The 64697-nt window shown below is 37.3% G+C and overlaps 1 protein-coding gene across 4 annotated transcripts; it reads left to right on the top strand.

Moving 5' to 3' along the window:
- Positions 1 to 6063: 6063 nt before the first annotated feature.
- Positions 6064 to 51327, top strand: Fhl5 (four and a half LIM domains 5). 4 transcript variants are annotated; one of them, XM_048353807.1, is made up of 7 exons: positions 6064 to 6111; positions 8584 to 8649; positions 31050 to 31217; positions 32473 to 32647; positions 33987 to 34156; positions 39396 to 39582; positions 51091 to 51327. In XM_048353807.1, exons 3-7 carry the CDS (start codon positions 31062 to 31064, stop codon positions 51252 to 51254), a joined length of 852 nt encoding a protein of 283 aa, XP_048209764.1. In that variant the 5' UTR covers positions 6064 to 6111; positions 8584 to 8649; positions 31050 to 31061; the 3' UTR covers positions 51255 to 51327. The 4 variants fall into 4 exon arrangements, with proteins under 4 accessions (XP_048209764.1, XP_048209763.1, XP_048209762.1 ...); XM_048353806.1 differs by lacking the exon at positions 6064 to 6111 and adding an exon at positions 6567 to 6699; XM_048353805.1 differs by lacking the exons at positions 6064 to 6111; positions 8584 to 8649 and adding an exon at positions 25022 to 25053.
- Positions 51328 to 64697: the final 13370 nt, after the last annotated feature.

Genomic DNA, 64697 nt, shown 5'->3' with positions numbered 1-64697 from the left:
CCTGTAATTGCTGACTAAATATTCTTATTATCGTTGGTAGAACTAGGTTAAAAATATTTTTTGAGTAGTTTTGTATATTTTCATATGAACAAAGGAAGAAAAATGGCAAGTACTTTGTGACTGAAGACTCTAATTTAGTCTTATTATTTCTCTTCCAAAATATTAAATACCCAGACTGCTTTTTATTCAGCTGTTAAGAATCATACCATTTCTGTTTCAGAAGATACCAAAGTAATCATGATTCTGTCAAACTAGATAATAAATAAATAGAAGGTATAGATTCTGATTTAATTTGTGAGTATAATATAGAAAACATTGAACAAATAAAAATATTCTGTCTAAATTTGTGTTAGCTAAAGTAGTTCTTTATTTCCCAAAGTAAATCGTTTTTATTTTTTTGTAAATATTATATGGTTGATTTTCTTTGTAAAGATCTGATTTCATTCATAGATTTAAAGTTGTTAAATGTTTATTGCAACCTTAATGTTCAGGTTAAGTATATTACTTAAAATTGCTTTTATTGTATGGCACTTTAAAGCATCTTATTAGTATCAAAACTAGTTAATGGATACCATCTGTATAACATATTTGAATTCTCATTCTGGATATTATTAAAGGATCTTATTTTATTTATCTTACAGATAATTCCATAGTTACCAATGTCTTTCATTACTTGAGAGTTTGCCTCTTATTAACCATTTTATCTTGGCCATTTCTCGATTAGCCATATATGAGTAAATTTGCAGCTATATCCTCACATCTGCTAATTCATATTATTGAATATATTAGAGTTGCTGTAAATTTTGCCTATCTTCTGACATCTTTCATCTACAGACTCATATTCATTTGGAGAGTTAAAGGAAGTTATCCCAGTTCTGACCATCTGAAAGATCCAGTGACTAGTAGAGTTTAAGTTGCTTGACCTAAATGTAGAGCCATCTTGAATGTATTAGAGAAGTGTTCTGCCCGTGCTAGAAAGCACCAGTGGATTCAACAGTGATGTGGAGATTGCTGCAGATTATACATTGAGAAGGAGCAATTGACTGTTTTCTGAGATGCCATTTAACCCCGACCCACATGGCATTTTCTCTCACAAAAACTAATTTGTAGCTGGCTGCATGTGGCTCATGCCTGTAATTCTGACTACTCAGGAAACAGATCTGAGGATCATGGTTTGAAGCCAGCCTGGGCAGGAAAGTTTGTGAGACTTCTATATCCAATTAATCACCAAAAGCTGGAAATGAAGCTGTGGTTCCAGTGATAGAGAGCTAGCCTTGAGGAAAAAAAAAAAAAACTCAGGGAGTCCAAGCCCTGAATTCAAAGCCCATTGCAAGCACAAACATAAATAAAACCTAATTTATGTGTTTGTGAATTGCTTGGAAGTAGAGGGTGGAAGATTTGCTTCATTTTACTAAAACCAGGAAATGTAGAAGGTGACTTCACATATTAGAGATGGGCACCAGTGTCTTATACTTGTGATCCTTGCTATTTCAGGAAACTAAGAATAGGAGAATTGCAGTTCAAGGCCAGCCTAGGTGAAATCTCATCTCAATAATGAGTTGACACAGAGGTGTTTGCCTGTTATCCCATCTACAAAGGGAAGCTGAAATAGAAAGTGAGATCCTATCTTGAAACTAACCAGCACAAAAAAAGGATGAAGTCATGTTTCACATAGTAAGAATGCCTTCTTTGCAAGCACAAGAGCCTGATTTCAAACCCCAGTACTACCAATAAGTAAATTAAGACCAAATGTGTGTATAATTCCTCTGAGATGTACATTTTTATATGAATGTGCTGCCACTGGGGCTTGAACTCAGGCCTCATGCTCTTGCTTGACATTTTTATTCAAGGCTGGTGCTCTATGACTTGAGTTATACCTGCATGTCTAGCTTTTTGCTGTTGATTGGAAATAGGAGTATCAGGGATTTTTTTCCCCCTCGGGCTGGCTTCAAACCACTATCCTCAGATCTCATCCTCATGAATGGCTAGAATTACATGTGGGAGACACTGGTATGTGGCAATGATGTACATTTTTCATACAAATCTGGAAACATCGTTAAAGTGGCTGTTAAAATCATTAAAGCAAATTAAAGAATAAATAATAGCGAGGCTCCAAACCCTTAATAGAAACTCTGATATCCAAGCATTCAGAAAACAAGTTTATTGCATGTACATCACAAAGAGAAAATAACGCACCAAATACAACATAGTTGGGGGAGGTTGTTTATTGTTTTTGCTAGTCCTGGAGCTTGAACTCAGGGCCTGAGCACTGTACCTGAGCTTCTTTTACTCAAGGCTAGCACTCTACCACTTGAGCCACAGAGCAACTTCTGGCTTTCTCTGTTCATGTGGTACTGAGGAATTGAACCCAGGGCCTCATGCATGCTAGACAAGCGTCTACCACTAAGCCACATTCCCAGCCAACATAGTTAACATTCTTAGTGTTAGTTTACTTGTTTTACCACACTTGTTTTTAATTGCATCTATTAAATTTAGTAAGATAAGTCTGGTGTTTGTTGTGAGGAAAAGGTATAAAATAGGTAGGAATAGGCATGGTAAAATTTTAGTAGATTGGAAGGAAAACTTTTTAATAACTTCCTGGACCTTTTGTGACAGTTATACTAAATACTAATGCAAAATTTAAAAGAAAATGTGTTAGTTTTAAGCATGAAGGCAAAAATCAACATTCACAGTGTGTTGATAAAAGTAAGCAGAGGGTGCTGTAGGAGAAGAAATGATATTCAGTCATTCACAGCTAGGAGGCTTTGTATAACCCCAGAACTGAGTCCTAGAAGAAAAACTAGTATTGTCCTCAAAGCAATGGGAGAAGAGAAGGCATATTTCTCAATGCAATTAAGAGAGGTGCAGAATTATTGTGACATAGACTCACATGAATAATGAGACATTTGGGGAGCACTAAGAAATGAGAAACATGAGAAGTAGTCTGGGGAGGCATAGTGTAAAGTGGAAAGACCAGAGATTAAATCCATCATGGAAATAAGGTGATTGGGTTTGCTTTGTAGAAAGAGCATTGCTCTTATCTTTCCACTTGATAACTTATCAAAATCCACCAAGTTGGACATAGTACTTGTGCAATCAATATTATCTTTTCTGAGAAGTAAAACCAGACAAAAACTGCATATAAGCCTTTCCCCCCTTGTCCAGTAAAAGAGGAACAAAGAGAAGGCACTTGCACAGAAAGAAACCATCTTAACTGGAATATTTTTGACTAGTCAGAGAAAAAAGTCCATTATATGACTAGTCAAGATGAAACAAAAGTCATAAAGTTGGTTTTGTTGTTTTGTTTTTTGTTGTTTTTGGTTTCTTGCTGTTTACAATAGTAAAATCACATTGTCAAGTTGTTTGCGTGTAGAACCTGTAGCTCTTAACCTACGTCATAAACATGTAAGCTTGCAGGAGTGCTTGAAGGCGTAATAGTATAGAAAATAGAGTTGCTTAAATTGTATTTAGTATGTGCAAATGAATGTATAGTGAATGTGCTACATTTTTCTTCTCTTTTTCCTACCTAAATCTAAATCTTCATGATTCATGTTCTATAAATATTTTACATAACTTTTGGTTAAAAAAAAACAAAACACTTTATTACAGTATCTCCTTCTATTGAAATTATTTTTATCATTTGATTTATTATTTGATTTTAGATTAATATTACATTCCAAAAATCAGTCTTTTTAGTGAAAAATCAGAATTCAGAACAAACAATCCCAAAATATACCACCTTGGTATTGAAGAAAACTGAAGAAACACAGGGTCTCTCTGGCTTCTCTTAATTCTTCCTCTTTCCTTCAAGCAAGTTACAAGATCTTCACTCAAGGGATAACCTCTCTAAACCTGTGGAAAAGAAACATCTTAAATTTCTTCTAGCTTATTAAAATTGGATCATGCTGTACCACAAGCTGTCAATCATAATTCAAAACTGTCTACTTTTCGTGAAACCCAAGTACACAACAGACACACACATGGTTTCCTGCCTGAGTCTTCATTCGGACGGCTCCTATGCTATGTAAAAATTGTGTTAAATGAATTTATATGCCTCCCTCTTTTATAACTATGTTGTCTTTTATAACTATGCACAGCGATGTCTTGATTTCTCAATTATATTGTGTAACTGAAACCTACATACACATATGTAAACATTTACGCAAACACCTAAATATTTCCTTATGTAGCTAGTGTATGTGTGTATACATGAAATTCTAAAAACATATATGAAGTTTTGGGCTATGGCTATCCTTGCAAGTTATATTTCCTAATTTTTCTGCAATTAGCATTTTAATTCAACATGTGTATACAAATATACGTATATACAAATATAAACATACCATATGTCTATATGTGTATTGTGTGTGTATATATACACATATGTGTTGTGTGTATATAGGAATGTATGTGTGTGTGTGCTCATGCACATGTGTATATATTTCAGTCCTGGGGATTGAATTCAGGGTGTTGTCTCAGAACTTGTGTGCTCAAGGCTATTGCTCTACCACTTGAGCTACAGCTCCACTTCTAGCTTTTGGGTGCTTAATTAGAGATAAGAGTCTGAAGTTCCCACGCAGCTGGCTTCAAACCATGACCCACAGGTCTCAGCCTCCTGAGTAGCTAGGACCAAGTGTGAGACACCATCACCCAGCAACAAGTATATATTTTAAAATGAATATTTCTCTATGCAATGATGTAAAGAAAGGATAGAAAGGGACTAGACTGAGATACAAATTGTTTTATGAATGATAAATGTGAGGATCAGAATGGAGAGAAGCTGACAAATCTGAGAGGTGTCAATTCACAGAAAAGAACCAACAGAAGTTGGGCAAGGTTGAGGCTGATGGAGAACAAATAATGGAAGGAGCTTAAGATGTCATGTGAATGACTATGCCAAGCCCAGGAGAGAAAACAGCAAACTAAGGTGTGTGTGGCGGGGAGGCTTATTCGCCACTGACCTAAACAAAGATTCCAACAGATAATAGAGGATAGATGCCTAGAATCTTGGAGAATGATGTCAGCTGAGGCTATAGATTGGGAGTCTCATAACTGTAAAATGGTTTGATAGGAACAGAAGTGCTCTGAACAGAGGTGAAGATCTATGGAAGAGTAAGGAGAAAATACAAGGTGAGGAGTTGGAGAATGCTAACAGCAGGGATAGAAGAGTGTGACTTGCCCAAACAAAGGGGCAGATACTAGGTAAGATAGGGGTGTCTAGAGATGAGAAATTTCCTGTAAGACTGAAGACTGCACTCTTCATTTAAGAGCCATAATCTGAAGCGTTTTGTTTTTCTTCTTGGTGAGTGGTTCAAGTGGAAGATGAATTTGTACTAAACTGAGGAGGGCAGAGGAGTTTCAAAAGTTGAATCAGTGAGTGCCTTCTTAAAGGGCACACATAAACTAGGAGGCCAGTGACCCCCAAACATGATGGGGGTCCAAAACTCTTGTCGGCTTCCTTGCCTATAAGTGGAAGCACAGTGTCCCTGAAGCAGATGTTTAGTGAAGACTACATTCCAGTCCTATTACTGGATCAGAATGTGTTGTTGCCAATCACAATGTTATCATTTTAATATCTTACTCATCAGCAAGGTGTATAAAACATAGTTATAATTGGCTCCACATTTCCATATCTCAAGTCTTTGATTTCATGTAGCTAACAGAAAATATTAATATATACCTTTAACATTTAGAATACCAACAGTTCAAGTTTGGTCTGGTGATGAAGTCAAGGCAGAATAGATCTTCTCTCTAAAGAAATGACTTGAAATGGAGATTCTGGAGATTTTTTAATAAATCAGTGTGAACACTGAGAATTCCTGTTGTAGGTTAGTTCAGTGTCCAATCCTTTCTTCAATTCCAACTGTGATGTCGCTGGCCACTCTTCAGGTGGGTCTGAGCTTCAATGAGGTCATACAGCATGGACATGATGTAACAATGGCGGCCAGCTCACAGGGAAAGGGCAGAAGTTCAGACTGTAGGTGCAGAGCAGGCAACGATCCTGAGTTAATCTAGACACAACCGAGCCTCAAAGTTCCCAAATCTCCCAGGAAAGAAGTCACAGAGGCCACAAGCCAGAGTTCACCTCTCCAAATACCAAGAACTCCACAGGTAAGAACACAGTGACTCTTCTCTTCCACTCTAAATCCACAGAAGCCATCTGCAGTTCAGGCCATTTTAACCTAAAAGGAAGTTTCTGATCGCCACCAGAGAACAAAGCTAGGAGCAGACTAACCAAAGGAATTTGAAGCTACTGAATCATTTTAGAGAATCCCCTTAATTTAGTCTAATCAGTGGCAATTTCTCAGCTGTGTATGGGTATGTATAAATGTGCATTTAAAAAAGTTTGGAGCTTCTCCAGATGTTTCAAAGACACTGGCAGAATTTCCCTTTAAAGGACGTCCTGCAAAGATTCTGTTATTTGTAATTTTAAGTAGAAATTGACAAGGAGCATTTTTTCCTCAGCCTAGTGGGAATTAGTTATGTGCATACGTCACAGACTTGGAGGAAACAGAGATTCTATTTTTTTCTTTTCCTTCAGTGTTAAGAAGGCTGTGATTGGGAGGGGTCCTTGGATAGCACTTGCAGTGCCTCATTCTGCTCCTTTTGGAATTGGTATGCATATGTATTGGAGGAGAAACAGCGTATATTCTTCTTTCATGCTGTTTAAATTGCAGGAAGAAGCAGCTTTAAGACAAAGTGAGTTTTCTGTACATGTTTCTATTGTTTTGTTTCTGTGTATTTTAATTTCTGAAAAATTTTTAAGGATAAGAGATTCTTTGAAATAAATTTTCTAGTAACTGCCTAAAAGAAAACTTAAATGTTTTTCCAATTAAAGCAACTGAATTATTGAATTTTACTTATTGAGCTTTTCAGATTTCTACTTTGTATACCATGCGCATACACACAGTATTGTCCAGATGAGTCTAAATTGCCTTCTGAGTTTTTATAATGTGTTAATGTGGGGGTATCCCTGTTATAAGAAGGGATAGGGGAGATTCCAGGTTTCATTTGGTTTCAGTTATTTGACAACTTTATCACTTAGGATATTTTATAACTGAACTTATATTTCAGGAGCATACTTGAAAGTCAATTAGAAGTGTTTAAGTAAAAGGAAATAATAAAAGTCTTGCTATTTCCAAGGAAAATCTGCCTACACTCCAAAATAGGCATACATAGATGCACACAAAGATCGAGTTAAAGGTCTGTGCACAACCCACTCACAGATAGAATACATCACATCCATCGAAAGTGCTGCTTTTTGAAACTGTTATTTAAGCTAAAACGCTGCATCTTATGTGTCAATGTTTCACACCCTTTCAGTCATGCCCTCTTTGCCATCTGTCATTCATTGTTATTGTCATTTTGGATTTTAGAAAGGTAGAAATTAAAACATCATTAATGAAAATGTACAGTTCTTATGCATAAAATGTCAGAGTATTCTCAAATCATTTTGGCTCTCACTTCACATCTACAAGAACTGCTAGTAGCTTTATTAGCAAAACCTATGGATTAAAAATTAACAAGATCATTATCATCAGACTGGTATATTTATGTGTATATTACGATGTATGTCTAAAGCAGGTATCCTAAATGATTGGGTGGGAAAGTAAACTTTAATGTTTACTTTCTACACTTGTTCTTTAGTTCCTATATGGCTGTCAGCTGCCAATTCTGGAACTGTGCTACTAGATTGGCAGATTTATGTTTTAATGTGCTATCACCATCCTGACACCATCTTACATCTTATTTTTTATGCCTGCCAACAATATTTTTTATTGAAACTGGATTAATTTGGGTTTCCTAGCCTGCCCCAGAAATTTTTCTATTTATAATCTTGAAGACAAGTATTTATCTTCAACATTTTCGAGAAGCCTTGCTTTTATTCATGGGGAAAGCACAATCTTTTTTAAAAAATGAAATAGAGACAAAGGATAAAAGACAAACAAATGCAACAGCAATCCTTACAAAACTGTATGCTCTAAACCAACTATACAACTCATGGTGGGGAGGGAAGTGAGGAGTGGGGAGGTGGGGGAGGAGAGGGGGAATGAGGGAGGAGGTAACAAGTTGGATAAGAAATGTTCTCACTGCCTTACATATGAAACTGTAACCCCTCTGTACATCACTTTGACAATAAATAAATAAAAACAAAGTAAGCGAAATAGTTGAGCTTACAAAGGACACGATGAATCAGATGCCAACTAAACAAAGCATACATTTCCATGTTCTTGTAATTATTTTTTCCTTGGTCATCAGTTTTTTTGGTTACCACATAGTAACCTAGAAGAGCTGACACAAAGGACAGAGAGGAAGAAGAATGCTTCACCCAAACCTCAAATCCTCTTAAAATGATTGGTGTGGGTGTTTATCCACCTCTAAATCAAACTGTCTTAGGATCACAGATTCCCTGAAGAATCAGACAGAACTAATAAACTTTCTTCTCAGAAATCAAATAAACAGCAAACTCACTGTGGAGAAAGGACATCAAAGGCATGCCAGTCAAAAATTCTTATAAACTTCTTGGGGGACATCCTCCCACATACCCACATAGCTCATACCATTTTCCTCTTATCATTTCAGCCCTGGCTAAATAGTTCCACCTGGCTGTCCCACGGTACTCTCAACCCTCTTCATTGCAATCTAAAGGTACAGTGTTTTCTTTGTTTTTTCCACTGTATGTCCACAGGACCCCAGGAACCATCATATACAGTAAGTGACACCATGATCCCAGCCAGTGAGGCAATCTGGAAACTGAGGATGAACTTATACCTCTTCAGTTGACTTCTTCCTTCCTTCGCCACTGCCATCTTTGCAAGTGTCACAGTAGCCCCTTCACCAGCCTCTCTGACTCTAGAATTGTCCTCTCCCATTGGGCTCTCCACAGAATACATGAATGCCCAAATTCAGTTCAGGAAACTGATTCTCCAGGAAACAATGTACTCAATTCAAACACATCCTGTCAAGCTTTATGGTGCTCAGAATCATTTCTACATTTTGTTGAAAGGAAGGTTCTGGCTCTGCAAATGCCTATCTTTTTAGCATTTCTAACAAGTTCCAGGGTGATATTAATTCTATTGTCACTACGAAGTCGGCACCACTCTCCTCAGCCCTTTGTGTCCAAGCAGAGAAAAATTTAAGCAGGGTGGGAAACAGTGAAAGTGATAGAAATGGTTATTAGGAGAAAGATGTGGTGGACAGAAGGACATTATGGTGCGGCATTTCAGTTTATTTCAGCCATCCTTCAGAGTTCACGCAGGCGTGTTAGTGTTTGATATCTCTGGTTTCTCCAGCAAAAAATCCAGCAGGGCATGGAAGCCTAGGAAAGCTGAAGAATACCCATAGGACAAGGCACAAAGCGACTTGTGCCAAAGTGCCACAGCCCAGAGGGCAAGCTACTTCCTTCAGCCTTCATGAAGGGATCAAGAAGAGCAGATAGGTCATTGATTGGAGTTTGCATTGTGCTTGGTTTGGCTCAAACTCTGACAGACTGGTTGGTGGATAACATACTGTAAGTTTATGTAACAACTGAGTGTTAAGATTGCCTCGTCTTTGGGATGTGCTGATATGAATACTCACATGTTCCTCCTAGAGATTAAGTAATCCCAAACCTAGGTCCTGACCTTTGGGGAACCAAAAAGTAATTTGTCCACTACAGAGGCATGCCAGGTAAGGGCTCTGCTTTGCTGGACAACTACCTAGTCATTTGCATATGGCATCAGGTTAGCCCCAGGAGTGTGTGTGTGTGTTAGGACTAGAGCTTGAACTCAGGACCTAGGCATTGTCCAGTAGCATTTTGGAACAAGCTGGTGCTCTCTACTTGAGCCATAGCTCCACTTCTTGCTTTCTGGTGGTTGGAAGTAAGTGTCTCACAGACTTTCCTGCCCAGGCTGGCTTTGCACCAAAATCCTCAGCTCTCAGCTTCCTGAGTAGCTAGGATTACAGATGTGAGCCACCAGTGCCTGGCTGCTGCCACTTTTATGGTCATCAAAGGGAAACCCTTTGGAAGTGTTGGGAGCATCTTCTAAGGAAAGGAGGGCATATCTGTGGGTGAGTCCTTGATCGGATCTTCTGAGTGGCTCTGAAAACCATGGAGGATATGTTCTTGCCATAACCCTGCCAGCCAGGAAGCCCCTGCTACGTCATTATTAGTTCATTGGCCACACCGAGGAACATGGATTTTTATTCTACATCCTTCTTCTGGTGTATATGAGACAGGCTGGAATTCAGGTCACAGTATAACGTGACCCAACACTTTGGTAGAGAAGCACATAGCCTCTATGTGTCTGGTTTACGTTTTCCATAAAATAAATGTCATAAATGTTGTACCCTTAGGTTTGATATAAGGAATGAGTACATTTTTATATTAAGATTATGTGTCGCCCTACCTGACAAAAAGTATACTTTAATCCCTAATTACTATTATTACATGTCAGAACGCTGAATGATTTAGCCTCTATATTTTGTTCCAAATTGGATTTTACTACTCTACTCATACACACACACACACACACACACACACACACACACACACACACACACACCCCCCTACCTTTTGGACAATACTGAATGACCTTCAACAAATAGCTTTTTACTGCCAGCCTTCTCTAGATGCTTTCCTATAAAACAGTCTGCAGCCAGACATAATTTACCTCAACTACTGTCATCTCTTAGGTCTCAGCTGCTACATTCCCTAGATAATCCTGATCACCCACCTCCCACTCAGTTATGTATTTGGCTCTGCTTTTGTGCATTCTCATCAGATCAATGCAACCATTAGTGGGTTATATGGGCATAATTTGCACTTGAAAAAAAAACTTACAAGCAGCTGACACTAAGCTGTCACACTCTAAGGTTTATGTTTTTAAAAATGACTTACAAATGTGTAATTATATTAAAACTATTCATTTGTTCTCCAGAACATTTTTGTAATTATACTACCAGAAAACATTCTAACCCTTGACCAATAATTTTAAAATGTTGAACAACTGCACTCTAATTTTGTTCAATATTGTCCTTTTTATCAAAGTGATACTTTATAATGTTCAATTTGGCAAATACTAAAAAGTAAACCTTTTTAAAACTCCATATACTCAGTCCAGATGATTTACTTGCTTAATGTTTTCTTCAAAATTTGTTTCCTATTTCAAAAAATATACTTGTGTATTTGGTATGACTAACTTATTGTTAATAAAATGAATACCAGAAAGCTAGAATGTGTACTAGTGAGAGTTAGAGGGTGAGGACAGCAGAGGAGGAGACAGACAAATGGAGAGAGGAAGGGGAGGTAAATGCAGGCCTAATATTCAATGACTCTATGTGTATGTAGAACCAAGTAAACTGAGGAGATGGGTAAACCTGGGAGAGATGGAGGAGAATGATGAAAGGCGTACCATTGATCAAGATGCAATTTAGTCAAAAACTGACATGTTAGATTGAAAATCCTTTAAACAACTACTTAAAGATAATTAAAAAGGAAGAAAAGAAAGTATTTATGCATTTGAGCTCACACTGATTATCCTGCTTAACATTTTTACATTTAAAGTAATATTACCATACCATGCACACTATGCAAAATACTATTATAAGCACCATACAAGTGATTTCTAGAATTATTTTTAAAGTAATTTAGCAAATTACTCTATATTCTTCTAAGTAGTATATAGAATTAAATTTCAAACCCCAATTTAACTTAAACATACTTAGCAACCACTAAGCTAAGTACCATTTAAAGCACAAACTATACTTTGAAACTTTAGGTCAAGAACCAATAAATATTTTCTATAAAGAGCTAGGCAATAAATATGTTGGGCCTCAAATCTACTCATTGCTACCATTGTAGCTGCTAAATAAGCAGTGTGCTAGTGAATTATTGTCACTGAATTTGTATAAAACTTTATTTAGAAATATTGAAAGGCTCTATATATTCATGTGCCAAAGTTATTATTTTGTTGATGATAATGATTATTATTGTTGTTAGTTCAAAATATTAAAGCTTTACTGGATATGATAGCTCATGCTTGCTTTCTCAACTGCTTGGGAAGTAGAGATAGATAGGATCACAATTCAGGGTAGTCAATCAAAAAAGTTAGAAAGGCCTCATCTTAACTAACAAACTGGGTATAGTAGTTTATGTCTATGCCCTCAGCTCTTTTGGATGCCATAAGTAGCAGGATTTCCGTATGCAGCTAGCAGTAAGGAAAAATGTCAGACTCACATGAAAAAAATAACTAAAACAAGAAAGGGCTATTATGATGGCTCAGGTGAGGTGCCACCTTTCTACTAAGCACAAGGTCAGGAGATTGTTCAAAGTACTTATATAATTAATTAATTGTACAGATGTTGTGCTTCAGCCTCAGGTCAGTCATCCAAACACAGTTTGTGGCTACATGTGGCCCTAAAGCGACAGTTGCAGACCTCTATTCTAGACATGGTTCGAAGAACCCTACTTGCCAGAGTTTGAGAAACTTCTGTGAGCATATGCACATGTATAGTTTTCAAAGAATAGATGTGTGAATTTTATTATATGCTAAAGAATTTCTTAAACTACATTAAGTAGTATGAAGTTCTATTCTCGATAAACATCTTAAACTAAATTAAGTATTAAGAAGTTTTATTCTGGATAATATACAGAAAAGCTCTTTATAAACTATAAATACCTATTAAAATACAACTTAAGTATTTCATTGATGGTATTATTCACTTAGACACAAAAAAATTCAATGTTTGTTGAAAAAGGGTGCCAGGTGTGGTGGTATAAGTCTATAATCCCACCTAGGAAGCAGACAGGGAAGAAGGTCATACACCAAGGCCAACATCAGGCAAAAAGCATGAGACCCTATTGGGAAAAAATAAATGACAACAGGCTATGGCTCAATTACAGTCCCCCAAAGCAATAATGATACAATATACAGCACTATCATAATTCCATCTGGGAACCTGATACTCAAAATTCAAATAAACTCTAACAAAGAGAAAACTGATAACAAATTTGAATTCCATAAAGCACTGAAAATATAAATTGGCAGTTGTTCCAATTAAGGAATAGTATATATTACTTTGTTTGCTTTTGGTTTTTGATTGATTCAAGGAGCTTGCCAACAACGATATACATCATGTATTTGCTCTCCTTACTTTCAAACTTTAGTAACTAAAATAATAAAGAAATCCTGTGTGCTTCTTTATTTAACATCCTGATTAAAAACAACACAGGTATATGTAATTCTCTCTTCTTTCTTCCTCATGTCAGTAGCTGTACACATACAACACAACAAACAGCCTGTGGGTGTGTTCATAGACTGGGTAGCTGCCCTGAGAGAGTGCCAGCAGGGCTTCAAAGTGCCCCTTTGCCCTGTTATGTATCAGTGAAGTGACTGGAATGGAGTGAAATGAGTGGGCCCAGGGAGAGACTTTTCATCCTCAATTCAGTAAAGAAATATTCCTATAAAAGGCAAGCACAGAACCAAGGGGGAAACCAAGTTTCTCTCATATGATGTTTATTTCAAACAACAACAACAAAATTCTTGGTCTGTTTTAAGTTTAAGTCATCCATGAAAATTGTCAAAATGCCAAGCAAGAGAGATTTTTAGCTGCTGGAATGTGTCACAGATCTGCCTTCTCAGTGGTTGTCTTCAGTTGACCAAGAAGAAAAGAGTGGGCCCCAGAGAATTCACAGCAAGGTGTAGCCCTGACATGGAGCAATAGTTCTGAAAATGGCCCTCAGTGATTCAGGTGTGGACGAATGCTGTGGAGAGTGTGTTCCCTCAGCACCTGCTTTAGTACCCACTCAAGCTGAGTCCACTCTCCTTGTGTCTGTCCACTGCCTCCCCAACTTCAGCCTGCCTTCTGCTTGTGAAACTTCCCCACTTTTTCTTAGAGCCTCTCTTTTACTCTATATTCTGAGCATAGTTGTAAAAGAAGCTCTGCCTAAAGTTAGGAAACAATGATTTCGAAACTGCAGTGCACCTTGTGCCTACTCCACAGCCTTTCCACACCTTCCACCTGTTTTACTCCTGTCTGTCCATCAGTGGATGTCTATTTGCTCAGTAGATACTGGGAATACAACAGTCACCGGGAGGCTAGTTCCTACTTCCGGGCCTGCATTTTCTGATGTGCAGAAAAACCATTAGCAGAAATAATGTGAGTGGTAGAGAATGGGGAGCCACGAAAACACAAGCCAGAGTTTAATCCGGTAGAAAAGTTAGGGAGGAAATGATGCATGCGCCTGATCATCTCTCCCGCCGGATCATCTCTCCCGCCCACATGCTAACTTTTCACTGGCTGACTCCTAGTCTTACCTTCATTGCCAAACACGATTGCTGGCCCAACATTAATACTTGAGAGATTTAACAAAATCTACAGAACTAAAACACACATGTTCAGAAGGTTGCTTAAAAAAAATAAGACTCATTGACTGATGGGGGCCAGATTGAGTATGTCTTCCTTCAATGCTATGCAGAAGACTTGAATTAATACACCTCCAGTAATAGTGTGATTCAAAGCCAAGTATCTTGATTGGTTTCTTGATCTTGGATTGGTTTCTTTATAAATCAGAATATGAATGCTGATTTTGTTCTGAAGACTTGTCTGTAGTCAGACATCTGCACTCATTTGACACTTGTACGGGGCTCTGCTATAGGTGTAATGGACACAACACTGAGGTTTGCTTTGTATGACTCATTTGCACAGGAGAGATGTTTAAGATAAAAAGTAAAAGTAATGCTAAATACTAACCAATATTTGTCAACAAATTCTGTGAACATTCAGCTTCCAAAGGCGGGTAATAGATTGTCCCCACTTCTCTATATACAGAATTAGCATAAAAACCTGATACCAACAGCTTGTGTTTCTAAAGCTATAAACATACAACTGCTGAATGAAGGCTAGAGTCCCCTGGCTATAATATTCTTTCTTTGACAGGTGCTGTGAAACAAATATGCCTAAATCTTTTGAGACTGAGAACAGACAAAAATTAAATGGAATTTGGCCTTAAATATTGGATGATGCCCAACCATCATCATAACCAATAAATTTTGAACTGTTAAAGAATAATTTATAACTATTGATTAGTGATGACACAAAGCACCAAATATAGTTCTACTTTATGTGTATTAAAATCACATTCTAGTGTGAGGTACAGTGCTCTGTTTCAAAAATACTGAAAACAAACAAGCAGATAACATCAACCTCCACCCTCTCGTCCTAGCCTAGGCACTATCATACTGCACACATACCCACGTGTGCGTAGAGATGTGTGTATATATAAGTGTATATACATACATATGTAGTAATACATATATAAGTATATATGTACATATATATACCCATATATCTATGTATCATTACTTCATTTTTACTGATGATCCAAAAAATGAAGCCAAGTCTAGTTTGGAGCTTTTCTTTCCAGCCTCCGAAGCAACTGAATAATAATAATAAATAATTAAACCTGAATCATCTTCAAAGTTGTTGATCAATAAGAGGAGAAGAAAGAGAAAGGCAGGCAGATGGGACAAGCAGGTAGGGTTAGGCTGATGAGGATGAAGGATTAAATACTGTCAAATAGATTGTTTGCAGCTCTGAAAAATAAACAAAAAATGCTATTTTAGAGGTGATATTTTGGGGGTGAGAGAGGCAATGGAGCATGATACAAGCAATGAGATTGATTGGGATGTAGCAGAAATGTGTAGAGCTATAACAATGAACCTGTCCCCCATAGAACTTATCTAAGCTAACACAATTGAATTGCCTTGCTGGAAGGTTCTAGTACTTCCTCTGGAAGACCTTGTTTTCTTATAGAAAGTCAGCTGTACTCAGGTCTAAGATGAACCTCTCTGGCTGTGATCTGGTCAATAATTAAAACCTGGAATGACAGATACAAATAAGAAGAGAACTTTCATACTTTTCTCTTTCAAAAAAGTCAGAATAGTAACCAATGTTCTTTGCAAATAATCTTGTTATTGTATGTTTTTTTTTCTGTTGTTGTTGTTCTGGCAGATTTCTTTTTTTTTTTTTTCTTTTTGCCATTCCTGGGGCTTGGACTCACTCAGGGCCTGAGCACTGTCCTTGGCTTCTTTTTGCCCAAGGCTGGCACTCTGCCACTTGAGCCACAGCGCCACTCCTAGCCATTTTCTGTATATGTGGTGCTGGGGAATTGAACCCAGGGCTTCATGTATACAAGGCAAGCACTCTTGCCACTAGGCCATATCCCCAGCCCCTCTAGCAGAGGGGCTATATGTAAAAAACAAAGTGAAATAAATGGTTTCTGTTACATACATATTTGGAATCCTGAATTCTGGCTGAAGCATATTTGCTTGCTGTATTGTCAGATTTAAGAGAAAGAGAGGAAAGAGAGAGGTGAGAAAGTACCCCCAACGAACTCAGTTTTTCTCATTTGTTAGTGGAGAATTGCTAAGCAGAGAACAAAGTAGGCTTTTGAAAAATCCTCCCCAGTTCCTAGATTTAGTGCTCCTGCAAAACTGAGTTTGGATTAAATGCATTTTTAGAAGGAAGGAAACTTGCTGATATAATTTTGGGAAGGGAGAAAGGATTGAGGAAGAGTGGAGAGGATGAGATAATTATATACATTACAGACTTGTGAAGTAGAAATCCCCTAGTATAATTAATTGATGCTAATTAATATGTAAGAAAGGAAAATGACATGACTAAGAGCCTGTGTCTTTACCATCAATATAGAAGATTTTTCCCTGATTTTCTGTAACAATTCTCTCTTGGTCTCCCTTATCCTCTCTTTGTTCCTTTTTCCTCTATTTTCTCCTTCTCTTCTTCCTTGTTCAGTAATCATTTGCAGAAAATATTAGTTACACAACTAGTTTGTTTCAGTGTGAAAATTCTTTCTTCTTGAGAAAACAAGATCATTCCAAGCTAAGCTGAGTCATAAATTATACAAAATGACCAAAATAGTGCCAAATATAAGAATGTCTTTAAATGGGTCACTAAACTGGCATCTAATTTTAAAGGAAATCTATCTCTTTAACTTTTATTTAACTAAACTTGGTCTTAAGTAGGCTACTCATTGCTAATTTATGAGGTTTTTTTTTAAAGGAGATTGTTAAAAGTTCATTTGGATTAACTGAGGATTCTCTAATAAATATTTTCAAAATTATATTTAGAGTGACATATTCTGGTTGTTTTCAATTTTCTGGGGAAAAAAAAGACTAGAAATAGTCTTTTGAACTTAATTTTTTTGTTAGAATAACAACTTGAAAGTGAATTCTCTAGTTCTTGCCTTTCGTGAGCAAGGCAGGCAATTCGATGAGAACATAGATGTTTGAAGACTTAATTCAAGTTTTGAAATAAGCAACTTTCACACTCAATGCAAATGTCCGGAGGTACAAAAAAGGCTTTGCAGTAAAACCTAAATCTTACTGCCTTTCCTATCTATGTGGTTTCTTCAAGAGTGACTTTAGCAGGGACCTGGTGGCTCATTCCTTAATGCCAGCTACTGGGTAGGCTGAGACCTGAGAATTATGGCTCACGCTGTCTGGGCAGAAAAATATTTGAGACATTTAACTCTAATTAACCCCCAAATCCATAAGTTGAGTTGTGGCTGAAATGGTAGAGTGGTAGCTTGAATGGGAACCACCAAACACAAAAAAAGAATGACTCCAGATATTTTTAAATTAGTTGAGGGGAAACCACATTGTGTGTGTGTGTGTGTGTGTGTGTGTGTGTGTGTGTGTGTGTGTTTGTTGTTGTTGTTTAATATCCAGTCCTGGGGCTTGAACTCAAGGCCCGGGCACTATTCCTGAGTCCCTTTGTACTCAAAGCTAGTGCTCTACCCCTTGAGCCACAGAGCCACTTCCTGATTTTTCTGAATAGTTTATTGGAGATGAGTGTCATGGACTTTCCTGCCCAGGCTGGCTTCAAACCGTGATCTTCATATCTCAGCCTCCTTAAGCAGCTAGGGTTACAGGTGTGAGCCACCAGTGCCTGAGGTTTTGATAAATACTAATGTTACAGAACTATCAGAATAATAAATTATATGTAAATAAATATTCTTAGATTATTTGTCATTTCCCAACTGTGCTTGCTTTATATTCTATATACTTCTTGATAATGTTCATATTTGTATGAATTCTACTAATTTTATGGTACCTTGATATGCATTAGCTTATTTGCTATAAAACATTGTCTATAAATACACTTTCTAAACATATGCATATATATATTTGTCAAAATGCCTCTTAAGTTACTAGTATAAAGTTACTATGACCTACGCCCCCCCCAAGTCTTGGAAATTGTCAATGGAAGTTTAGGATTTGGAAGTGGATTTGAAATTTAATGCATATGTCAAAAAGTGCATATACCTTCCCATGAGCCCTTCTGATAGAGGGATAATGGACTCAGGGTGTCTGGAGTTGAATACCCTCCCAGGTCTGTGAAAGGCTGGAGAGAGCTCTGGTTATTGAAATCTACTTCCATTCTCTTTAATTCTCCGCTGACTAAGTGAGAGTCTGATGATGCTTTTGAGACCACAGTGAAAAGATGTAACATGAAAGTGAATCCTATCCCTGTCTACACCCTTCAGCAACACTGCTGGTAGACTTGCAAAGAGATAGGATGTTTACATCCTTTCACTTGGCCAATGTGTCTAGACTTCATTAAAAATGAAGGAAAAGATGCACACCACCCCCTACATGGAAGGGAAAAGGAAGCATGAGAACCTTGGTGGGACATTACAAGGCAGAGATGTTCATGCCTGTTTCCTGGCCTTGAGCCATTTTCATATTCCATAGAGCAAGAATTCCTCATAAATTGCCATCAGTTTTATTCAAGATACTTTTGATATTACTGACCATCTACTTCCTTTTATGATCATGAATATCTCCCAGACCATTGTATAATTTTTCACGTGGCCAATTTTACCCAGATACCTGGGTCTGATGAATTATTCTGCTGATAGATGTGCCCTGGATTACAGTTTAAGCCCTTTCTCAATAGTCTCAGTGTCAACAAGGCAGGTCCTACTTATTGTCAACTGAATTTGTATTTGTCATACAAGGAGAGAGGTGGAACAGTTTGATGTAGTAGGGTCAATGGACTTCTCTTCCCAAGGCTACAGCCTATGTTCAGTTATGTTAATGAACATGACAATAATGGTCTCCAAATAGAAAGGAAGACCAAACACAAAAATCAAAATAAAAACCTGGACCAGTGAAGCTGCAAGGAATTTCAGAGTGCATGCAAAGGAGTGGGACTCCTCATTGCCTCATATTCAATCTGGATTGTCCTCATCGACTTCATCCATAGGAAATAGGGTCAATTTGGGGTTCCTACATGAAAAATGATGTGCTGAGCTATGTGAAATACTATTAGGAAAATGATCTATTTAGGCTCAGTTCCTTGTCTATAACAAAGCCTTAAGTATGCCTTCAGGAGCCCCCGTGACCACGTAGGAACTGCATGTTCTTTTCCAGAGCATCTGTACAGGATAATAGCCTAGAAAGGGCACACTCAACCTACCTTCTTTAAAATGATTACGGCTCCTTTGGGATAAGAATTACAGAGGCAAATCTGATGTTGAGTTTTAAAAGCAGAAAATTGAGATTTGCTTAGAGATAAATCCAGATAATTTATTTTTATCCTTAAGGGTAAGAACACGCTTGTCCTGAAAACATGTTTATAAGCTAGTGGAAAAAAACAAACAAACTTAAAAACTTATGTTAAACCTATGTATTTTAAGAGTCCTACATTTTTACTGTTTATAGTATAACATTTCATAAGATGTTGTTATGCTTATGTTTCATCTTGAACTGTATTTTGCCTCTATGTTACTAATGGCTACCATAACTGCATGCTTCTGAATATAGTTGGTCCAGGAAAATTATACAAAGTGCTTTTTTATTATTTTATTTTGCTTTGTTAGGATCCACAGAAACAGATTAACCAGATAGAAAGCTCTAGTCAGCTGTTTTGTTTCATGGGAGAATAGTTCATCAGCCCTCAAGAGAATTCATGTTTGACCTTTCTACACAAGACATTGAGCTGCCAACAAACTGAGCTTGCAAGTATATCCCTAGAGACTAATATCAAACATTCCACCCCAATTCTATGATGCTTGTTTTAGGTTATTTTTTGATTGATGGCCTGAAGTTATGGCTTTCGTTATTTTTAAAATTGTTTGTTGAGGTTTTTAAAAGTAGCATTTGAAGAAGGAAGAAAATAGCCTCCTCTTTCAAAGTGTAGACTACAGTCATAACTGAACATTTTCCATTAAGCCAAAGATACCTACAGCTGATTTACCATAACTTTTCTGCTCTTGCATGAGATCATAGGCAGCTCACACGCGTCATATTTTACAGTTAAAATGTAAAGATCAGTAAAGTTAAATAGCCTATACAGCAATGAACAAAGCAAATACAATGCTAAAGCAACGGATGCCAAAAGTCTGCAACTTTAGACTTCTGAACCAGTATCCTGAGTCAGTCTTTGGTTACAAACTCAAAACACAGGACACATTTATCATCCTTGGACTCATACCCAGAAGAAGTAAAAGAAAAAAACAAAAGTAGAACACACTTACTAGTTTTTCAAACTCCTTTTTAGTATTAAAGCATGGGAAATTAAGGATTTTCTGTTCTAGAATATATGCTTAGTCCATTTGGCTTAGTTTACACAGACTAATAATAAGTTTAGAAGATTTATTTTTCTCATATATCTCATTTGACGCTCCTAAATCTTGTCCAGTTCTGTGGCTCATTACATCAAGAACATTTGAGCTAACAAAATGGACACAAATTACCTTGCAATTCTGGTAAGGACAGGAAATCTAAAAACTCATACAGAACACAAGAGCCAATTCAGATTCCAAAACAATCAGAGTTTAAAACTGTTTAACTGCAGTCTATCAGTGTTTTTAGCTTAGGAAAAAATTATTTTAATTATAGCGACAGAATCATTACCTACTTTTCTGCTGTGTTTTACGTGTAATCTTTGGTGGTCTTTAATGGTCACTTGAGCTGTCTTCTTCAATTATCCTGAAAGAATTATCATTACCACTGCAGGCCTTCAGGGCTTTACCTTCTAATCTCTAACGCTTATTTTTGATCCTTTGACATATTTGTCATACATATAATAGATGTAAATTAATGCACTATCAAGTGATATATGCCATGCAAATTCTTCTTTCATATCCAGGTCTTTACCCTTCATTATACTAATAGAAACTTTTTTTTTGTATATGTGCTTTCTTCTCTTCTGTACTTGCCTTGGACTCCAAGCTATCCGTTCATTCATCCATTGTAAAACGCTTAGTGAGGTCCTTCTTTGCTTCCTAAGATGCACACTTAAAGTAAGGGACACATTTTTGAAGAGCAATCTGTGGAGGGAGGAAGAAAAGCACAGAACAGAACTGTTACAAAGTATGCCAAGATCTATGAACTTATGAGACTAATTACTCTGAGACTAATTACTCTGTGCTGGGAGAAATGGCAACGTTCCTGAGCAGAGGACTTTTAACTAGATCTTCACTGATAAGGAAATCATCAGTTTGAAGTAAGTAAAGTACATGACAGAAAGCAAAACTTAAATGATCATAATGTATATGAAGCAGAGCCTTCATTTCAAGTTACTGGAAAAGGGAGAGAAAGAAGAGAGAAGATAGCAAAGGATCCCTGTACTAAGCTACTGAGTTTAGCCTTTATTTTATTTTTATTAGTTTTATTAAGTGGTTGAACAAAGGCATTTCAATTCCACAAGCCAGGTTAGGAGCACAATGCAACTTAATCAGTGTTATTCCTTCCATTTTCCTCCTGTCTTTTCCATTCTATTACTACCCACAAGCTATGTAGTTCAATTTTTACAAAACATGCATTAAATACACTAAGTATTTGCTCACTCTTCCTCCTTTCTTGTGCCCTTCCTCTTGGCTCTCCCCTCACCCCGACAGAACATATGGTCAAAGAAAAGCTGTTGAAATTCTTTCACTGGAGAAAGAAAACCATGAATCTGAGAATGATTCTTGTTGAGGATTGTGAAAGATGTTATGGAACTCCTCGGGGAAATGGAGCTATCAGCAGAGAACAAGAAACTGTAATAGATATGTGTTTCACTCTAGGGGGTGCAGGGAAGCGAAGAGCATGCATGAAACACCTGCCTTGGCAGACAAGGTGTGTTGGCTACTTCTAAGCTACAAATGGTTTTTGTAGCCCTCTATAAGAGAATATTACAGTATACTTTGATTAACAAGGCTTTAAAACTGCTCTTGGCTGCCCATCAGACACTTGCCTGCCTTTACAGCAACCATTAAAAGTCTAAATGAGAAAAATTACTGAAAACAAACTCAGATAATAATTCAACATAAGATATTTTATCCAATCTCCATTTCTATCTAAAGTTGTGTGTATCAGTCAAACAAGTCTCACCCTAACATTTACCCCAAGAGCATTTTAATATTCCTACACCTCTCATGTTTTAATTCTTTCAAGTTCTCCCTGAAAGAAAAGCAGCAACAAATGTACAGAATCTGGGAAAGATCAGTGAGCGACTAGCACAGTTGCTCAGCACTCCTAGAGGAGAGCGCAGATGTATTTACACAGGTGAAGCTACCTTGAAGAAACAGATGAAAATTAAGCTACAAATCTCAGCAGACTTAAAAAAAATGCACTTGTACATATATGTGAAAGTAATGGTTACAGAAGGTTTTTAAAAACATATTTACAAAAGCAGAGTACATATTGGATTAATTACAATTTGCTCTGTATCATTTACTATAAGACATAAAATCAATGTGATTATGGCATTGCTATCTCCATAGGAAACAAAAGGCTATAATGAAAGCTATAGTGGTGTTTAGAATAGCGGATATACGGTAATGCAACTCCCTTAAGTTACACCACAAATAAAATTCCTTCATTTTTCTTGATAAGATGTCATACTCCTCTACTTCAAAATGGTACTCTGTTCACCCACTAGATATTGAAGACATATGTATCATTTTTAATCATCTCTCCCACACAGTGTTCAATCACATGGCGAAGGACAGCAGCTAACTTTCAGTTTTTTGATTGAGTTGTAGGGCTCATAAATGAATACATATATGGTGTGATGGGGAGGAGATAAAGGAGATGGAAAAAGGCCAGCGTGTCTTAGAAAGCAAAATACGGGCTGGGGATATGGCCTAGTGGCAAGAGTGCTTGTCTTGTATACATGAGGCCCTGGGTTCAATTCCCCAGCACCACATATGCAGAAAATGGCCAGAAGTGGTGCTGTGGCTCAAGTGGCACTCTGTGGCAGAGTGCTAGCTAGCCTTGAGCAAAAAGAAGTCAGGGACAGTGCTCAGGCCCTGAGTCTAAGTCCAGGACTGGCCAAAAAAAAAAAAAAAAAAAAAAGAAAAATAGTGAGAATATTAAGAAAAGAGTGAGCATTAATGCAAGTTAGTGAAAGCACTGACAGGAGTTAAAAGACATTTTTAAAAAGTCGTTTGGAAACACTAGCAGATGACAGATTTCAGTCACTTCAGCTGCTTACTGCTGACAGTTTGTAAAGGTACACATACAAAAAGTACTTCTCAGAATAAAAACTAAAATGCACCAATGAACTGACAAGAGGGGAATGTCTCAAAGATCACAAATAGATGGAAAGCAGTAACGTAAAAAGGATGTCTAGCTCAGAAGGAACTTACATTCCGTCAGTTTTCGAGCCATGATGACACTGGGTTTCTACATACTTAAAGCTCTGAAATAATTTAGTTTAAAAGATATAGTCCCAAATAAAAGTGGGTTGGTAGTGACAAGGGATCTGGTATTAACACAAGAGAATTGTCTTGAAAAAATATTCCAAAGAAAGATTGAAGAAAGTAAAGACAAAGGAAAGTATAGGAAGGAAAGACATTATATCACACATAGTTATATACTAACAAACATTGGAATAATTAACAGACAAAGTTTATTAATATTCAACTTGAGGCTCTGCTAATCCAGTTCCTCATATTTAAGGCACATAAACATAATCAGTTTGGTGTCCAACTAGATTGTCTTCCACTTTCCCATCTTTACTTGGTGTCCCCTAGCCCAACTAGGATCCCTTCTGTGAAATCCCAGGATGACTCTAGATCCCAGATTCATTTACTTCTTGAGTCTTATTGCACCTTGAGTCTTCTTGGCAGAGTTTTATCATAACCATATAATCTTTTTTTCCCCTAAATCAGGTCATTATGACTGTCCATCTGACTGCCCCAAACTTCCATCCTTCCTGATCCTGATTCCAAGTTTTATTGTCACCTATCAAACTATAATTTTTGCTTCTCGAAATTCTGAGAGTACCTATGTGAATGTTCTTTTCTTCCTTGCTCTACAGTGTGTGCTCTCTCTCTCTCTCTCTCTCTCTCTCTCTTTCTTTCTGTCTTTCTCCTTTCTCTCTCTCTCCCCTCCCTCAAGGGTTCCTTCTGGCTCTTCCTTTTCCTTCCAGACTTTGTTGTTGTTAAAAGTACACACACACACACGCACACACACACACACACACACACACACACACAGATTTTCCTTCATATTTCCCCCAAATAAATAAAAACAACACTCTTTATATAGAAGATACAATATTATTTGCGGATTAAACAGAATATTGAAAAATAAGCTAATTTACTTTTCTACTTACTCACTTCTGTCAAAATCATTCAACATTTTTACATATCAGTTCAAATTAATAACACTTACCTATTATAAACTCTTTTAACTCTTATTATATTATTATTTATACTATTTTAAGTCTATTATCAGTAGAAAAAAATACCTATTAGTTTGAAGCTTAAGCCAATGATGACCTCACTCCAGTCCTTCTTTTGGAAGCTTTCCTTCCATATTTACCTTTTCATGTCCCGCTAGCAGGTTAAAATTCATTATGTATCCTTGTCCAAGTGTCCTTTGTATATATAAGCATAATTTTCCTCTCAATTCTGTTACTTCATCTCAGATACTCTCCTGAATTTTCATGTAAAGAGAGGCTCACACAGGCTAAAATTCTAGGTATCTGTTCCTCTCATGTGTACATTTGAAGCTTGGAGCTAACCTTTTCATCAGCCAAGTGATGTTGGCCCCTGTAAGTGTGATTTATTATTCTACCGATGGTAAATAACAAAAGTATACCTTTCCAATGGACTGTTGAGAAGATAAAAGAAAGAAACTCTATGCACAATGGTTAACACACGGTGCAAGATTCAGGAAGCAGAAGTATTAGACACCATTTTTAGTACTTGCCATGTTCTCCGAAGGTCTTTGCAACTACTCCTTGCTCATTTCAATCACTTCCATTTCCTGCTATGATCTGTCCTTCCAAAGCAGGAAACTGCTTATATCTATTCCTACCACAACAGTCACTCACAGCCTAACACTAGCTGTTGGGCCCGGGGAAACTGATTCCTTGCCCCTGAGTGGGTAGCAATCAGTGTATCTCTGGCTCAGCATGCCACCATCCAGCAGCTAGGGACATGGTTTTTCTTTTTTTAATTTTACATTTTTCTTCCAATTTTCTAGCCCAACTTCTGTCCTGAATAATTAGTCTGTAAAAGGATCCAGGAGATGCTTGTCTCTCTGATCTCCCCAATTAATGGGAGAGCAATTAGAAGAGGCTGGGAAACTCAATCCAGAATGACCAATCTCACAGCCATGCAGATGGGCTTTCTACTTATTCCTTCATTTTTCTTGGCTAGAAATAATCATTCTTTCTCCTTTCTCTTCCTTTCACCTGGTAGTTTTCTACCTCCACTGAACATTTAGTGCCATTTGAAACTAAAAACAATACTTATTTTCAGCTTCTAACGCCCCAAATTCTGAGTTAGAGTAGGAGTAGACTTTGGGCAATAATTTTTAATTGCAATGTCTAGACCCAATGCTTTGAATGCTTATTAACTTCCATTTGTCCTTATCACTTCTGAACTTTTATTTAGTAATTTATAAAGTGTCTGTACTCTTCCCAGTAGATTCTAGGCTTTTTCTGCAGATAAGATAAAAATCTAATGTATTTTATGTGCTGCACAACTTCTAGCAGATTACTTTGCAAATGGCATATCCTTCACATGTTTGTTGACTGCATGAATAAATGAATAATGCGGGATGCCTTGTAAGCAAGACCATATTAAAGACATCAAAAATGGCATCTAAGTCCTTACTTCTGTAAGGACTTCAGTCCTGCTTGACAGACTCTAATACACACTTTGTGTGAATCTATGCATCTGCTCAGCACAAGAAAAAGTGTGCATATTGCTCAAAGCATTAGACTTCTCACCGTTATCTTACCATAAAAATCTAATGATACAAAAATATTTTTGGTTTAAAACTCCAAAGAGATCACCTGTGTTTTACACTTATAAACTTAGCTACTCTGGAGGTTGAAATCTTGAGAACTTCAGTCACAGTTCAGAATAAGCTGGTGCAGATAAATCTGAAAATCTTATCTCCAAATGACCAGCAAGAGCTGAAAGTAGAGGCACAGCTCATATTATTGTGCCAGCCATGAGCAAAAGGAAAAGCCAATCGAGAGGGAGAGATCCTGAGTTCAAGCCACACTACTAGTAAAATATAAAATTAAATTAAAATTTTGATCCAAAGAAATAGATTTCTCAGTTATAAAAACTATTAGCAGTGTTTTATATCCTTTCTGTAGAAATTTGAAACCTAAATCATCAAATTGGAAAAATATCAGCCCATTTATGCTCATTTCTAAGCTTATTTACATTTATATATTATTTGATATATCATGTTGCTCTTTTTAAATTTCTTTATAGTTTTAAGTCTTTGTAAAAGTTTCAATTAGACATGCGCATTTGTAAGTAGAATTCTAGTTATTTACCCCTACCTCTTTCCAATTTCCATCTGTCCCCTCACATTGACTTGGTTTTATTTTCACATAGGTAATTGAATATTGTAACTTTATTCATTCATTCATCCTGTACCCAATTATCTGCCAGAGTTGCCTTCTCCTTGACCTCCTCTTCGTTTTTCCTCTAAATTGATCTTCCACAGCTGCAATCTGTGAAGATAAAATTTCTGATCATAAATAAATGTTGTATCCATTACAGAAGTAATTTGAAAGAAGTCTGACAAAAAATGTATAAAGTACTTATTCTAAGGGAGTGATGAATGACTAGCTTACAAACCTACAAACCGGGATGCATTATAAACATTAAGAGTACTTAAAGCTCATTGTTGTAAATCAGGTTTGCTCAAGGATTTTGAATCTTACAATGCAAAGATTTGTCAGTATCTTTCACAAAATAACAAGAGACAAGAAGTACATAGTTCTCATCCTTTTGCCCATAGCTGTACTTGTTAAGTAATGGTTTAAAATCAGGCTAAATAGCTTACCTCCAGTTACTCCGTGAGTATTGAAAAACTTCTGCTAGAATTCAAGGAGAAATTACAAAATGATGCTTAGATATTAGTAAGGTGGTTAAAAATGTCACTACAAACAAAACCAAAAAATCATTTAGACCCTCCTGTCCACTCACTCCCAATTTAGCCATAGATAGAAATAAGTTCAGAAATCGAGTTTCCAGATCATTCTTTACTAGTAATCTAGAGACATGGAAATCTGTGGGAGTTTTTTTCTTTTTTGTCTTTGAACCATCCCTGGGTTTGAATTGTGGTCCCAGGCACTGTAGCTCTTTCACTCAAGACTCGTTTTACCACTACAGTCACACATTCACTTGCTGCTTTTTAGAACTAGTCTGATGGACTTTCCTACCCAAACTGGCTTCACACAGTGATCCTCAGATCTTAGCCTCCCAAATAGCTATGATTATAGGTGTGAGACATTGGCTACCAGTAACATTACTATTTTTAAGCAGCTATGTCAGCATATTTGTACCTTCAAAGATAAATGACAGAGTGTGAAAATGAGGATCGAATTTCCTAGTGTACATCTTTCATTGAAGGAGAAAGTAAATATTTAGTTTTCTTTTACCTCAAATTATATTCACTATTTCTAAGGTAGGAAACATACATGCTAAAAGGATATGGTCTTCTTGGGGACAGGGACTTGTGAGTATTACTGAGTAAATATTCAGTAAAGGTGTTGACATGGACTAAATGTTTGATCTCATTGTTCAGTCCCATAAATGCAAACCACAAAATTTTTAGATAGTGCACCAACTCTGTTGATACCAGACTCCTTGCCATTGCTTTTATAGAACAGAATGGAAAAAGGAGTGACTTTGTAAAGAAATATATTCATTTTGTTAAGAAACCATAGCACAAAGCCTATCATGTAGTTAGGATGGGGATGAGAGGTGGAAAGGACAAGTACTTACACTTAGACCTAAGGCTAGATCATCAAATGAGTTATGACTATTATAATGTTGTTTGGTTAATGTGCTGCTCAAGACAATTAAAATAATACCACTGTTGAAATATCTTCATTTTATAATGACTAAACTTCATAAGATGTGGCTGGCTTGAGCATTTCTAAACTCCAAGTGGCCACGAGGTTTTACGTATGTCTAAAATTAAATAATAGCAGTTTAAAAGGACATTTTTCATATGAAGGGATGAAAGTGAAAGTATTGGCTTTATGTTACTATTGAAATAAACACTTGATCACTGCAATGTAAATAGAAGCTTAAATTGTTTCAAAAGAATAAGATCTATTTTCTGGCTGTGTCCAAGCCCTCAGTATCCCTTTGAGAATGTTTGTTGTCAAAAGGAAGGGACATATCTGTGTAACTAATCAAACAGAGAATTCAATGTTCCTTGTACATAATTTTGGCTATGTTCCATTGGGAACTTTCCGGTTTGAATTTTCATCTTGCCTGGGAAAAGACTCATATATTCCAAATCCTCAGTGTTTCCTCTGATTAATAGTGAGTAGCAATATAGCAAAAGTGACATATGCAAAATTACTAGTGATGTGTATTCAACCAGTCACTGTGCTATGAAGTTCAACTTTAAAATAAGAAGGCAAATGTCTGAGAATAACAGTTTAAGAGTACAAACTAGCACTGAATGCTTTGTGAAAACACTGGATTGATTAACTGATCATCTAATTTTCTGTTAAAGGTTTTATTAAGTGAAGTATGTAAAACCCAAAGAAAAGTAAGTTTCATGATTTCCCTCAGTGGTAAAAGCTAGAATATATCTATGATATTCTTAATATAAGATCCCTGTAACCCAATTGCTTTGTGCATAGGAGCATATATAATGAAGTGTATCAACATGAACTCCAATATATGGAAATAGGAGATTATTATTGTGTCCTGTATATAGTTTCTCTCTGTGTTTTTCATTTCTCTTTTCTGTCCCTTGTGTCTTATATAGAATAAGATTATTCTATCTGTGGAAGGGAAAGGGGATCACAGAAACAGCAGGACAATGGTTGAACCATTGCAACATTGATACTCACTTGATGACACTATGTGGGATAGGAACCTTACAACAACTTTGACAATAAATAAGTATTTAAAAAAAAAAAGAACTTTACAACTTGGGAGGGAGGGGTAAGTGGAGGATGGGGTAATAATGTTTAAAAACCAATGTACTCATTATCTTACTTATGTAACTGTAACCCCCCCCCAAGTTCATCACATTGTCAATAAAAGTCTTTTGTTGATGGGAGAATTCGAAAATATTGGTATATTTTAGTATAATATGCCAATCAATCAAAATTATAAATGTCAATTTTCAATAAAAGTATTCCAATAAATACTGCTTTTGTTAATACAGACAATTTCATACGCAATTCATGCTCATATCTAATTACAAACCCCTGAAAATATTGCTTTCTTTATTTTCAAGTGGTTGTACCTAGGGATTTTTATTCAAAAGTTTTTAAGTACAGTGTCTCTTGTTTAATATCACTCCTCCCTATACATTTTCTCTCTTGATGGCCTTCCCAAATTTACAAATTAACTAGAACTTTTTATCCTGCTTGTAATTACATTTCATATCAGTTTTTTATCCTGTAAGATGCTGTTCTTTTTATTCATGTTATACATATGTTATTATCCCTAATGCCTAATATGTGTGTAAATAGCCTTCGTGTGTGTGTGAATATAATATACACACACATATATAGCCTTTGTTGTTTTTATCTGCATACTGTATCTGACTTTTGCTCAACAGTTATCAGAAAGACCTAGCCCTTGACTAATAAAAACTAACCTTACACATTAAAAATGTTTTTTTCTTTTGTCAGCTTTGTTGGATATTAAATAGAATTATCGAGGCTTAGACCTACCACAAAATAGTTTTGGAGATCATCAGCACATTTAAGGAGGTTAAACCCATAGGTAAGGAGGCTGTTCTAACAGGGGGTACATAGTATAGGAAGACTTTAGGATGAATGTGAAAGCCTTATATTAGTTATACATAACGAATAACTTTTTTTGTGCCATACTGAAGCTTGAACTCAGAGCGCTGTGCACTTGCTTTTAGCACTTTTTTTCAAACTAGTGCTCTATGGCTTGAACTCTATCTACCACAGCTTCCCTGCCAGCTTCTTGTTAGTTCATTAGAGATAAGGATCTCATAGACTTTTCTTCTAGGTCTGGCTTCAATTTGTGATCCTCAGATCTCAGCCTCCAAAGTAGGCAGGATTACAGGTGTGAGCCATCAACATCTTGCCTAATAAAGATTTGAAATAAAAGACTGGATAAGAATATGGCAATGTACTTGATTCTGCATTCCCATTTAAGCTTGACGACAAAGGGGAAAAAGCAATGGTTAAGTTCATCCTACCTCCGTTCCAATGCTCTCCAAAGTAATATATGATGTGATAGTCAATGAAAACCCCATCACCAGTTCATATTTACATCCTGGAGCTTTGACCATCTGATTTCCACACAAATCACACTCTCTGGGACTTTTAACTCATCATGAGTATAAGATGTTTTAGCAAAAATATAAGATGTTTCTGCCTAAAAGGGAGAAAACAATCTTTCTCAGTCACTCGTGTCACCATGACTACAAGAATTTTCCTAAATGGGTGAATGATGATTAAGAAAATATAAATACATTTAAGTGCTTGACTCACATTGTCTTGAAAGCTTTTCATTTATGCACACCATTTTGCTTTTAATTCAAGAATAATTTTCTTATTCACAGAATCAAACCAAAATGGCATCTCATTTTGATTGTCAATACTGCACAGCGCCCCTTCTTGGGAAGAAGTATGTACTTAAGGATGACAATCTGTACTGTGTTTCCTGTTATGACCGCATCTTCTGTAACTATTGTGAGCAGTGCAAAGAACCCATTGAATCCGATTCGAAGGTAGGGCTTACCTCCATGCACAGAATTACAGCTATGAGCAGGAGATAAATGACTTAGAGTGCATCTGTTCTATCTGTGTTGACTTCTTTTTAACACTATTTGTTATTATGCATAAAAGATCCTGAAAGTTATCATTAATCAAGTTGTCATTATCAACTATGAAATTCATGCCTTAGTCCTGATATTGTGAAGTAGGTGTGTGTGTGTGTGTGTGTGTGTGTGTGTGTGTGTGTGTGTGTGAAGATAGGAGAGATAGAAAACCCATGTTTAGGATGTTAAATATTAAAGTGGTTAAGCTATTCCTCAAAGTTGCTTTCATAATAATAAGAGTAAAAATAAATACATAAATATTTGGAGGTGTAAAGATTGGAAATCTGCCTGGGCTAGTGGCTCCCACTTGTAATTCCAGCTACTGAGAAGGATGAGATCTGAGAATCACAGCAGTTTTTGAAGCCAGATAGGACAGATGAATCTAAGAGACTAATCTCAAATTGGCCAGTAAAAAGCTAGATGAAAGTGTTGCTCAACTAACAGAGAGCCAGCCTTGAGAAAATTTGCACCCCCCAAAAAATTTATGTATTTATGTATCTAATAATTTCTTTTTTTTCTTTTTTTTTTTTTTTGGGGGGGGGGGGGCCAGTCCTGGGCCTTGGACTCAGGGCCTGAGCACTGTCCCTGGCTTCTTCTTGCTCAAGGCTAGCACTCTGACACTTGAGCCACAGCGCCCCTTCGGGCCATTTTCTGTATATGTGGTGCTGGGGAATCGAACCCAAGGCCTCATGTATATGAGGCAGGCACTCTTGCCACTTGGCCATATCCCCAGCCCATATTAAACTTCTTTGCCTACCATCCATTCTTCCTCTAATGCTCATTGTTTACTTTCTTTCTTCTTTTTTCTTTTCCGTTTATTTTAATTAGGTGGTAGTATTTTGCGAACAAGAATTTTAAAACATTATACGAAAAGCTTCTTCTGTAGTTAGACAAAGAAGATAGGAAAAATATGAAGGAAGAGCAGAGTTGTTTATTTTCCAATATCCTCTAGTGATCAATCAAGGGTGCCCCAGGCTCCATTTCATCATTACACAACGCTCCTGCAATCTCCTCTCCAATAGCTAACAATATCCATAATAACTTTCCCCCAAGCTGGTAGCACAGCCTACCCATGCTAGAGTCCCAAGGGTGTTCAATTTTCTCTTATAAAATGGTTCGTGTTGTTGCAAATGCATTTAGCTAACTTTTATTTGCTGTCTGCAAGGATCTGTGTTACAAAAACAGGCACTGGCATGAAGGATGCTTCCGGTGCACCAAATGCAATCACTCTTTGGTGGAGAAGCCTTTTGTTGCCAAGGATGAGCGCCTGCTGTGCACAGAGTGCTACTCCAATGAGTGCTCCTCCAAGTGCTTCCACTGCAAGAGGACCATCATGCCCGGTAAGTGCTCCGGGCAGCTGGGCTCCAGCCCAGCTGCCTGCTTCCCATTAAGTGCCAGCATGTGAAGAGTGGTGGTCCACAAAGCCCTGGGCTTGACAAAGAACTCTCCATCTCTCCATTTCATTTCACATACTTTTTGTTCATTCAGTGATCCACAGTTTTATTACAAGGTCCAGTGTTTTCTTTTCATAAAACCTCATTCTGAGAAGCATTTTGAGCCAGAAATTGAGCTGTAAAATAAAGATAAAAAGTTTATACCAAGAGCAATACTGTAGATACCCTGAAGCTGGGTGAAACCAATAGCATTAGAAGAAGGTTTCATGAAAGGAGATTGGGAGCAACCAGAACTTTTAACTAAAAAAGTAGGCTTGAGGGTAAGTCACCCTATTCTCTTAGGAAAGCAAAGGGCCCATGTCAAGCATGCCGTTTTTAGCAAGCTAATATTTAAAATGTTTTATTGGCATACACTTATTATATAAAAGGACTTCATTGTGATATTTAGAACATGAGTATAAGATACTGTGACCAAATTTCCCCTATCTATATTACTCTTTCTAAATTTTTTGTTTTTGAAATTTCTTCTCTCTCTCTTCTCTCCTCTCTTGTCTCTCTCTCTCTCTCTCTCTCTCTCTCTCTCTCTCTCTCTCTCTCTCTCTCTCTCTCTCTCTCTCTCAAGGGCGTTTGCACTCAGGGCCTTGCATTTGCTAGGCAAACCCTCTACTACTTGCACCATACTACAGCCAGTTTTGGCAAACTTTATTCACTATATTTTGAAATTTATCTTTATCCCTAGATTTTTTTATGTTAGCATAGAAGTGTGACATTCTGTCTCTGTCTCTGTTCCTTTCTCTGTGCCTCTCTTTGTCTCTGTATCTCTCTCTCTCTCTCTCTCACACACACACACACACACACACACACACACACACACACACACACTTCTTATTCCAGAGTCAAGTAATTCAGAGGTCAGAAGCATACAACATGAATTACTGGAGTCATGCCATGGACATTCCTAACTTCCCTCTAATGATTATTATGGCCCAATTTATCTAAATCATGAGGCATTCAGTCTCCACTGAAAATCTTTCACATCTTTACACTACAGCACATACAAAGCTTGCAAGACTTCTCTTTCAAAGAGGGATTCATTAGCATCATGGCTCTATTAGCTTTTCTCTATCTAGATGAATGTTTCTGAAACTCTGGAAATGATGTTTCTAAAAGGACAATTAGCTTACAGCTTTTATGTTTTAAAATGTATTTTAGGTAACTTTATCTGCACAAAGAAAATCAGCTTAGACTTGACTTGCACTAACAGGTTCTTTCTTTTGGAGTTCAGGTTCTCGCAAAATGGAATTTAAGGGCAACTACTGGCATGAAACATGCTTTGTGTGTGAGCATTGCCGACAACCAATAGGAACAAAGCCTCTGATCTCAAAAGAGACTGGCAATTATTGTGTGCCATGTTTTGAGAAGGAGTTTGCTAACTACTGCAACTTTTGTAAGAAGGTAATTATCAGTAAAGGAGGAAGGCTGCGGGACTGGTATTTTGCTGTAGTTTGGAATGGACTGATTCTATCCAACACATTTGTGTTAGGTTTGAACACTAGCTGCTACAAGCACCTACTTGTAGGTCTTTGACATTCTTCCCAGAAGATGGATATTAGATTCTAAGCAACTCAAGTAATTGACATTCCAGTTCCATTTGCCCCTCTGATACAAGATGGTATGTGTATATGGAGAGGGAACATCTGTCTTCAAATGCAGGATATGTGCTAGGAAATAAATTGTGATTCATTTGGTGTAAACTGATTTGGCAACATATGGGATTGCCCCTGGGTTCATCAAGGGAAACAAATCAGTCCGGGATCTCCTCCCTCATTCTTTTAGCAATGCAAATGGCTTTGTGGCTTGAAGCTTTCTTCTCATGGAGTAGTAGGTTAGTAGATTAAGCAAGTAAGGAGATGGATGGTGTGAGAACTTTAGTAGCACAAAAACACAAAGATGAGCTGGGTGCTGTTGCCTCATGCCTGTAATCCTAGCAACTCAGGAGGCTGAGATCTTAGGATCACAGTTCAAAGCCCGCCCAGGCAGGAAAGTCTGTGAGACTCTCACATCCAATTAACCACCAGAAAACTGGAAGTGGAACTGTGGTAGAGCACTAGCCTTGAGCAAAAAACAGCTCAGAGACAGTACCCACAATTTGAATTCAAGCCCCACGACCACCACCAATAACAACAAAATCACAAAGAAGACATGCATAAAGCTCCTTCCCTCCCTGTTCCGGAGTGACATGAGGGACCTTCTCAGTTGGTTTATCATTCAAAGAACATGTCTAATGAGGGGGAAAATTTTTAGATAAATATTGTCCAATTCTGTAGCCTCTAAGCTTTCATATAAAAATGGCTTACGTCTACCATCATGAATCTGTGCTTTATGAAATATAACCACAGATAGATAGATAGATAGATAGATAGATAGATAGATAGATAGATATAGATAGATAGACATAGATGTTCTCGAATCCTTGATACATCATAAGTTTAAATGATACTATATGTAAGACATTAGAGGCTCATTCCTATAATTCTAACTACTTTGAAAGGCTGAGATCTGAGGATTGCAATTCAAAGCTAATCTGAGCAGGAAGTCGGTTAGACTCTTATTTCCAATTTGGAAGAGGAGTTGTGTTCAAGTGGTGGAGTGCTGGACAGCTCAAGGAGAGTGCCCAGGCTTTGAGTTCAAGCCCCAGGTATCACATACACACACACACACACACACACACACACACACACACACACACACACACCACTATGAATTGTGATAAGAAAGCTAAATCCTCACACTAAATCAGTACAGTGGTTCTTAAACATTCTTATCTATGAAGTCCTTTGGTATATACTTTAAAACTATTCGTGTATTTCACTTTAAACCAGTGGAAGTCTTACTGCCATTTCCTAAGGTACACATAGAAACATATGCATGCGCATGGCCAGAGAGAAAGAGGAGAAATTTTCTATGTGTACTAAAATCACTATTGCAGTTGGACCAACTTGGAAGATATTTTTTTCTAAGTTTTAATTATTAAATTACACTGTAATGATAACAGAATTACAACAGATAGTAACATGGCACCAAACCAACTAATAAAGTCTTCCATTACTTTAGAAGAAACACTGCCTTTATAAAGTGATGTTATTATAGGCAGCAGTCAGAACCTATGACCTGGTGATATACAAAGCTCTATTGAATGATAAAGTCAGTGACACGCATTCAAAAGCAGAGACAGGAAACAAAATGAGTCTGCTAATCTTACTGTTTGAACAGGCTACTGTGTAGCAATGTAGGCTTCATGTTTTTAACTTAGGCTAAAATATTAATGAAATTTGTGAGGATAAAATTTAGTGGAGAATGTAAACCTCTCAACTGCTGTAAAGAGGTGACCAAGGAATGTCTCTGATACATCAGTGCTGAGCTTAGGGACAAAGTGCGGGCATTTCCCAGGTTATAGAAGATTGTTACAAACTGAAGTCATAAAACTTTATGCAATGTTTATATTGGGTAGCATAAAGATCGTGGTATGCTAGATTCTTTTCTATTTAAATTTTAAAATGACAAGTTTCTTAAGAAAAACTGAAAATGAACTATTTTGATGCAAATGAAAAAGTAAGACAACTTTTTTGAAGCCAAACAAAAGGCCATTAAAAAAGAAAAAAAAATAAAAACTACTTGACAACAGTTCCTCACCTTAAGTGTTTTCCCATTGACTTCATTGTGCTACACAAAAATGTATTTTTCACTAAGAAGGGGCTTTAACCTATAAGTGCTTTGATCAAGTTCCTCTGAATTTGGGGGATTGTTTCTTTGTTTGTTGGTCATGGGGCTTGATGCTAGGGCCTAGGTGCTGTCCCTGAGTTTTTCTCCTCAAGACTAGTGCTCTACCACTTTGAACCACAGCACCATTTCTACCTCAGGCTGCAAATAGAGTTAAATGTATTTTCAGCTCTTCATTTGTCAGCTACTGCATGCAAAATCATTATTGTATTTATTTTGCCAGATAAAATACTTAAAGAGTCCTGATAAGCTTATATATTCAGCTTTATTTAGGCCTGCCTACCTCTTCAAAAGGAATATATTCACAGCAAGTTATTTTTAATGTTCAAGCATTTCTTCTTCCTAATTAAACAGATTTCTGGTGTATATATCAAGTTTTATCCAGCTGTTGATTAAATTTTCAACTTTAAAATCTTTCTTTTTATTCTGATCCTGGCATTTCAACTTGGGTATTGTCCCTGACATTATTTGCTCAAGGTTAGTGCCTTATCACAGAGTCACAATTCCAGCTGTGTGTGTGTGTGTATGTGTGTGTGTGTGTGTGTGTGTGTGTGTGGTTTATTGGAGTAAGAGTCTCACAGCCTTTCCTGCTTGAGCTGGCATTGAACCGAGGTCCTCAGATCTCCATTTCCTGAGTAGCAAGGATTATAGGCATAAGACACTGGTATCTGGCTTGTAAGCATTGTGTGCTGATCGTTTAACCAAAAAAAAATCAAAGAAATCATGATTTCTGCTGTGCTTTATATAAAGACATTTGAAGTCAGTAGGGGATATTTTAAATCGCTTTACTTTTCACACTCTTCTTTGCTTTCCACTTAGATAATATGTTTTTATTCTATAGAAAAAAGTTTAATTTCTAAGACAGTATTATAAAATAAAAGTATCCTTAGAATAAATTTTTTCTAAAGCCTACAAAATAAGCAAATATTTATTTTTAATTTTTAATTTTATTGTAAATGTGATGTACAGAAGGGTTACATTATATAAGTCAGATAGTGAGTACATTTCTTTTTGAACAATGTCACTGCTTCCCTCATTTTCTCCCAGTTGTTCCCTCCAGATCCCCCTATAAGTTGTATAGTTCATTTTCAATGTAGTGTCTAGTGAGTATCACTATTGCATTTGCTCATCCTTTGTCCCACCATTTCTGTGTTCCTTCCCTCCCCTCCTCAAATCAAATAAACTTACTTATAAGCAAAAGGTACAGAAATCAAAAACATAAGCAAAAGGGGAAAAACAGAAAAAAAAGTAAAATAAAAAACTCTTGTTTCTATTTCTTGGAGTTCATTTTTATAAGCATCATTTTATATGGCCATATGCATACAGCTATCAAGCCTTTTAAGAGTATCTTCCTTTGGTCTCACTGTGTGAATATTTAGAGTCCTGGATAAACCAATATTTCTATTTTTGTCAATAATCACATTGTTTAAAGTCTGTGAAGTATCAGTAGGTAGTTAAAATTTGAATGTAAAGATATTTTTGTGCCTAAACCTGAGTCTGAACTCAGACTTGTTAGACTTGTTAGATAAGCACTGCTTGAGCCGCATCCCAGTTCTTTTTGCTTTTGGTGTTTCTCAAATAGGATGCTATCCTAAGATTTCCCAAATGGCCTCAAATTTCACTCTGCCTGCCTCTGCCTTCAGAGTAGCTGGGATTACAGATGTGTACCACCGTGCCCAATCAGTGCCATATTTTGAGCAGTGAAGCAGTTGTCTACAGCACTCTTACGGTAGATTCCAAACTGGAATTGAATTTTGAATATATTATTCCTTTGCTGCTCATTCATTCAACAGGCAATTAAGTCACCTTAACTCAATGGTTAAGCACAGGGGTTGTGGATTTGTGGAGAGGTTGTGTGTAGGTTCACTGCTATCTCTCTGTGGCCATGACAAGTGACTCAGCCACGCTGACCCTCAGGAATTGTTCATCTGTCAATGAGGAATGGTAGAAGCTTCAACCATGTAGAAGCGCAGAAGTGCAGTTATACAACAAGAAGGCACACTACCAAAGATTAAAAATACACTGAAAATGTAAATTCAAAGAATAATATATGCAAGAGTGAATCTCTGTGTTATGACTCCTTTGAACAATGAACAGTTACAAAATAAATATCAGGAAGTTGGAACATGTTTTGAATGGGGGTAAGAAATGAGGAAGGGGAAAAAAAGAATAGATGAATACAGTCATAAAAAAGGAAAGTTAAAAAAAAGTGTTAAAAAGGAAGTTGGAACCTTGAAGTGACTGGTAGGAGAAGGTGTAATTGGTAGAGAGAATGATGAAAGGGATGATTCTGATCAAGATGTACTGTATACACAAAATGGACATGTTCAATTGTCACCTCTTGTGTAACCATTTGTACATTAAGAAAATAAAGTAAAAGCAAAAGAGCTGTAAGTCAATATTTGCAAATGACAGTCCTCACAAGTTCCATTCAGGATTTTTCAATTGCTGGATATTCTTGGACCTAGTATAAAGCTTTTAGGATTAGCAGGTTTGTTTTCAGCACCTTTGAAAGTTATTTGTTAATATAAGAACATAACATAAAAAGTTATTTTAGCTCTAAAGTGGACTCTTGAAGACCCAAATGAAAACATCACCAACAACAACAAGTTGAGAGAAATCAAACCCCTAACTTCTTCTTTTCAGCTACCTCACTCCAAAACAGTGCTGAGTCTTTTGTGATCCCTTGACAGAAAAGTATTGGAATAATTGTTCCCAGTGATCTTTAATCCCTGTAACCTTTGGCTTCTCCCACAGATTAAGAACAAAAATTAGAGAAACTTTCAGGAAAAGGGCATCCTAGCATCATCAGGCTATCCTAATCCAAAGCACCAGTTTCAAACACAGAAGTAAAGCATAGAATGCTCTGGACTGCAATGGCAGCCATCCTTACACCGTTCTGATCCTTTGCTAGGTGATAACCACAGGTGGAGTGACATTTCGCGACCAGATATGGCACAAAGAGTGCTTTCTGTGCAGTGGCTGTAGAAAAGAGCTTTGTGAAGAGGAGTTCATGTCCCGAGACGATTACCCATTCTGTTTGGACTGCTACAGCCACCTTTATGCCAAGAAATGTGCAGCATGTACCAAACCCATCACAGGTAAGTTCTTCTGTTTAGGAAAAGTCTACCACAAGACAGCTAAAGGGGTGTAACATGCAATCTAGTGAATTTAGAACATTCAAATAAAAATGTAAATCTTTTTATTATATTTCTTTTGAGGATCAACACAAATGAGTACCCATTTATAAACTTAAATATTACAGGAATCCTTCATGGAAAAGACATCGCAATATGTATATCTATCCTCTGTAAAAAGATAAATCCAATTGGACATCTTTAAAGTCATAGATGAAGGGAGGAGTAAAAAAAAAAAGGAGCTAAAAGGTCAAAGAAAAGCTTAATAAAAAAGCTTGCTGGGTACCTGTGGCTCATGCCTATAATCCTAGCTACTCAGGAGGCTGGGATCAGAGGATCACAGTTCTAAGTCAGTCAAGGCAGGAAAAATCTCCAGTTAACCACCAGAAAACGAGTGGCACTGTGGCTCAAGTGGTAGAGCACTAGCCTTGAGCTGAAGAGCTCAGGGACAGTGCCCAGGGCCAGAGTTCAAGTCTTACAACTGAAGGGAGGAGTGGGGGAGAGGCAGCAGCTTGATTTGAATCCCATTAAGGAATTTCAAAGAAGTGATATTAAAGAATCAGAGTTCTTCTTAGTTCCAAACAAAGAGTAAACAGGCATAAAAGATAAGAGTTTTAAGTGTAGCTTCCAAAAAAATATCTGAAGCTGTAGCAATTAGAGTGGCATAGATCAAGAATTAATTCAACTTCACTTAAGATGCTTCTAACAAATGTGCTACTCTTTTTTTTCCTTTCTATTCACTTGTGATCAACTTTAAGTATAACTAGATGAAAGAAGAAAACAGAATTGTACTGGAAAAAATACATGAGAAATGATTCAAAAAATAATATAAAGGATAAACTGACAAATGTTAGGTTTACAATGTTTTGAAAAATGCATTCAATTTCTTCTAAAATGCTAATCCTACAGTTAAGGAACTGAAACTAGCTCAATATTTGAGAAACCAGAAGCTAATCTTCCAAGGAATTTATCACTATTTCATAACATGACAGAATTATGTATCTATTCTTCAGTGCTAGTATTCTTAGACCATATTTCACTTAGTTTGGATTATGTAACAGAGAATTAAAGATTTTTCCTCCATTTTCAAAGATACACATAACAGATGAGCATTACATTTATCTTCCAATGCAGGAAAAGAGTTTTCATGCAAATCCCAACTTAGACACTTTTGTCCACTTACAAAGAAAAGGACTGAACTACCCAGATAAGGCATTCTTGTGTTTGTCTGTACAGGGACATCATGTTGTATAATTCTCATACTCGTCCATTGGCTATGTCCAGCCAGTAAACAAGTTTTTTTCATCTGCACAAAATTTCCAAAAACAAAAAAAACAATGCTAAAAATCCATCTTTGATGACAAAAGCAAAGGAACAGCTGCCTTAAGATCCTTTGAGTGAACTCACCGTCTTAAAGAGTGGGCTTAGAAAAAATCATATTAAGTGAAGTAAGCCAGACCCAAAGAAACATAGACTCCATGGGTTTCCTCATTTGTAATAATTACTAGTATATGCATAGTATAGTTCTAGAAGAAGATCACAACAGCTCAATAGCTGTATACATATAATCAAAAAGATAGTAAGTTAAATGAATTCAAAGTTATGGAAGCAGGAGGTTTTCCTTATTGGTTGTTGTTTTTAATGTACTGTGTGTAGTTATTTCTTTTATATATATATATATTTTTATTATCAAACTGAATTACAGAGAGGTTACAGTTTCATACATTAGGCATTGGATACATTTCTTGTACTGTTTGTTACTTCATCCCTCATTGCCCCCTCCCCCCTCCCCCTTTCCTTTCCCCCCGCCCTGCCATTAGTTGTTCAGTTCATTTACACCAAACAGTTTTGCAAGTATTGCTTTTGTAGTTGTTTCTCTTTTTTTACCCTGTGTCTCTCGATTTTGGTATTCGCTTCTAATTTCCAAGTTCTAATACCAGTATACCCGGTTTCCAATATACTCAGATAAGATACAGAGAAAGTGTAGGTACAACCACAGGAAGGTGATACAAGAAGATCCTCAATAATAGAGGCTTCGCTACATATGGCACGTTGAAAGAGATACAACTGTGATAGAACAATCATTTCCATAACATGGAGTTCATTTCACTTAACATTATCTTAAGTGTTGGTAAGGGTATAGCTAATGGGCTCCTGTGATCCTCTGTTGTGACTTGCCTAAACCTGTGCTAATTATTCCCTATAAGGGAAACCATAGAGTCCATGTTTTTTTGGGTCTGGCTCACTTCACTTAGTATAAGTTTTTCCAAGTCCTTCCATTTCCTTACAAATGGGGCAATGTCATTCTTTCTGATAGAGGCATAAAATTCCATTGTGTATATGTACCACATTTTCCTGATCCATTCGTCTACGGAGGGGCATATGGGTTGGTTCCAGATTCTAGCTATGACAAATTGTGCTGCGATGAACATTGTTGTGCTGGTGGCTTTAGTGTGATTATGTTTGTGGTCTTTTGGCTAGATACCCAAAAGTGGGACAGCTGGGTCATAGGGGAGTTCTATGTTTAGCCTTCTGAGGAATCTCTATACTGTTTGCCAGAGTGGCTGAACCAGTTTACATTCCCACCAACAATGAATTAGGGTTCCCTTTTGGCCACATCCTCTCCAACATTTGTTATTGTTAGTTTTCTTGATATAGGACATTCTTATTGGGGTGAGATGGAATCTCAAGGTTGTTTTGATTTGCATTTCTTTTATGGCCAGTGATGTAGAGCACTTTTTCATATGTCTCTTGGCCATTCTCATTTCTTCATCAGAGAAGTCTCTTTGTAAGTCTCTAGCCCATTTGATGAGGGGGCTATTGGTTCTTTGCGGTTTTGTTTTGGAGGAAGGTAATTTTTTTAGTTCTGCATATATTTTAGATATGAGGCCTTTGTCCATTGAATGGCCAATAAAGATCTTCTCCCAGTCTGTGGGCTTTCTGTTTATCTTGCAAGCTATGTCCTTTGCCCTGCAGAAGCTCTGCAATTTGATGCAGTCCCATTTGTCCAACTTTTCTTTGATTTGTAGCCTTTCTGGGTCTTTGTTAAGAAAGTTCCGTCCTGTGCCAAGTAGTCCAAGTGTTTCTCCTACTCCTTCGATTCGTGTTTTCATGGTGTCTGTTTTAATTTCTAGGTCTTTGATCCATTTGGAATTGATTTGGGTGCAGAGTGATATATAAGGATCTAGTTTTAGTTTGTTGCATGTGTTGAACCAGCTTTGCCAGCACCATTTGTTAAAGAGGCTATCTTTCTTCCAGACTATTGTTTTAGCTCCTTTATCAAAGATTATGTAGGCATAGTTCTGTAGGTTCATTTCTGGGTCTTCAATTCTGTTCCACTGGTCTTCAGTCCTGTTCTGGTGCCAACATCAAGCTATTTTTATTACTATAGCTTTATAATACAGCTTGAAGTTGGGTATTGTAATTCCTCCAGCACCGTTCTTTCTGCTTAGGATTGTTTTTGCTATTCTAGGTCTTCATTGTTCCATATGAATTTCTGGATTGCTTCCTCTATTTCATTAAAAAATGGTGTTGGGATATTAATGGGTATTACATTGAATTTGTAGATAGCCTTTGGAAATATTGCCATTTTGTTTATATTAATCCTCCCAATCCAGGAACATGGAGATTTTTCCATTTCCTTAGTTCTGCCTTAATTTTATTTTTCATGTTTTTAAAGTTCTCATTGTAGAGGTCTTTCACTTCTTTAGTTAAGGTTATTCTTAGGTACATTATTTTTTTGAGGCTATTGCAAAAGGAGTTGTTTTCCTGATTTCAGCCTCGGTCTTTGGGTCGTTAGCATAGATGAAGGCCGTCGATTTTTGAGGGTTTATTTTATATCCTGCAACTTTGCCAAAGTTTTGGATCAGCTCTAGTAGCTTGGGGGTAGAGTCTATGGGGTTCTTTAAGTATAGGATCATGTAGTCTGCAAAGAGAGAAAGTTTAACTACACATTTTCCTATTTGGATCCTTTTTATATTTTCTTCTTGCCAATTGCTCTGGCTAGGAATTCTAGTACTATATTGAAGAGAAGGGGAGAGAGTGGACATCCCTGTATTGTTCCTGATTTTAAAGGGAATGACTTTAGTTTTTCACCATTTAGAGTTATGCTTGCTGTTGGTTTGTCATAAACTGCCTTGATTATATTCAGGAATGTTCCCTGGAATCCCAGTTTTTCCAGGGCTTTTAGCATAAATGAGTGCTGGATTTTATCAAGCGCTTTCTCCACATCGAGTGATATAACCATGTGGTTCTTTACCTTGCTCTGGTTGATGTGGTGAATTGCATTAATTGACTTGAGTATATTGAACCAACTTTGCATCCCTGGGATTAATCCAGTTTGATCATGGTGTATGGTTTTTTTGATGACCTGTTGACATCTATTGGTCAGAATTTTGTTGAGAATTTTTGCGTCTATGTTCATCAGGGAAATCGGTCTATAGTCCTCTTTCTGTGATGAGTCCCTGCCTGGTTTGGGGATGAGGGTTATACTGGCTTCATAGAATGTTTCTGGTAGTGAACATTCTCTTAAAATTTCCTTGAAGAGTTTGAGAAATATTTGTGTGAGTTCTGTTTTGAAGGCCTTGTAGAATTCTGCTGTGAATCTGTCTGGACCTGGGATTTTCTTGGATGGTTGATCACTTATTGCCATTTCTATTTCAATACTGGATATGGGTCTGCTTTGAAGGTTTTAATATTCATGGTTGAGTTTGAGGATATGAATTTTTTCTAGAAAATCATCCATTTCTTCCAAGTTTGTTAGCATAAAGGTTTGCAAAATAGTCCCTTATTATGGTCTGAATTTTGGTTATTTTTGTGGTGATGTTACCTGATTATCTCTTATCTTCTTTATTTGAGTGTGCTGCCTTCGTTTTTTGGTCAGGTTTGCTAGGGGGTCTGTCTATCTTGTTGATTTTTTTAAAGAACCAACTCTTTGTTTTGTTCTTTCGATGGTTTTTTCGTCTCTAATTGATTTAATTCTGATTTGATTTTAATTATTTGCTTCCATCTATTGACTTGGGGTTTGGCTTGTTGTTCTCTTTCAAGTAAATTAAGGTGCTTCCTTAAATGATTGAGTTGCTGTTTCCCCAGTATGTTGGTGTATGCATTCAGAGATATAAATTTTCCTCTGAGTACTGAATTTGCTGTGTCCCAAAGGAGCTGGTACTTTGTGTCCTCAACTTGGTTGAGTTCCATAAACACTTGAATTTTCATTTTAATTTCTTCAATGACCCACTGATGGTTCAGCAGTGTGTTGTTTACTCTCCATGAACTGTAGGATTTTCTGTGGTGGCTGTTTGAGTTGAGCTCTAATTTTATTCCATTGTGGTCTGAGAGAATGCAGGGAATGGTTTTGATACTTCTGAATTTGTACACATTTTCTTTGTGCCCTAAGGTGTGATCTATTTTGGAGAATGTCCCATGTGACGCTGAGAAGAATGTGTAATCTGTTGTTGCAGGGTGGAATATTCTGTAGATGTCGATTAAGTCTAGTTGGTCTATGCAATCGTTTAGTTCTGTGGTTTCTTTGTTCAGTTTTTGGCATGTTGATCTATCCAGAGGTGATAGTGGAGTGTTAACGTCCCCAACTATCAATGTGTTTGGGTCTATGAGTGTTTTTAGAGTCAGTAGTGTTTGTTTGATGAAGTTGGGTGCTTCTGTATTTGGGGTGTAGATATTTAGGATGGTTATATCTTCCTGTAGGAGAGATCCCTTTACTAGTATGTAGTAACCTTCTTTGTCTCTTCTTACCTTTTTTAATTTGAAGTCGATTTTGTCTGATACTAGGATTGCAACTCCGGCCTGCTTATGGGGGCCATTTGCTTGATAGATTTGATTCCAGCCTTTCACTTTTAGAAGGTGTTTACTTTTGCTGGATAGATGAGTCTCTTGGAGGCAGTAGAAAGATGGATCTTGAGTTTTGATCCAACTTATGAGCCTATGTCGTTTGATTGGAGAATTAAGTCCATTAATGTTGAGAGTTAGGATTGAGAGCTGATCATTTGTTCCTTTCATTATCCCTATCTTGTTAAAGGTTGAGTCTTCCCATTTGTTGATCTGATATTCTGGTTTACTACTTAGGGTTCATTTCTCTGTCTGTATTGGGATCTTGATTATTTTCCCTGTATAGTACATCTTTGAGGATTTTTTTGTAAAGCTGGTTTGGTGGATATATATTTTTTCAGTTTTTCCTTACTGTGGAAGACTTTTATTTGACCTTCGACTATGAATGAGAGTTTAGCTGGGTACACTATTCTTGGTTGGTAGTTATTTTTATTTAGGGTTTGGCATACCTCATTCCAGGCTCTCCTTGCTTTCATGGTTTCTGCTGAGAAGTCTGGAGTAATTTGGATTGATTTTCCTTTATATGTGATTGGTTTTTTCTCCCTAACAGCTTTAAGGATTCCTTCCTTGGACTCTATTGATCCTGTTTTGATCACAATATGTCGTAGGGATGTCCTATTCTGGTCTGGTCGGTTTGGGGTTCTAAATGCTTCTTGTATCTGTATAAGCCTATCCTTTTGGATATTTGGGAAGTTCTCGCTAATATTCTGTTAAATAGGTTGCCTATTCCATTAACTTCCTTCTCCAGGTTTTCCTCAACACCTATTATACTTAAATTGGGCTTTCTGATTGTATCTTGAACCTACTGGAGCGATCTGTTTTGTCGATTGGATTGGTTTTGTATTGCTTTTTTATCTTTCCCCATAGATTCTAGGGAATCTTCAGCTCCTGAGAATCAATTCTCTGCTTCAGTTAGTCGGGACTGTAGGCTAGCTACTTGATTTTGAATCTCTTTTCCTTCTGACTGGTCTTTCCTGATGATTTCTATGTCCTTGCTATAATTATCTCTTAGGTCCTTCTTTACTTCTTTACTTCTGTACTTCTTTAACTTCACTAATTTGGTTTTGAGTGCTGTCTCTCAAATCTTTTAGCTGGGTAGTTGTCTTTTCATTTGACTCTTGAAGTTCATTTATCTTTCTATTTGTAGAGGCCATGAAATTCTCTATTAATTTTTGCTTTGCCTCCTCACGCTCTAGAATAATTGACTGAAGAGATTCAAACTTTTCATTTATCATGTTTATCAGTAAACTTTGTAGAGCATTTCGAGAGTTCTCTTCTATGTCTTTGATTGACTGCTCTGCTTCCTGCTTGTTTTGAGTGGGAGATAAGACTCCATTGTTTGCCATCTTTCTTGTGTTTCTTCTGCCCATTTGGACTGGGAATGCCAATCTACAAGCACCTGTGAGCACCGTTTAAGACACAAAGCAGACCTTACCAAGCACTGTTGTGTAAATCTTAGAAGTTCATAATTATATATGGATACCTTTTATACCTGTGTATAAAATTATATTTAGTGTTCCTAAAGAATACAATTTCAATATAACAACCACTCCTGAGCCCTGTATTCAGTAGTTACTTATTTACTGTTACAACCCTATGAGCAATTCTTGTTCTTATATTAAGTTCTTTTAGGACTGGCTTTCTCTATGAACCCCTTTGATTCACTTGGAATAAGCAGGGATACCCTCTATCCAGTAACCAGGAGTCAATGGAATCTGGAGGTCTTAGAAGTAAGCCAGGAGGGTAAGTTAGAGGTAGTAAAGAGAATAGAGTAAAATGTATGGGGAGGTGATGATTTTGATTTAGTTTCAGTGACGTGGAAATGTGGAGGAGAGTAGAATCATAGAAACAAGGTTAAAATGATAGACAATGGAGAGTTAGCAGTAAAGAGTGGAGGTGTTATTCATAGGAAAGTGATTTTTAAAGAAAGAGAATGCAAAGAGAGAAATAAAGAAAGAATACTGGAAGACAGATGCACCTAACAGAGAAAAATTATTTTAAAAAATTAAAAGGAAAAAAGAAAAAAATCAGAAAAACAATAACAAAAAAAGAACTTGATAGAACCAACCAGTAAAAATGGAAAACAAAAACAAACCAATGACGTTTCAGAAATGAAAATATATCGAAAAAGAAAGCTTAAAAAAATTTTGAGAAAAAATAAAAAAAAAAAGGAGTCTTCCTTGTTTGGGTGGGCTTTCTACAGTCTCTGGTTTCCTTGCTATGGTCTGCAGTTTATTCTGCCGCTTGGCTGGTTTGACTTGCTTTCAGTTCGGAGGGGGTGGATCTTCTCTGATCCCACTTCCCCTATTAGTGAAATCCTGGGGCTCTGTGGTTCCCACAGCTTGCAGGTAAGACTTGGGCGTCCTCTATAGGTGGCAAACGTGAACAGTCTCGGAAGCCATGGCTCCTCCCATCTGCTGTAGGACTGCTGCCTTTAATGCCTGGCTTTGAATAGGCTGTGGACTCAGCAGGGCGGGGCGCCTCTGGTCTGGTTTACCCAGCTGAGAGTTGCTCGCCTGGGGGAGGTTCCTCCCTTCTGGGTGGGGCGGCCTCCTGGGCAGAGCTGGCTATGGAATTCAGCTCCGTTTAGGCTGGGAATTGGGCTTCTAAACGGCACCATTCTCTGTCTCAGGCACTGTTTGATCTCCCGTGTGGCTGCTCTGCTCGGTAAGGTAGCTGCTTGCTGCTTTTGCTTTAAATTGAGGAATTCCGGTGGTCCGGGTAGGCCACCTCTAGCTGAGCCGAGGCCCAGGACAAGCCCCTCCCCCACACCCCACCCTCACCTGTGCAGGGGTGGTACTCCTGGGTGGAGCTGGCTCTCACTGGTTGGTCCCTCTTGCCCTTCTCAAAGATGGCCGCTTTGACCTTGCCTTCCCCAGGAGGGCTTTAGCTTCAGTCTTGTCTGACCCTATGCCAGTGTCAAAGATGGCGCTTTGCTCTGGCGGTGGGGGAGGAGCTGCTCTGTGGGCATGAGTGAGAATGTCTTTCGTGGGAGTACTCACACTTTCTCTGCGATTTCGGCCCGTCCGTGCTCAGCCTGCGATCTGTCTGAACGCCGCCGTCTGGAGGATTTCTCCCCGGTCTCTGTTGAGTGCTTTAGCTGCGGGGAGTGCAGGGTGTTGTGCCGGCGCCAGCACTGGCGTGGCAGCAGGATGCCACCCGGAGCTCAAATCTGTGTTTTCAGACCAGCAAAGTCAATTTTTCCTTCCTGGCCAGAATCCCTGGACTGTTATAACTTACTTTTGCTGTCTTTCTAGGGGTAAAAGTTTCTGTGGGATGGGAAAACTGCGATGTCGGAGGGAGCTCAGCTAGTGCTCTGCTGCTCTTCCGCGGTCTTCCTGGAAGTCTCTTATTTCTTTTTTCTTTCATTTTTTTCCTTTTCTTTGTCCCCTGTTGTCTTTGCATTTGATTTTTGGCACACTGTGTCTTGTATATATGTTTATCTAAATTGGAGAAGAGAAGGTGGACAAAAAAATGTTCAGAAAAAAGACAAAGAGCAAACTAATGTGACAGTGATACAAGACAATATGTTGGAAATTAACTCTACAACTTGGGAGAGAGGGATTGGGGGGAGGGAAAGTGGGAGAAAAATGAGGGGGGATAACAATGTTTGACAAGAAATATAATCATTACCTTACTGCAACCCCTCTGTACATCATCTTGACAGCAAAATTGAATTTTGAAAAATAAAATGTGGGGTGGCTGCCCAACTGAATGTGGTCCACCTTCTCTCTTCCTCAACCCTCTTCTGATACTCAGCTGTGTTACCTCATTGACTAGAAGGACTTGCAATATTGATATCAGGCCTATTGCACTCCAGAGAATGAAGTTCTAACCACTACACTCTACTGCCTTCTGGATATCTGTAAGCTTCCATATCTAAGGGAACAAACTATCATCTCCACTACATTAGGTTAGAAAATGGAACTTCCAGGTTTGCCACAGTAACTGGAACTCTTAATTTCTCTTTAGTGCAATCTGCAATCCCAAATTATTCTAAACATTTCTTGAATTGAGCTAGAAAAAAATAGTGCTCCAATAATTAAATGAGAAAGTGAAATAACAGAGTGGGTCTCACAAGATCTCTAGGAACTCAACCATCTAATCATGGTTTCAGAGCCTATGCAAGTCCTGAGCTTAATGAGTTTCAATTCTGATCCATCACAGACTTATGTGTCTAAGTGACTCTTTTCGATGACAAAATCAACCTTTATTGAGTTCAAACAGAAAAACATTGCTAGGTGCAGAAGCATAAGAGTATTGAGAACAAAATATTATACCTAAAAGTAATCCAAATGTTGTTAGGTGCCTGTTGCTTACAACTATAATCCTAGCAACTCAATAGGCTGAGATCTGGGGATCAAGGTTTAAAGCCAGCTCAAGCAGGAAAGTCTGTGAGTCTCTCATGTCCAATTAGCTACCAAAAATCTAGAAATGAAGCACTGGCTCAAGTGGTAGACACTAGCCTGGAGCACAAAAGCTCAAAGACAGTGCCCAGACCCTGAGTACATGCCCCAGGATCATCACCAAGGAGGAGGAGGAGGAGGAGGAGGAGGAGGAGGAGGAGGAGGAGGAGGAGGACGAGGACGAGGAGGAGGAGGAGGAGGACGAGGAGGAGGAGGAGGAAAAAACTGTACTATCCAAGCCTCTTCCAGCTTCTAGATCTTCTCTTCTCTACAGTTCTTCAAAATCAATTTCTTGACATGTGCCCTGAAATCATATAAGTAGATGGAGATCTGAGTGTCACTGGAAACTCAAATGAGGTCCCAGTTAAAGTGGGAGAAGCTAATGAGGCATTTCATAGAAAGCCATCACTAAATAGGGTGTTGCAAAGGCTGGAGTGGTCAGATTCATAGATCTTCATGAGAACCCTTAGCTCCAGTTGTCTCTGGTTGGGTAATAAGACTATCACTATAGGATAATTCTCTTCTATGTATGGAATTTTCTCTTTTGGATTTCTAGAAATTGTGTTACAAAACATAATATATCCATAGGGCTTACTCTAGGTAAAACTAAGCATGGAAAATTAAAGGAATAGAAGAGAACTAAAAATCATTAAAACACTAAATATCAGTCTTGGAAAAGTACATTTATTCCATTTTGTTTTTATTTTGCAATTAAGAAAACTGGATCACCTGGAATGAAGGAAAATACAACTATATACCTCTGACTTCAAAATCTATTCTGTTTTCCCACTGCACTTAATTGTATTTCCTTACCTATCTGAAACTATTTTAAGGAAACAATTTTTAGAAAAGTAGGTGATATGTTTATCTAGCTTCTCCTCACTTCTGTGAATCACAGAAGAACTTGGATGGCAATCTTTAGCTGTTTTTTTTTTTCTTTTTTCCTTTGTCTTTTCTTTTTTGGTACAGGAGATCAAACCCAGGATGTTGCATTTACTAGGCAACATTTTGCTATTGGATGGCAATCTTGTTCCATTTTATAAAGGAACGTGTGTGTATGTGTGTGTGTATGTAAAATCTCACTTGAACAGAGAGCTTGGAGGGAAAAGGGTTTATTTTGTAGTTTTTTGCTTCTACATAGTCTTTCTCACTCCTAGAAGAGTACCTGACAGAAATTTATGGCATTCTTGAAAGAATGATGATTCTGTGTCTCCAATCATAGGTCTCAGAGGTGCCAAGTTCATCTGCTTTCAAGACCGCCAGTGGCATAGTGAATGCTTCAACTGTGGAAAGTGCTCCGTCTCCTTGGTGGGTGAAGGCTTCCTGACCCAGGACACCGAAATCTTGTGCCGCAAGTGTGGCTCTGGGGTGGACAATGACAACTAAAAGGAGAGAGGATGCAGTCTTTCCCCACCCAAAATCCACTTTGCCATTGTTCTCACTAAATCCAGAACTTGGTCTCAGTCAATTCATTGACTTTCTGTTTTACTGATGCTTTTAAGAGTGCTAATGTAGGATGGTAGCAGAAAAGGTTTTATACATGTTCCTACTGAGCTGAATGATGAGTGCACAAAACCACATGCCAACACAAATGAATAGATGCTAAAATTGCAACCTTGCAAAATGCTGCACTCTGCTGTTAGAAAACAATCTCTTCATATCTGAGTGAATGACCCATACCGAGGACTTGTTCATATTAATTAATGAATAATGAATACTGAAATAATGAATAATGGCAAGTTTCAAAACTTCAGAGTAAAAGGAAAGGACAACATGGAGAGGTTTACCTGAAATGAATGCTTGCATTTCTAGACTAATGAGTTATATATAATGTCATGGGTTGCTTATGAATGGTAGAATAAGATTCATAAGAGATTGTGATTCATGATCAGCACCTACAAGAATTGATTGTATCATTTAAAAATCATTACCCAATCATTATTTTATTGCTTGAATGTGTTGACTTTAGAGTTACAATTGGCCCTCTTACAGGCTTCCTCCAGGGCTGGCTTCCTGTGTTTTCACAGTGGAATCTAGTACTACACGGTGGGTAATGTAAGCCTCATCCTTCACGTATGCACAAAAGGGATCATTTGTACCTAAGGATATCTCAGCCATGAGTTTCAGCACATTTTGTATTAATTCTATGTTCAAAGCCCTCAGTGATTTTTTTTTTCTAAATGCTTATAGACTCTGTGAAATAAAAGTCTATTCTTTTAAGTGAAGCTAGCCAGGATAATCAGTACCCCTAAAGGCAAACCTTTAAAGTAAATAGATCATTAAACTATCACTCGTGAAAATGAATTGTAGGGAAGGAATTGAATGTTAGGACACAACTTTCATCCAGACATCTAAGGACATAATGGAAACATAATTAGCTCCAAGCCTCATGAATTTTGCCTTCTGAAATTACATAGATGATTAACGGGCAGACATAAAAGTGGGCTTTAAAGACACCCAGTAAAAATAAGAATTGAAATGAATAATTCACTGTTGATCAACCAGAACCTGTAAAGCATGACAGAGTAACATGGGCTGTACATGAGCACCAAGCCCCGCGTATTTCCACCAACACCTCTACCTACCTTAATTCAAGGCAGGAGTTTCATTTCTAAACAGCATCTCTACAAATGAGTGTTTATTAGGCCCCAAAAGAAAGTCAGTCTTTGTGAAACGAGGTTTTAGTAATATGTTAATCTCCAAATCAGACATCCAAACTCATCGTGGCCATACCAACTTCCCCATGTAATAATTTTCACTTTGGTACAAAGGGAAAGCATCTATTTCTGACTTCTTGATAAACTGTTATCACCTTTGGGGTTAACAGCTCTCAGGTATGGTAAGAGTTCAGAAGACACCCACCTAGATATATCTGCTTTCGGATGACTGAAGAAACATTAAAGGTCCTCAGTGAATTATAATTATAAGCTGTGGCTGATTACAGTAATTGAAACAACAACCCCGGAGATTCAATTAAAATTATTATCAGAAGTCTTTTGGAAGAAATTACAAATTCAAAGATATTCGGTGAGTTAACCATTTAGAGATACTCAAAGTACATGTTCCCTAGACTATGAATGCTATAATTGTATTTTCAGATTAATAATGGCAGAGTGCTTTCTCATATTCACAATATAAAATGCAGTCCGTATCAATATTTTCTTGTAACTTTTATGAAATTGCACACATACCACTATGCATGCCAGCCATACTATGATCTAGAAATAAAACATTGCATCTGTAGAAAGCTAAACCATTCCAAAGCTGGGTGGATATATAATGCATAACATTTTATTTGCTAATCAATAAACATATTTTGCATAAAGTTTTTTTTTTTAGCTAATCCATTTGCTGTAGACTTTTTCTGTTTAGGGGTTAGGGGTAAAGTGAGAATATTATCAGGTTTGCATTTAATCTTTACATTTAAAATTCACAGAATTGCTTCCTAGATACAGATTTAACTATCATTTGTGAGTGTAGTTTAGTACATCTTCATATATTTCTATATTCAGAAGGTGACTTAGTTGTTAAGCATGTATTTAAACAAATGTTATAACATAACTAGAACTGTAAGTAGAATCACTAGAAAATTCCACTCTGGAAAATTCTAGATATAGAGATCATACTCCTACAACTTAGAGAAGATGTCACTATAAAACCAACACAACTAAGAAGGGGGAGCATGTTAGACTGGAAAACACACAGACATCACTGATTTGTGTAGTAAAGAGAAAGACTATCTTAACTAACCTATCCCTATGGAGTTGGCTTCCTATGGAAACAGTGGGGCTCCCTCTGATTCAAGGTGACTTTTGCATAAATATGGAAGTAGTTCGAAGAAAATACTGTTTGGTAAAAACAACTAGGTGGCTTGGAAGAGGCAGAAACTGAGCCAAAGAGCAAGAAAAGAGTTCTGAGAGAGAAGGGGTCAGAGGAGCAGAAAATACTAACTCTTAGGATAAAAGGGGTGTGTGTGTGTGTGTGTCTGTGTGTGTGTGTGTGTGAAAAAATATTACAAATATATTTGGGGAAACTTGCTAATGTCTTTGTATGGAATGGAACCTGTGTGGGCAGGCATAGACAGGGCTCCAAGGCTCAGGCTTCCTACTACAGTAATAAACATGTTTCACTAATAGCTACAAGCAAAAGATTATACAGGCATAGAACTGTGCTTATAGACATAGGTGAGTACACAAACGACAACTCAAAATATTTTGTGTTGTCATATTGAGCATTAAAGAATATAAATATAAAAATGAAAAGGAATTTCTACTTCAATGTAAATGGGTAGGATAATCAAGGGTTCAATTGGTTATTTAGCCAAATTAGAAATGTGTTATGCTGAAATAAACTAGCACCATTTGTCGAGTGAAATATGATCATAGGATGAAGACAAAAGGAAATATTACATTGTACATTGCAGTGAGGAACGGGCCATCATTGTGAAAGATCTGTGACTAATTACAAATGACTGCTTAAAAATGATTGCAAAAGTTAATGTCAAAATAAAAAATCAGTCTAAAACCATTTTAGATATTAGTAATTACATTTTGTAATTTAAAGAAATAAAGTAGTTTTAATCTACTTGACACAGTGATAACACTTTTCATTTTAAATAAAAATGATTTTTACAGTATAATTTGGATATGTATAATTGAACACATAAATTATTCTCTAATACACATATAGATAGATGTTTGTGGCTGAAATAATATTGACTTCATGCTTGCTTTACAAATAGTGAGTTTCAGAAGTTTCTTATACTAAATAAAGTGTTCATTTCACATACTATATTTTCTAAAATTATTTTCAAAATTTATATTATGTCAACTGTTGCAAACACAGTAGATATGAAATATTATCTATAATGTTTCTACTTGGGTCACATGTGTATGGCTTTCTGTTACATAATGACTTGTGTCTTCTTGTTCCAAACACTTTTATAATAACTAAAACATATATTTGAGTATTATATGAAAGCATTAATTGAAAAATAAGCACAACACTTCTAGATAAGAAGAAACATGTTTTCATCTTTCTTTTACTGGTTAAATTTAGAAATATCCTAAAGTAATTATGTTGCCTATATTATTACATGGGTTACTCTGATAATATTCTATAGAATACCTGTACATTTCAACTGAATATTTCCACATCCCTAATTTATTTCTTGTGGAGAAAAAAAAATCCTTGAAAGCTAGGTGCCAGTGGTTCATGCCTGTAATCATACCTACTCAGGAGACTGAGATCTGAGGATTTGGGTTCAAAACAGCCAAGGCAAAAAAGTCTATAAGATTTTTATCTCCAAAAAACCACCAAAAAGCCAGAAATGTAGCGGTGACACCATCTTTGAGTACAAAAGCTTAAGGGACAGAATTCAGGCTCTTATTTCAAGCCCTAGTACTAGGGTGAGTGTGTATGTATGTGTGTACGTGTACACACACATCCTTGATAACTTTAAGTTCTTTATTCTAACTGAAGCAAATTTTGTGTCTGCTATACAAACTTTCATGAAACATCTCCCACTACCACAAGCATCAGGTAGTTTCTCTCCAAAATTTTATATATTCAATATCTACATTTGTTTAATGTCCTCATATCTGGATATCCTGGATTTGTTTAATGCAAGGACTAAAAAATATTTGGAAAACCATCTGCCATTTCCTGTTTATTATGTTAATTGATGATTTTGAAATTCTTACACGTATTGAAAATATGAACCTTTTGTCGTGGAGTAGTTTTTATCAATTAAATAGGAATGATTGCTCGTGGGACATTACCGTTTTCTCAAACCTAGTAAAAAGGTTTACTATCCTACCAGAAACATTCTGAGAGTCACAATAAAGAAATGTCTCAGCTGGGCAGAATAGTGATCTTCTATAGACACATCTATTTGAAGAGACTAGGTCAGGAGTATTCTGAAAAACCATTTGAGCCCAAGAATTCAAGGCTAGCCTGGACAACTTAGTGAAAACCCATTTCAAAAATTTTCTGTATGCCATGTGAAACTGTAGCAGCTTTTGTTGATGATTCTCTTGTATCTCCTTCCTGTAATTGTACCTGTGCTACCACTATATCTCATCTGAGTACCCTGGATACTGTATATACTGGTATTAGAACTAGGGAAGTGGAAGGGAAGATCAAAATCAATTCACGGGGGGGTGGGGGGGGAAGAAGGAAAGGGGGAGGGGGAGGGGGGAATAAGGGAAGAGGTAACAAACAGTACAAGAAATGTACCCATGGCCTAACATATGTAACTGTAACCCTTCTGTACATCACTTTGACAATAAATAATTATTAATTTTAAAAAAGATAAAAAGGCAAACCTTTCCAAAAGCAATACTTACAAAACTATTTGGTGTAAACCAACTGTACAACTCATTTGGGGAGAGGGAAAGGGAAAGGGGAGGGAGGGGGAAATAAGGGAGGAGGTAACAAGTTGAACAAGAAATGTACTCTCTGCCTTACATATGAAACTGTAACCCCTCTGTACTTCACTTTGACAATAAAGAAAAAAAATTTTAAGTAACATTTAGAAACATTCTTTTTCCATGGAGAGATCAAAGAGACCTAGCCAGACTTGGGAAAGTATGTCACAAGGATAAATGCAACTTTGTAACTTCTCAGAAGTTATATATCTACATAAAAATGCCAAGAGATAAAATATCAATCTTCATTTAAATCATTCAAGAGAACTAAACAACAAATTCCTCTATTCACAAATGAATGTGGCTTCTTAGATGGTTCCAAAGATGTATCTAAAAAAATTAGAAAATTTATCAGAAGTACAGCCACTCAATTTTCTTAGCCGAATAGATATCTTGTTGACAATGGAGATGGAAGAATTTCTAAAATTGGACATCAGGAGAAAGTAAACAAATCAGGCAGAAAATTTGTGTCTATGAAATAACAGGGATTGTGTGTATTTGTGGTGACTTGGATGCGATACATCTGTGGTTAAGAATGGCTCGCTCTGATAGAATTATGATCTGTGTCACAGTGGAGCAGAGAGTATTTTGGCCAAATACTTTCCCACGAATGGTAATGAAGTTATGGAGCAGATGTCCATAGAGGGTTCTCTGAGTGAGGGACACTAATGAGCTCAACAGACATTCTTTCAATGACTCAGTGACATTAAATACTATTCCTACCTCACAAAAAGAGAAGCAAGTGTGATATTTATGAGTGTTCACACACTGAATTCTGAATGCTGATTTGTTCTTTATAAATTTTTTCATTATTGTCAAAGTGCTGTGCAGAGGGGTTACAGTTTCATACATAGGTTAGTGCATACATTTCTTATCCAACTTGTTACCACCTCCTTCATCCCCCCCAACCTCTCCCCCACTTCCCTCCCACCATGAGTTGTGCAGTTGGTTCACACCATATAGTTTTATAAGTACTGCTGTTACATTGGCTTGTCTTTTTATCTTTTGTCTCCCAATTTTGATATCCCCTTTCCCTTCCCTAGTTCTAATACACGTATATACAATATCCAGGGTACCAAAACCAGTTTCAGTGACATCAGGGGTAAAACCACAGGAAAGAAGGGCAAAAGAAAACAGGCATAATTTCACATGGTATGTTGAAAATAACACCAACAATGATAAACCACTGTTTCCATAACTTGGAGTTCATTTAACGTAGTATTATCTTAGGAGATGTTAGGCTACCTCTCTTGAATTGTCTTTGCAGCATCATTAATGGAGAGATATTTTCTCCTGACAGCTCCAACTCAAGCTCTCAAACAGAATAAATGGAGTACAGAGCTAGGATTCATGGGGAAGCAAATGGGGATTGGTGATTTTAATGAGTAGCATTTAACCTGTAAAGAAGAAGAAATGAATTTTGCTTTGTTTTGATGCATGTACTGGGGCTTGTATTCAAGACCTTGGTGCCTCTCTCTCCCAGCTAATGCTCTACCACTTGAGCCACAGCTCAAGTTATGACTTTTTGGTGGTTATTTGGAGATAAGTCACAGACTTTCCTGCCTGCCCAGGCTGGCTGGGAACTTCAATTTTCAGATATTAGCCTCTTCAGTATCTAGGATTACAGGCATGAGCCACCAGCACCTAGCAGAAATAGAATTTTTAAATATTGCTTTCCATATGTTAACATATTTTAAAACTACAGGAAAAATAGATTCTTAAAATATGAAAACATTGACAAAATAGGGAGTTGAAAACAACTATCTCACTTCATGGAAACTATGCTTTTGAATGCCACCAAAGTATATGGAGTTACCAAAGTTAGTATTTTTTTATTACTCAATTTCCTCTACAGCTTTGAGTTGTTTGCTGTTGTTGACCTCCCTTTGCTTCTTCATATTCTTTTCCATTGAAATCCTTGATTTCAAAGTCATGGTCTCTGTCTGTATTACTGGTTCATTGTCCATCCTTAAAAATATGGTATATTTTCTATACACATAGGTGAACAAAGAATTTTCAGCAGGCTGATATATGTGTACAATGCATCTTGATCATTTTTACCCCTGCTATCCAAACCATACCCATCCTCTTAAATTTCCTAGTTCCATTTTCACTTAAGTTCATCTGATTTCTTTCTTTCATGTGTGTGTGCATGTATGCGTGTGTGCATGCGCATACGTGTACACACACGTGCATGCGTGAGCATGTGTGCGCGCGCACACACACACACACACACACAGACAGATCCTGGGCACTGACTCTGATAAGACTCCCCCAGGCTTTCCTACCCAGGCTGGCTTCTAACTGCAATAGTCAAATATCAGCCTCCGGAGTAGCTAGTACTATTTATAGGCATTAGCCACCAGTGTCCAGCTATTTATCAATTTCTCAAAAACAAATATAACTCAGTATCCTCAAGCATCCTCTTCTGTATTTTTTGCTAGTGAACTCATCTAACTTTATGATCTCAACTTCCTTCTCTTTTGACTCTAAAATCTAAATCTCTATTTCCTAGAATTATCTCCTGAGTTCTGATCCCAATTTTCTTGCTGTCTTTTGGCTGAACTCTTATGTCCTGAAGGACATAAGACAGCTAACCTTGTTATTCTTCTTGTAAGAATAGCTTTATTTTTCCTGTAAGTTCCATACATTGCTCTATGTTTTTCATCTTAGTTAATGGTATTGAAATAGAGCTTTCAGAATCCAAATATTGATCACCTGAAAATTAGTAGAGGAATGCAAATTAAAAGCACCATGAGGCTGGGGATATAGCCTAGTGGCAAGAGTGCCTGCCTCGGATACATGAGGCCCTAGGTTCGATTCCCCAGCACCACATATACAGAAAACGCGGCGCTGTGGCTCAAGTGGCAGAGTGCTAGCTTTGAGCGGGAAGAAGCCAGGGACAGTGCTCAGGCCCTGAGTCCAAGGCCCAGGACTGGCCAAAAAAAAAAAAGCACCATGAGTTAGCATTTCACATAGACTAGAATGCCTTTTTCTAAATTCTGGTAGGAAGTAGGGAATTCTGTGGAAGAGCAGAGAAACAGGAAGCTTCATATATTGCCGGCAGAAATGCCAAGTTGTACAGCCACTTTGGAAAACAATTTGGTGATTTCTCAAATAAGTATAAAATTACTTTAAAACATAGCAAAAAACTTTGCTCCTATATATCTGTATAGGAGAAATTGCATGTTCATATAATTATTTATAGCCAAACACCAAAACAAATGAGCTGTTGGATTAATGAATTGGTAATTGATGAATAAAAATCAAAATGGGGCTAGCCATAATAAAATACAGCCCTAGAAAGCAATCCTAATATAACCCTATAAATAACATGAAGGAACATTGAAAATACGATGCTAACTGATATAAATCATATACAAAGGTTGTGCATTTTAGGATTTCCATGTATTTTAAATGTCCAGAAAGAGCAAATGTATAGAAACAAAGATTAATGGTTTCCTGAGCTTGGTGTTGGGAATAACGATGAAGAAAATGAACATATCCTAACACTCATTAATGGCAATGGTTGCTCCACTCAGTAAAATTACTATCATTATATGCTTGTTGTGAGTGCATTCTATATAATCTGTATCTCAATAAAGCTATTATATTTATCTACTTTGATATCTGTCCCTGATCATGTATGTCTAAGCCCTATATGTAAATCAATAACTTTTCCAATTTTCCCTTGCATTTTGTTTGTTTCTCCACAATAACATTTTCTGTGTTCCTACCCATAGTGGTCCCCTGCCTAAGATGACCCTCCTGCCTGCCTGTCAAATTTTTAATCAATCTCTAAAACCCAGCTCAAAGTTACCTCTTCTGCGAAATCTTTGCAATTATCCCTTAGCAAAATTTAATAATTTTCCCTCAAGTTGAAGAAAACTATTCTTTCATCATTATGTGACAAGCTTAAACAACTTGGTTTATATTACATTAAGAAGGAGAGGCAATCTAGTTAAAAGTACAAGAAAAACTGGGTTTCAATCTCAGCTCTTCTGCTTGCTGCTTGTATGCTACCTAGCAGAGGTATTAAATAGTCTTAGCCTTGGTGCTCCAATAATTTTAGGGAACTATAATATAAACAACCTCTGTGCATATGGAAGGAAATATACACACACCTCTTCACAGCTTATGATAAAATTATTGAAAATTTCTTTCACTTTCCTTCTTAACCCACTTCCACTCCTTGATCATATATTTGTTCACTTTTTATAAACCCAGTGCTCAGTGAGATGTCTGACACTTGGTTGACACCCAATAGAAATCAAATTAACTTCTAGGTGTGAAAGTACTACTGCTGTAATAATAGTCTCCCTGAGCTGCTTGTTAATCTTCATTAAACATGCAAATCTCTTTTCCCATTCACCTCAGCCACAGTATGTGAGTCACCTGTTCACATGAGAGGCAGCGAGATTACAGATTAATGCCTGCAGTTTCAGGTATCTACTTTGAACTCTTATTTTGGTGCCACTGTTTCCACTGTCCTTATTAATCTGTTCTCTCTCTCTCTCTCTCTCTCTCTCTCTCTCTTTCTCTCTCTCTCTCTCTTTCTCTCTCTCTCTCTATTTCTGAATGGAACCCAGGACATTGCATTTGTTAAGCAAGTGCTTTGCCACTGAGCTACATCTCAGCCCTTATCCCATTTCCTTTCTCAACCAGCATTTAACATGATGCCTTTGAAAACTCATTTCAGCTGCTCTGGAGAATCACTCCCTTGAAGATTTTTCTGAAGCCTGCTACATAGATTTTTGTACACAAGCAGCTGCTATATTGAGCCAGATAATCCTAAATATGTCAGTCAATTTCAGAATCATCTGTCCAAGTTTTGTATCAGATGATTACAGAGGAGTAGAAATGCAATTATGTTGACTTTGTTTAAACTGCAAGATGCATTCCGCAATGTCTCTCTCTCTCAAAAAATAATAGACTGTGTCTTTAACCTACTGCTGGATATGTGTAGTTTGAGTCTTCTTAAATTCTCTTATCATTCTGGAGCAGCAAAATTCCAGGGCTGCCTCAATTATTGCAGGCTACAAAGCTCTCATTCTTCCTAGTCAAACTCCCTACTTGCTTTCCCTTTTCATTTCTCCAGTCTCAGAGCTCTTTCCTTTATGTGCATCTGTTCCCTGTGGACAAAATTGCTGACTATTCCCATAATTATGTTACATGGAATTCCAGAAAGTAAACATCTAGTTACATTTAGTTTAGTCCATATTCTTTTCCTTGCCTGCTTGCTTACCTACCTACCTATGGTGTGCTGGCCCTCAGCATTGCCCCTAGCATTTTTTTTTAGCTCAAGGCTAGCACTCTAGCACCTGAGCCATAGCTCCACTTCCAGAGTTTGGGTGGTTAACTGCAGATAAGAGTCTCATAGACCTTCCTAGTAGGCTTCGAACCACGATCCTCCTGAGTAGCTAGGATTACTGGCATGAGCCACCACAGCCCAGTAGTCCATATCAATCAGCGTCTGCTGCCTGATACCTCTATATTACCTCCAACATGTATCCTGTATGGAAGTGGAATACAAGTCAAGAGCTGGCAGATAGATGTTCACAGGCATAGCTTTAGACTGCAGGAAATACAGCACTCTGCGTATTGAAACTTTTTGAAAAGAAACTTTTTTTCAAATATTTGTACAAAGAGGTTTCAATTCAATGTAAGTAGAATACATCATTATCAATATCAACCCCTTTCACTATTCTACCTCATGTCAACCTTAATACTCCCACAAGTTGCCTGGTTTAATTTTCACATATGTACAAGGAATATTATGACTGCATTTGACCACTCTTACTCTCTCCCTATTTGTGTATCTCTCTTCCTTTGATCTCACCATCCCCTTGACAAGTTCTAGCTTCAGAAAGTTCCAGCATCCCGGTACTCATTTTGCTTAACGGTAAATTTGTCGTTTGAAGGAGTTACACCATTAGAATTCTCCCCTTCATGCTTTAGTAATTCTCACCCTTAGTTTTTTCACAAAATCTTTTATTCCTCACAAATATATTTCTAGATGCCAAAAATGAAGCCCTTGCCAGTTAATAAGGAGGGGAAAGCCTAAGGTACTTTTGTGGGGTACATTTGCCTCACATCTGCAACTCAAGCTACTCAGGAGGCTGAGATCTGAGAAGGTTCAAAGCCAACCTGGGTAGATAAATCCAAGAGACTCATATCTCCAACAAATCAGCAAAATGCTGGAAGTAGATAGATGACTTAAGTTGTGATCCTAATTGAATCATGTTGAAAATGCTCAGCTAATTATCTTTTTAGTGAGTAATTGACACTGTAAGATGAGATCAGCCTTCTCTCCAAACACATCAAATGGAAATGCAGGCATGTGGATACAGGTAGCTTTGATTGGTGTTCTTTTTTCATCCATTAAGAACCACCAGGGTTGAGCCTTCCCCATATTCCCAGTAATGTGGAATGAGCTAAAGAAAAGAGCGTGGGGAGGGCTAAAGTCAGTAGATTCAAATTGGCCTCCGGATTCTCTGCCACTGGTGATGCGAGTACACTGAGCAGCACTCAGCTTAACTTCTCCATTTCCTTTTCCTTCAGGACAACTTCCCACTGGTCCTGAGTCCTGTTCCAATGCTGGATGTCTCAGCACTGTTACCTCCTGCTTGTCCCCATAGGTCAACCTTAATTACTTCTCAGCTATTGAAATATGTTTCCTTCTGTGTCTCCATGGCTTCCCTCTTTTCTCTATCCTATATACTTCTGCCAGATATTTCCTAATTGACTTCAGACCATGGATCTTATCTCCATGAGCAGCCCTTATCGGCTCGAACTCAGGTCACTTCTAGAGTCTGGCTCCACATCCTCCCTTCAGTCTTCTTTCTCAGAACTTCCTATTAGAACATATATCCAGGTTACTACATACTAGTAAAAGGATCTCTCCAACAGGAAGAAATAACCATTCTAAATATCTACACACCAAATGCAGGAGCACCCAACTTCATCAAACAAACACTACTGGCTCTAAAAACATTCATAGACCCAAACACAATGATAGTGGGGGACTTTAACACTCCACTATCACCTCTGGACAGATCAATACACCAAAAACTGAACAAAGAAACCACAGAACTAAACAATTGCATAGACCAACTAGACTTAATCGATATCTACAGAATATTCCATCCTGCAACAACAGAATACACATTCTTTTCAGCAGCACACGGAACATTCTCCAAAATAGATCACATCTTAGGGCACAAAGAAAATCTGTACAAATTCAGAAGTATCAAAATCATTCCCTGCATTCTTTCAGACCACAATGGAATAAAATTAGAGCTCAACTCATTCAGCCACCACAGAAAATCCCACAATTCATGGAGACTAAAGAACACACTGCTGAACCATCAGTGGATCATTGAAGAAATTAAAACAGAAATTCAAATGTTTATGGACTTCAACCAAGTTGAGGGCACAAAGTACCAGCTCCTTTGGGACACAGCAAAGGCAGTACTCAGAGGAAAATTTATATCTCTGAGTACATACATCAACAAACTGGAGAAACAGCAACTCAGTAATTTAAGGAAGCACCTTAATTTTCTGGAGAGAGAACAGCAAGCCAAACCCCAAGTCAATAGACGGAAGCAAATAATTAAAATCAAATCAGAATTAAATCAATTAGAGACGAAAAAAACCATCGAAAGAATCAACAAAACAAAGAGTTGGTTCTTTGAAAAAATCAACAAGATAGACAGACCCCTGGCAAACCTGACCAAAGAACGAAGGCAGCACACTCAAATAAACAAGATAAGAGATGAAACAGGTAGCATCACCACAGAAATAACCGAAATTCAGAAAATAATAAGGGACTATTTTGCAAACATTTATGCCAACAAATTCGAGAACTTGGAAGAAATGGATGATTTCCTAGAAAAAATTGATACCCCCAAACTCAACTATGAAGACTTAAACCTTCTAAACAGACCCATATCCAGTATTGAAATAGAAACAGCAATAAATGATCTCCCATCCAAGAAAAGCCCAGGTCCAGATGGATTCACTGCAGAATTCTACAAGGCCTTCAAAACAGAACTCACTCCAATATTTCTCAAACTCTTCAATGAAATTGAAAGAGAACGTTCACTGCCAGACTCATTTTATGAAGCCAGTATAACCCTCATCCCAAAACCAGGCAGAGACTCATCACGGAAAGAGGACTATAGACCAATCTCCCTGATGAACATAGATGCAAAAATTCTCAACAAAATTCTGGCCAATCGACTTCAACAGGTCATCAAAAAAATCATACACCACGATCAAACTGGATTCATCCCAGGGATGCAAAGCTGGTTTAATATACGCAAGTCAATTAATGTAATCCACCACATCAACCGGAGCAAGGTAAAGAACCACATGGTTTTATCCCTGGATGCGGAAAAAG

This window comes from Perognathus longimembris, chromosome 9 (assembly GCF_023159225.1).
Source record: "Perognathus longimembris pacificus isolate PPM17 chromosome 9, ASM2315922v1, whole genome shotgun sequence".
Taxonomy (NCBI): Eukaryota; Metazoa; Chordata; class Mammalia; order Rodentia; family Heteromyidae; genus Perognathus; species Perognathus longimembris.
Note: the sequence above shows the minus strand (reverse complement) of the source record. Positions and strands in the feature narration are given on the sequence as shown.

Excerpts from the sequence above, each read along its gene's own strand:
- Fhl5 (XM_048353805.1), top strand. Across the intron at positions 31,218-32,472 it reads CCATTGAATCCGATTCGAAG|GATCTGTGTTACAAAAACAG; the intron begins GTAGGGCTTACC and ends GCTGTCTGCAAG. Across the intron at positions 32,648-33,986 it reads CAAGAGGACCATCATGCCCG|GTTCTCGCAAAATGGAATTT; the intron begins GTAAGTGCTCCG and ends TTTGGAGTTCAG.